General features: G+C 46.9%; 1 protein-coding gene across 4 annotated transcripts; it reads right to left on the reverse strand.

Moving 5' to 3' along the window:
- Positions 1-7,632: 7,632 nt before the first annotated feature.
- Positions 7,633-44,931, reverse strand: olfm1b (olfactomedin 1b). Of its 4 annotated transcripts, none has more exons than XM_060841660.1 (6): positions 44,663-44,931; positions 31,003-31,152; positions 27,569-27,724; positions 20,873-21,092; positions 19,590-19,696; positions 7,633-11,370 (listed from the first exon to the last, which is right to left on the reverse strand). In XM_060841660.1, exons 1-6 carry the CDS (start codon positions 44,750-44,752, stop codon positions 10,696-10,698), a joined length of 1,398 nt encoding a protein of 465 aa, XP_060697643.1. In that variant the 5' UTR covers positions 44,753-44,931; the 3' UTR covers positions 7,633-10,695. The 4 variants fall into 4 exon arrangements, with proteins under 4 accessions (XP_060697643.1, XP_060697641.1, XP_060697644.1 ...); XM_060841658.1 differs by lacking the exon at positions 44,663-44,931 and adding an exon at positions 34,391-34,695; XM_060841661.1 differs by lacking the exon at positions 44,663-44,931 and adding an exon at positions 33,659-33,755.
- Positions 44,932-72,089: the final 27,158 nt, after the last annotated feature.

The raw sequence follows: 72,089 nt of genomic DNA on the forward strand, positions 1-72,089 counted from the left end.
ACCAACCAACCCAACCTCCCCGTGGCTCAACACTTTAACTCCCCCTCCCATTCCACCAGACCATAGCAACACGACGGCTGGAGGAAGAGCGCCTCATCTTCCGCCTAGGAACCCTCCACCCACAAGGGATGAACTCAGATTTCTCCAGTTTCCTCATTTCCCCTCCCCCCACCTTGTCTCTGTCCCAACCCTTGAACTCAGCACCACCTTCCTAACCTGCAATCTTCTTCCTGACCTCTCCGTCCCCACCCCCACTCCGGCCTATCACCCTCACCTTATCACCCTCATCTTAACCTCCTTCCACCTATCGCATTTCCAACACCCCTCCCCCAATTCCCTCCTCCCTACCTTTTATCTTAGCCTGCTTGGCACACCCTCCTCATTCCATGAAGAAGGGCTCATGCCCGAAACGTCGAATCTCCTGTTCCTTGGATGCTGTCTGACCTGCTGCGCTTTTCCGGCAACACATTTTCAGCTCTGACCTCCAGCATCTGCAGTCCTCACTTTCTCCTAAGAGAGCTCATAGACTGGTATCCAGGAGACTTCATACCCTGGAAAGTCCAGCAACATCTACTTTGGAACAGTTAAATTGCTTAGCAACATCCAAATCAGAACCAATCAAAATAAACGGACATTAAATGGTCACCTGGTTCTAATGGAGATTGCTACTCCCTCAGGAGTCCAGCCCTTATGTCTAAGCTCGGCTGAGAACCTGTACTGGGGCATCTTGACAGTTTAGGGATGCAACTTTCATTCTGGTTACTTATGAGCAGCAGTGGCTGTAGGAAAAGGTGGAGGCCCAAGCTTGATGGGGCGAGATTGGTTGTGAAAGTCACCCAGAATGGCTACTGCAGAGTGTAAATGCACCCAGATAGAGAAAGAAGGATTGGCAGTCATATTTTGATTCAGGAAATTTCACCAATACCTTTATGCCAGAAAATTTGTAATAATAATGGACTACAATCCTGAGCAGTCTACTTAAAGAGGACAAGGCAGTGTCGCCTACTGGTTACCAGGATGTTGCCTGTATGGGAGATTTTAGCGATGAAGAACATTTGGATATTCTGGGTTTGTTTTCACTGGAACACAGGAGGTTCAGGGGCGACCTGATAGAAGTTTATAAGATTGTGAATAGCCTGGATAGAGTGGAAAGTGCTTTTTCCCAGGGTGGAGGAGTCAATTATTGGGGGACACAGGTTCAAGGTGCAAGGGGGGAACTTTAAAAGAGACATGTGAGGGCAGGTTTTCATACAAAGGGTGGTGAGTGCCCTGGAACACATTGCCAGAGGAGGTCGTGCAAGCAGACACAAGGGCACCTGGAGGAGAACTTGAATACAAAGGGAATAGAGGGAGATGGATCCTGTAAGTGAAGATAGTTTTAGTATATTAGGACAAAATGTGTCACTGCAGGCTTGGAAGGTTGAAAGGCCTGTTCCTGTGCTGTATTGTTCTTTGTTCTAATTGTACCCCAGCACAATCTTTAGCCTCATGGCCCAGCATATACCCCACTCAACTATTACCATCAAGCCAAGGATCAACCCTGGTGCAAGAGGGTATGCCAGGAGCTGTACCAGGCACACCTGAAAATGAGGTGTCAATGTGGTGAAGCTACCAAACAGGACGACCCTGCATGCCAAACAGCATGAGCAGCAAGTGATAGATTGGGTTAAGCGATCACACAACCAATAGATCAGATCTAAGCTTGACTGTCCTGTCAATCCAATTGTGAATGGTGGTGAACGATTAAACACTGGAAGAGGAGGCTCCACAAATAATCCCATGCTCAATGATGGAAGAGCCCAGCAACCCAGCAAAAGACAAGGCTGAAGCTTTCGCAGCAATCTTCAGCCAGAAGTGCCAGGTGGATGATCCATCTCAGCCCACTCCAGTGGTCCCCAGCCTCACAGAGACCAGTCTCCAGCCAATTCCACTCTCTCCATGTGATATTAAGAAATGGTTGGATACACTGGATACTGCAAAGATGACCGGCCCTTACAGCATTCCGGCAATAGTGCTGAAAACTTGTGGTCCAGAACCAGCTGTTGCCCTAGCCAAACAGTTCCAGTGTAGTTACAACACTGACGTCTACATGACAATGTGGAAAATTGCCCAGGTATGTCCTGTGCACGAGAAGCAAGACAAATCCAACCTGTCAAATTTCTATCTCAGCAGTCTACTCTTGATCATCAGTAAAGTATTATAAGATGTCATCAACAGGGCTATTAAGCAGCACCTGCTCAGCAATAACTTGCTCAGTGATGGCCAGTTTGGATTCTGCCAGGATCACTCAGGCCCTGAACTGTTTACAGCCTTGGTTCAAACCTGGACAGGAGAGCTGAATCCCAGAGGAGAGAGGAGAGGGACAGCCCTTGACATCGAGATTGCATTCAACTAAGTATGACGTCAAGGGGCCCTAGCAAAACTGTAATCAAGAAAGCATATGGTGTTTTGGCTTTCATTAACAGGGGGATTGAGTTTAAGAGTGGTGAGATCTTGTTGCAGCTCTATAAAACTTTGGTTAGACCGTACTTGGAATACTGTGTCCAGTTCTGGTTGCCCTATTATAGGAAAGATGTGGATGCTTTGGAGAGGGTTCAGAGGAGGTTTACCAGGATGCTGCCTGGACTGGAGGGCTTATCTTATGAAGAGAGATCGACTGAGCTCGGACTTTTTTCATTGGAGAAAAGGAGGAGGAGAGGGGACCTAATTGAGGTGTACAAGATAATGAGAGGCACAGATAGAGTCGATAGCCAGAGACTATTTCCCAAGGCAGAAATGGCTAACACGAGGGGTCATAGTTTTAAGCTGGTTGGAGGAAAGTATAGAGGGGATGTCAGAGGCGGGTTCTTTATACAGAGAGTTGTGAGAGCATGGAGTGTGTTGCCAGCAGCAGTTGTGGAGGCAGGGTCATTGGGGACATTTAAGAGACTGCTGGACATGCATATGGTCACAGAAATTTGAGGGTGCATACATGAGGATCAGTGGTCGGCACAACATGGTGGGCTGAAGGGCCTGTTCTGTGCTGTCCTGTTCTATGTTCTATGTTCTAATGTGTATCGGAGGCAAACTCTCTGCTGGTTGGAGTCATACCTGGCACATAGGAAGATGGTTGTGGTTGTTGGAGGTCAGTCATCTCAGCACCAGGACATTTCTGCAGGAGTTCCTCAAGATAGTGTCCTAGGCCCAACCACCTTCATCTTCATCATCAATAACCTTCCCTCTAATATAAGATCAGAAATGGGGAGGTTGCTGATGATTGCACAATGTTCACCACCATTCACAACTCCTCACATACTGAAGCAGTCCATGTTCAAACGCAACTTGACTCTTGACTCCCCGCCTATCCACCACCGACAAAGCACAAGTCAGGAATGTGAGGGAATATTCTCCACTTGCCCTGGATGGGGCAGCTCCAACAACACTCAAGGAGCTTGACACCATCCAGGACAAAGCAACCCACTTGATTGGTACCACATCCACAAAATCCACTCCCTCTACCACCGACACTCAATTGCAGCAGTCTATACTCTACAAGATGCACTGCAAAAATGATCCAAGGCTCCTTCAACAGCATCTTTCAAACCCATAGCCACTTCCATCTGGAAGAACTGGGGCAGCAGATAAATGGGAACACCACCTGCAAGTTCTCCTCCAAGCCACTCATCATCCTGACTTGGAAATATATTACTGTTATTTCACTGTCACTGGATCAAAATCCTAGAATTCCCTCCTTAAGGGCATTTAGGTCAACTTATAGCACATGGATTGCAACAGTTCAAGGCAGTCCAGACTGATCTCAAAACTCAAGGTCTCGGCTCCGCCCTTTGCAACTCGATCCTTAGCTTCCTGACCCTCAGGCCGTAATCAGTGAAGACAGACAACAATACTTCTTCCATAATAATCCTCAACACTGGTACCCTGCGTGGGTATGTTCTCAGCCCCCTACTGTACTCTCTGTACATCCACTGTGGAGCCACATTCTTAACGAATGCCCTCTACAAGTTTGCTGATGACACCATCGTGGTAGGCTGCATATCAAACAACGATGAGACAGAATACAGGAAAGACAGAGTGCTTGATGTCATGGTACAATTATAATAACCTCTCTCTCAATGTCAGCAAAACCAAAGAACTGATCATTGACTTGCCCCTATCTACATCAATGGAGCTAGGTTGGAGAGGGTTGAGAGAGTCAAGTTCCTAGGAGTGACAATAACCAAGAACCTGTCCTGGACTTCCCACTTAGGTGTGATGGTCAAGAAGGCACAACAAGGCCTCTTCTTCCTCTAGCAGCTTAGGAAATTCGGCATGTCCCTTACCAACTTTTATAGATGCAAACATTCTCTCCTGATGCATAATGGCCTAGTACAGCTAGAATGCTCTGCCCAGGACCGTTAAGAAACTACAGAAGATTGTGTGCACAGGCCCAACCATTCCTGATGAAGGGCTTATGCTCGAAATGTCGATTCTCCTGTTCCTTGGATGCTGCCTGACCTGCTGCGCTTTTCCAGCAACACATTTTCAGCTCTGATCTCCAGCATCTGCAGACCTCACTTTCTCCTCAATCTTCACAGAAGCCAAACTCTCATCCATGGACTTTATTTACACAGTTTGTTGCCATGGAAAGGCTGCTGACATCATCAAAGACCTCTCGCCTTGATAATGCTCTCTTCCATCAGGCAGAAGATACAGAAGCTTGAACATGTGCACCAGCAGGTTCAAATACAGCTTCTTCCCTGTTGTTATTATACTGCTGAGTGGACCCCCCCCACCATCAAATAATGTTATCCTGCTAATGTTGATCTGTCTTCATGCACCTCCTGTGTGCTCGTACCTTTGTATGCCTTGCTCTGCCTAAACACCCGAAGATCTGTATGTCCTTGTTTGTTATGATCTGCCTATACTGCTTGCAAAACAAAACTTCTCACTGTACCTAGGTATGTATGACTACAATAAATCAAATCAAATCAAAAGCACCTTCTCAAAGGCAACAAAAGCTGGCCCAGCCAGTGACACTCACGTTCCATGTGTAATTAAAACTCCTTCTACTTTTTAAAACTGAAAGTAAAGCTTTCTCTACACTGTCCCTCATCAAATACATCCATGACAGGGATAGCACAAGGTTAGGTACAGAATAAAGCTCCCTCTAAACTTCAGGACTGCAAAGGACTAGATAAAGTTCAAAAAACTTTCTATATATATAAATATGAGTTAATCAAAGAAAACTTCCATAAATTTGTTAAGGGCAATTTGTGTTTATCATCTCATCAAAAAAAAATGACAGGTCTGTAAATGGTCTCAATGATGAGGTGATGGAAGGGCTCGATGATGAGGGGTATGCTGTTGATTTAGTGAACATGGCCTTCCAGAAGCCATTTATAACATGGAACACAAGAGTTTTGATAGCAAGGTTATAGATCATGGAATCAAAGTGATAGGAGCAACATGAAACTAGAATTGGCTGAATGACAGGAAAGAGGGAACCAGTTACAGGATGCATTTTGGGCTGGGGGTTGGTGTGACATGGAGTTTCCCCAAGGTCTCTGTTGGATCTCTGCTCTTCTTGAGACAGCACAGTGTATTGGGAATGATATACAATTTTAACATGTGTATCTATTAGAAAATTTGAAAGCATTGTGAAATGAGTGGGATGAAGGACATAAAAAGCTTGATGGAATGGTCTGTCAAGTGGCAGATGAAACTTCACGCTGAGGATTGGGAAATGATAGATTTTGATTGGAAGAGTGTAGAGAAACACTTGAATATAAATGGTACAGCGCTTTCAGGATGTGCAGGAGTTAGGAGGCTTTGGGGATGAATGTGCATCAATCACAGAGGATGGCAGGACAGATTGAGAGAGAGCAATTGATAAAGACTTGGCTTTACTCATCGGAGGATAGAGTACAAGAGCATGGCCATTATGTTAAATCAGTTCTAAAACCCCTGGTGTGGCCTCAGCTGGAGGACTGTGTACTGTGAAGGCATTGGAGAGAGTCTGGAAAGAATTCCAGGGATGAGAAACTTCAGTTGTGCCGGTAGGTCAGGGAGGCTGTGACTATTCCCCTTCGAGAAGTGAAGACTGGATGGAGATTTGATTGAGCTGTTCAAAAATGTGAATGATTTCAACAAAGCTGATCGTTTGTCATTAGCAAAAGGGTCGAGGAACACAAATGAGTGGCCAAAGAAACACTGGGTAGATGTGACAAAATGACTTCACTCAGTGAATGATTGGGCTGCCCAAGAGTGTGATGGGGGCAGGGTCAGCGGACGCTTTTGAAAGGAAATGAGATCATCATTTTTGATTATAAACACGCAGCTCAATGGACAAAAGGCAGGCAAGTGACACAAAGTGAATTGCTCCTTAGAAGGCTAGCATGGATATGGCAGGCTGAATGGTGTCTCTCCATGATGTAACCATAGAGTCATAGAGATGTACAGCATGGAAACAGACCCTTCGGTCCAACCTGTCTATGCCGACCAGATATCCCAACCCAAACTAGTCCCACCTGCCAGCACCCGGCCCATATCCCTCCAAACCCTTCCTATATATATACCCATCCAAATGCCTCTTAAATGTTGTAATTGTACCAACCTCCACCACATCCTCTGGCAGCTCATTCCATACACGTACCACCCTCTGTGAGAAAAAGTTGCCCCTGAAGTCTCTCTTATATCTTGTCCCTCTCAACCTAAACCTAGTTCTGGAGTCCCTGACCACAGGGAAAAGACTTTGCCTATTAATCCTATTCATACCCCTTCATAATTTTGTAAACCACTATAAGGTCACCCCTCAGCCTCCGACGCTCCAGGAAAAACAGCCCCAGCCTGTTCAGCCTCTCCCTATAGCTCAAAACCTCCGACCCTGGCAACATCCTTGTAAATCTTTTCTGAACTCTTTCAGGTTTCACAACATCTTTGCCATAGGGAGGAGACCAGAATTACACGCAATATTCCAACAGTGGCCTAACCAATGTCCTGTACAGCTGCAACATGACCTCCCAGCTTCTGTACTCAATACACTGACTAATAAAGGAAAGCATACCAAACGCCTTCTTCACTATCCTATCTACGTGCGACTCCATTTTCAAGGAGCTAGGAACCTGCACTCCAAGGTCTCTTTGTTCAGCAACACTCCCTGAGACCTTACCATATATAACTCTTTGTGATTTTATAAAATGTCCCATCAAAAACTTTCAAAGCTTGTTCAAAATGGGATAAAAAGACAGAGTATGAGGTTTCTGCACGTCTGATCAGCGACATCAGGTGCAATCCCTTAGAGTAGAGGCAAAGGAAGATTTCATCGAGGTACCACATGATGGAAAATATTGTTCGAGTAATCAGGAGTTTTCAATGGCTGGACATGCCTAACCAGAGAGAAGCGACTGGTTACCGAACCAGAGGGGGAGGGGAGGAGAATGTTTTTGACTCAGTGAGTTGTGATCTGAGACATGCTGCCTGAGAGGGCAGTGGGAGCAGATTTAACAGGAACTTTCCCAAAGGGAATTAGAGATATACTGGAATAGGGGGAATTTGCAGGTCACTGTGGAAATTACAACATCTAAGGAATGTGTTGAGTTAAAGACTCCAACCAAATGCATAAAGACTGAAGGATTCACAGGGACTCTTTATAACTCATCTTGGACTCCTTTTAATGATAAAATAGAAAGAGGCAAATACAGAGGTTGACTTTAACAGTCGCACTGTTTTCCTGTTACAACAGTCAGTAGCAGCACATGCCAACCCCTCTCTTCACTGCCATTGGTGGAGAACAAGAGATAAAATTCTAAAGAAACACATACTGACATACTGAAAATCTCACATTGACATAGACCAACACAAACACACTCACTGACACACTCAAAAACTCACACTCAGATAGACCAATACACACACACAAAACTTCACACTCACATAAACCAACACAAACACACTGACACACTCAAAACCACATCCTCGAAACCTCACACTCACATAGACCAACACAAACACATACTCACTGACAGACTCAAAACCTCACAATCAGACCAACTTACACACACACACAACCTCACACTCACATAGACCAACACACACACTGACACACACAAAAACAACAGAATTGCATGCAATTCTGGTCTCCTTCCTATTGGAAGGATATTGTGAAACTTGAAAGGGTTCAGAAAAGATTTACAAGGATGTTGCCAGGGTTGGAGGATTTGAGCTATAGGGAGAGGTTGAACAGGCTGGGGCTGTTTTCCCTGGAGCATCAGAAGCTGAGGGGTGACCTTATAGAGGTTTATAAATAGACAAAGTTTCTTTCCTGGGGATGGGGGAGTTCAGAACTAAAGGGCATAGGTTTAGGGTGAGAGGGGAAAGATATAAAAGAGACCTAAGGGGCAACATTTTCACGCAGAGGGTGGGACGTGTGTGGACTGAGCTGCCAGGGGATGTGGTGGAGGCTAGTATGATTGCAACATTTGACAGGCATCTGGATGGGTACATGGATAGGAAGGAAGTGAGGACTGCAGATGCTGGAGATCAGAGCTGAAAAATGTGTTGCTGGAAAAGCGCAGCAGGTCAGGCAGCATCAAAGGAGCAGGAGAATCGAAGAAGGGCGTATGCCTGAAACGTTGATTCTCCTGCTCCTTGGATGCTGCCTGACCTGCTGCATTTTCCAGCAACACATTTTTCAACATGGATAGGAAGGGCTTGGAGGGAAATGGGTCAAGTGCTGGCAGGTGGGACTAGATTGGGTTGGGATATCTGTCGGCATGGACGGGTTGGACCAAAGGGTCTGTTTCTGTCATCTCTATGACAAACACACCAACACATTCAAAACCTCACACTCACACAGACCAACACACATACAAAACCTCACACTCACATAGACCAATACAAACACACTGACACACTTAGATAGACCAACACAGACATATTCAAAACCTCACATTGACAAAGACCAACACACACACACAAAACCTCACACTCACATAGACCAACACACACACACACACACACTGAGACATTCAAAACCTAACACTCACATGGACCATCACACATGCACACACTCAAAACCTCACAGCTACATATAGACCAACACCCACACACTGACACATTCAAAACCTCAGTCACATAAACCAATGCGTCTACACCCAACATTCTCACACTAACATGGCTAATTCATTCACGCAAAGATACTATCACAGACTGACACTCTGAGACAAACTGCCAGACACATTCACTGAGACAGACAAACAACACACCAGATGCCCATAAAGATAATGTCATACACATTCATTAACACTCTCTGATACAAACCAGCTCTCCTGCATAAACTGACAGGCATTGGCAGATGGAGGCCAAAAGAGATGTGTAGACACCAACATACACACTCATGGATATGGACAGCCCACCTCCCCACCTCCAAACTCTGGGCACACAAAATGGACCCTATAACAGACACACACAGATACAGTAACAAAGACAAACACACAGGTACAAATGGAGAGAGACTCAGATGTACAGATTGACAGTGCACACACAGAGTGCTATCAGAGAGGTACACACTTACAAATACATAATGCAGATACACTCACCCTCCTTCACTCACACAAACCCACAGCTTTGCAAAAGAATGAAGCAATATTTTGACAATCGGTACATGACAAGAGAATTAATTACTGTGATGATGTGATTTGCGCACCAGAACGGGCTGATATGAAATATTAAACTCTACAAATCAACCTGGGTTGAATTCAGAACAGAGTCTTAAAGTACCAGGTTCTAGGATAGGGAATATGGTCTAGTTAATTTGATGCAGCTCACACTGTAGTTATCCAACGCACAGATGTTAAATGGGCCTTTACACGGTGTCACTGACAAGCTGTGACACACAACTCATCACGCAATGGACTTATGCTCAAATAATTACATCTCTTCAGATTAAATAGTAACTTCTTTCAGGTAACAATGAGGCAGCTGAGGAACACTATAGAAGATTATAGTCCAGTGACAGTGGGGGTGAAGTCCAGTTAGTTGACAGCTGCATGTCCAGAATGAGCCAGTCCCATGGTCATTGATAGTAACTGGTAGAAGAGATAGATTTTTGTAGAGGTGAAGTGTTTTCAAGTTGGTGGTGGTGGTGGTGGGGGGGGAGCGAGTGAGATGGGGGGGCGCTGTTTTGTTTCCTGCCCCTTACAATTTGCCAAAGTATTGAAGATCGAGTGAGGAGATCCCTGACCATCAGCAGGTTCGGTTCCTGTGGTTGCTCCTACTGTGGATCCCAAGCTCAACAGCAACAACTTGGGTCCTACCATCCTCAACACTGGAGAGAAGGGGGTGGGGGGATGAATGGGAGGGGAGAGAAAGTGAGAGAGGGACAGGAAGAGAAAGATAGGGAGGGGGAGTTAGGAGGGAAGTGGTGAGGGAGAGGAGGGACAATAAGGAATAGAGGAAGAGTGTATGAGAACACAGAGGGAGGGAGGTAGTATCTCGTCCATTAACCTATTGTTATGAGTTGGGAACTGGGGGCAGATATCAGCTAATTGAGGAAACCCTTTTGTGTGGAGACAGGAATAGCCCAGAAACCAAACTAAAACGTCAATGAGGCTACATGTCCTTTCTATGGAATATATATAAACACCTCTACAAGTCTTCCAGATCTATGTATCACTATACTGACTGTATCATTGTGGAAAGGAAGGAATTTGTACGGCCTTACAACTCATCAGATTTAATGATGTGGAACAGTGTGACATTATATAGAACCTGGTGACCATTATTCCATGTGTAAAGGGCTCGGTCTTTGGGATTATAATCCAACATGGAGATGTGAGAGTACTGGTTATGGAACTGGATGTCAGTGTACTCATAGGTGGAAGTGTTGGTGTTGTATGAGTAGTAAACCTTGGCCCCACCCAGGTGTGAGTTGGTCATGTACAGAGTGCCACAGATCATGAAGGCTTCCCCTGCACTCCGTTTGGGATAGCCCGTGTTCCAGCTCCGGATCACCTCCAGCGTTCCCAGATCCAGCTTGCTAATGACGATGTTCCCAGCATTCTGATTGGTGGCATAGACTGCCCAGAGCCCACCCTCGTCCACCATCAAGTCGATGTCAGAATGGCCTCCCCAGGAGTACGGGTACATGTTGTTATAGCCAGCGTAGTCCAGGCTTCTCTGAGTCAGCAGCCGCTCAGTGGGAATGTGGAACTTGATGAGGATGTGGCTCTGGTATTTATTAAAGTACAGGGTCTGGTTGTAAACCACCTGACCAGTACCAGACCATGGGTGAGGCAGACGGTACACTGTGAAATTGTCCGTACCCATGAAATCCTGCAGGGACTTATAAACACGCACAAAGCGGTTGTTATGGTAACCATCCATGTAATAAACCTATGGAAAAATTAGACAAGACAACATCAAGATGGATTTGTCAGTTCAACATTAATCAGAATAAGACCTGAGTCAAAACTATGCACAAATTCCCATAATTTCACATTGGGATCCCTCCAGCCTCTGGATCTCATCCAAGTCCCAATTGACATCCCGTGAGTCGGTGATGACAGTAACCTCTCCCACTTAACCCGGTTTACAACATCGGATACATTGAGCACACCATCCTCCTCTTCAGCATGGTCCCGGGAATGCTCCTGCCTGGCTCCCTCCCAGTCATAACCCAGCAGTAACCAGCTACACCTCCCCATATCACCACACACTCACACTCCTCCCCTCCACTGTTCCCTCTGTTCTCCCCCAAGATCTATCCTTGGCTTCACCTATTGCTCATTTACACACTGCCCCTTGACAATATCACCCAAAACTACAGTGTTAGCCTTTCATGGCGTATGGCAACATCCCTATCTTTGAGCTAGGAGGCCCAGGTCTGAGTCCCACTTGCTCCAGAGATGTGTTGTAACAGGTTGATCCGAAAATATCTGTGTTTGTAAATTAATGACGCTCAGCATTGCATCACCAGCCGGTCACTCTGGGCAGTGGTCAATCTTACTGAGACTGGCATGGACAGATGCATCTGTAGTCAGCAGATTGGGGAGGATGAGATCAGGTATGTACTTCCCTCTTATTAGTTTGCTCACTTGCTTTATACCCATGCCAGGAGTTATGTCCTTTAGGACCCAACCAGCTCAACCACTATTGCTGCGAAGAGACTTCATGGAGTGCAGAGTTAATGTTGAGAACCCCAATGTGGTCACTCCCTCCTCACTGTAATATCACTGCAGTCTCACCTGTTCCTCAGTGAGACAGGATCCACAGGGGGCTGGTGATGGTGGCGTATGGGTCATGTTCTGTGATGTCAGTTATTTGAGCAGTCTGAGAGACATCACTAACCTGCAGACCCGACAGTGCCCTTGGTCAATGGTGGCAATACCATCTCATTTCAATCCTTTTGTGTGTAGTTTTGTTGGAACTGAGCATTTTTCCTGGCCATTTCAGGGGGCAGTTACACATGGGTCTGGAATCATATGCCAGTCAGACTGGGTAAGGACAGTAGATTTCCTTCACAGAAGAATGTAAGTGAAACTGGTTGGGGCTTTATGCCAATGGTTGTCAATTGGCTCACTTTTAAAAACATAGCATTGCTGAATTCGAATCTCACCATCTGCCCTGGTGGGATTAGTCTGACTCTCTGGATTACTGGCCAAGGGACATTACCTCCCCCTGTTAATATGCTTCAAACACAAACAGACCATCTCACATGCTGCTCGTTTCCAGTGAGAACAAGTTCAATTTGCACAGTCACTCCTCATCAGCCAGTTCTCAATCTCTCCGACTGCTCTCATCACCATCTCCCATAAAGCTGTAATGTTCCTGCCGTGCTGTGTAATCTGAACTGGGTCTGGCATTGTAAATACTGCTGCATCAATGATTTATAAAGATTACCTCATTAGTTCAATCTGACACTGACATTACTGCTGAGAATCATTGCTATAATCATTTCAACTTAACACTAATGTTGAGAGTAATTGTGTTGAGTTCTGTGTACTGTGTGGGGTCAGAGAGGGGCCTGTGGGGAGCGGTAGGTCAGTGAAGTGGGACAGCTGGGGAACCACAGTGTCTGTTGCTGTGTCTCTGATGGAGTTATGTTGACAGTCATAAAGCCGACAGAATGGGAGGCCTCAGATTCAGCTGAAGCTTTGCAGGAAACAAAGTCACTTTTGCAAGAGAAATCCATTGTCAGATCAAATGAGGTTGAAATTTTGAGACAGAAATGGGTCCAGTGAACAGATTGGTATGAGGAGATTAAATAATCCTGGGAGAAACAGGGCCATAAATATAGTGAACCATGACAATGTGGTGAAGTAACTGAAAATGAGGTTCTGAAGGGCTGAGCTTCTGCAATACCTTGTAGGATCTGGACTCCACAAATCAAAGTGGCAACTGCCAATGATAAACACACTCATGTCTACAGCTGTCAACACGGGGGGAACGGGGTAAACTGACTGTTTTTAGAACCCTCATGATATTATACAAATCTTGTGATATGTCTCAGCTGCTACAATGTGGATTGCCACATCTGTCAAATGAGCAATGTGTTTGCTGAGAATTAGCCTGAGGCCTTAGCAGTGAATTGAAAACTGTGAATACAGTCAAACAGTGTAAACTTAGACTCTTCAGTCCACCATGTCCATACCAACCCAACAAACGCCAAAGTACACTAATCCCATTGATGTGCACTTGGTCCATAGCCTACTGTGCCCTGGCATTTTAAGTGCTCACCCAGATATTTCTTAATCATTGTGAGAGTACCTGCCACCACCACATTCTCAGACAGCACGTTCCATATTTCCAACACTCTCTGTGTGAAAAGATTTGTCATTTACATAAATGATATGGATGCGAGCATAAGAGGTACAGTTGGTAAGTTTGCAGATGACACCAAAATTGGAGGTGTAGTGGACAGCGAAGAGGGTTACCTCAGATTACAACAGGATCTTGACCAGACAGTCCAATGGGCTGAGAAGAGGCAGATGGAGTTTAATTCAGATAAATGTGAGGTGCTACATTTTGGGAAAGCAAATCTGAACAGGACTTATACACTTAATGGTAAGGTCCTAGGGAGTGTTGCTGAACAAAGAGACTTTGGAGTGCAGGTTCATAGCTCCTTGAAAGTGGAGTCGCAGGTAGATAGGATAGTGAAGAAGGCATTTGGTATGCTTTCCTTTATTGGTCAGGATGTTGAGTACAGGATTTGGGAGGTCATGTTGCGGCTATACAGGATATTGGTTAGGCCACTGTTGGAATATTGCGTGCAATTCTGGTCTCCTTCCTATTGGAAAAATGTTGTAAAACTTGAAAGGGTTCAGAAAAGATTTACAAGGATGTTACAAGGTTGGAGGATTTGAGCTACAGGGAGAGGCTGAACAGGCTGGGGCTGTTTTCCGTGGAGTGTCGGAGGCTGAGGGGTGACCTTATAGAGGTTTACAAAATTATTAGGGGTATGGATAGGATTAATATGCAAAGTCTTTTCCCTGGGGTCGGGGAGTCCAGAACTAGAGGGCATAGGTTTAGAGTGAGAGGGGAAAGATATAAAAGAGACCTAAGGGGCAACTTTTCCACACAGAGGGTGGTACGTGTATGGAATGAGCTGCCAGAGGATGTGGTGGATGTTGGTACAATTGCAACATTTAAGAGGTATTTAGATGGGTATATGAATAAGAAGGGTTTGGAGGGATATGGGTCGGGTGCTGGCAGGTGGGACTAGATTTGTTTTGGATATCTGGTCGGCATGGATGAGTTGGACCGAAGGGTCTGTTTCCATGCTGTACATCTCTATGACTTTATGTCTAATTACCTCTCAAACTTCTAAATCACTTATTCCTCCCCTTAAACTCTTGCCCTCTGGTCTTAGACATGTCTGCCATTGGGAAGAGGTTCTTACAATCTACCTTATCTAACCCTCATAATTTTGGAAACCTCAGTCAATCCCCCCCAGCCTCCTCTGCTCCAAGGAAAACAATCCCAGCCTACCCAGTCTCTCCTCATAACTGGGACTTTTTAACCCAGGCAACATCCTGATGAATCTCCTCTGCACTTTCTCCAGTGAAATCACTTCCTTCTGATGGTGTAGCAACCAGGACTACACAGAGTGTTGGGTCCAACCAATGTTTTATTAAATTGTAACAAGATTTCTTTGCTCAAAGATTCTATGCTGGGGCTAATGAAGGTAAACATTCTGTATGCCTTCTTTACCACTGAATAACTGCACTGACACCTTCAGGGATTGATGGACTTGCAGACCAATGATAGGAATTTTCTTTCACTTTTGTAGTCAGCATATAGATATATGTAAATATATCAAAAACAGAGAATGCTGGAAAAACTGAGGAGGTCTGGCAGCAGACTTGTGGGGAGAGAAACAGAGTCAACGTTTCGAGTCTAATATAACTTATTCAGAACTGTTAAGAAGGCATACAGTGTTTTGGCCTTTATTAATAGAGAGATTGAGTTCCGGAACCAGGAGGTTATGCTGCAGCTGTACAAAGCTCTGGTGCGGCCGCACTTGGAGTATCGTGTACAGTTCTGGTCACCACATTATAAGAAGGATGTGGGAGCTTTGGAAAGGGTGCAGAGGAGATTTACTAGAATGTTGCCTGGTATGGAGGGAAGGCCTTACGAGGAAACTGAGGGAACTGAGGCTGTTCTCGTTAGAAAGAAGAAGGTTGAGAGGTGACTTAATAGAGACATACAAGATAATCAGAGGGTTAGATAGGGTGGACAGGGAGAGCCTTTTTCCAAGTATGGGGATGGCAAACATGAGGGGACACAACTTTAAAGTGAGGGGAGATAGGTATAAGACAGATGTCAGAGGGAGTTTCTTTACTCAGAGAGTAGTAAGGGTATGGAATGCTTTGCCTGCAACGGTAGTAGATTCGCCAAGTTTAAGTACATTTAAGTCGTCATTGGACAGGCATATGGACGTACATGGAATAGTGTAGGTGGGATGGGCTTCAGATTAGTATGACAGGGCGGCGCAACATCGAGGGCCGCTGTAATGTTCTATGTTCTATGACAGGCATTGGAAAATAGGCTTGCAGTCAAAATTATCTAAAAAAAACATCTTTTCAAAACCTTTTCTTCTGAAGAAAAATCGTACTGGACCCGAAATGCTAACACTCTCTGGGTTCTGTCTCCATCTACCTGTTCACTTCCCAACCCCATGTCCATGTCATCAGTATATATATCACCTTTCCCTCGCTGCTATCTCTTCTAAAGAAGGGTTGCTGGACTTGAAACTTTAACTTTGTTTCTCTTTCCACAGATACTATCAAAATTGCGGAGTTTCACTAGCAATTTCTGTTTTCCTCAGGTCCATTACCCTGAGATTATGAGTGTGGTGCTGGAAAAGCACAGCACCCGAGAAGCAGGTGAATTGACATTTCGGGCATAAACCCTTCATCTTGTGCCTAAAACGTCAACTCGCCTGCTCCTTGGATACTGCCTGACCTGCTGAGCTTTTGCATCACCACAATTTTCAACTCTAACTCTTCAGCATCTGCAGTCTTCACTTTCTCCTGAGATTATTAGTGCAGTGACATCACCATTACATCAGCATCTCCCTGGACTCGAACGAACTGAGAGCTGTTCCCCATTCTATCTCCAGGATACAGACAGATCAGGCCATTCACCCTTCTCTGTGCATTTGTGTTGAAACCTATAAAACCTCAGCACCAACTCTCTGACAGTGTGGCATTCCCTTTGTACTTTGTTGAATTGTTATTGTACAATTAGCTTAGTTGGCTGGAACGTTGGTTTGTGATACAGAGAGGCACCAGCAGTGTGGGTTTAATTCTTGCACGGACTGAGATTAGTAGACTCTCCTCTTCGACCTCTCTCCTCACACGTGGTATGTTGACCCTCAGGTTAAACCACTCCCAGCTGTCCTCTCTGTAATGAGAGAGCATCTGATGATCTGGTTGGATCTTACTCAGATCCTCGAACTCAGCTGGGAAAAGCAAAGACAGGAACTTGCATGAAACCATTTTCTGGATCATGCAGCTCCATTGTCAGCATCGATTGTTATACCCTCCCCATCGGAGAGGCTGCAGCTGGCCATTGGGGTCAGGGTTCCTCTATCCTCTACACCCCCCACCCCACCCACCGATCTTGTCCAGCTATTGCACAGCCCTGATTTTAATCATGTTACCATTAGTAGGCCTCAGTTCAGTGACTGTCGCCTCTAGGTCTGGAAATTCTTTCACTAAAGCACTGCCTCTCGACCTTTTCATAGACTTTCCCTAAAATCTTCCTCCCTGCCTGAGGTCCGCAGCTCCAACCAATCTATCTCATTCATTGGTTCAAATTCAGTTTGATTAACTTGGCCTGTGCTGATTTGTTAGTGTTATTGGGAGGGAGGGAATGTGAGAAACAGGAGATAATTGGAGAGTGGGTTACTGAGGGGGCAAAGGGTAGTGGGAAAAAGAATAAGAATAAAAATAATAGGTTATTCGGTGGGCTCAGAGTGCGAGAGAAAGTGAGTCTAAATCTCTGTTCCAATGTAAGTGTGTGAAGGTATGGATAGTGGTCAATAGTTTTGGTAAGGTACAGGCACGTATTTCCAACTGGAAGTGTGATGCTGCAGTGATAAGAGTCCCGGTTTAAATTAGGACAGGACTGCACACAGGAATATTCAGGAAAGGATAGAAATGGGGAGGGTGGCAGGATTTACTTAGGAGAGTGTTGCCATATTTGAGAAAGAGAATGTCCCAGAGAATCAAGGATACAATCTATTTGGCTGGAGCTAATGAACAGAGAAGAGGCAATTAAATTTTCTGGTGTATTCCATTGACCTCTTGCTAGTGTACAGGATGAAGAGGAACAAATTTGCAAAGAAGACACAGCGAGATAGAAAAGTTATAGTGCAGTTGTTATTGGAGACTTTAATTACCAGGGTGTAGACTGGGATAGGAGCGGTACAAAGGGCCAAGGAGATTGCATTCTGCCAGAATGTTTCCTCAAGCAGTATGTGGCTAATCCAATGATCCAAAGGAGGCTGGGCTTCTGGGAATGAGGTGGGAGATCAAGTGACAGTAGGAGGACATTGAGGGGAGAGTGTCTGTTGTATCATAAAATTGACTGACTCTGGAAAGGCACAATAAACTATACAGATGAAGAAATATCAAATGGTGAAGAGGAGTTGAGTGCTTAAGAATGGATCTGGATCCAGTAAAGCAGAGGTCAAGGTTAAAAGGAGAAACAGTAGCTGAACTATATGGACTATTGTCAAAGAAGATGGAGACAGTCAAAATATATTCTTCCAAAAGGGGAAGGTTTAGATTCCCTACAGTGTGGAAACAGGCCCTTCGGCCTAACAAGTCCACACCGACCCTTCACCTAACACTACGGGCAATTTAGCATGGCCAATTCACCTGACCCGCACATCATTGGACTGTGGGAGGAAACGGGAGCACCTGGAGGAAACCCACACAGACACGGGGAGAATGTGCAAACTCCACACAGACAGTTGCCTGAGTCAGGAATTGAACCCTGGTCTCTGGCGCTGTGAGGCAGCAGTGCTAACCACTGTGCCATCATGCCGCCCACAGTGTGTGACAAACAAATCCAGAACACTGCCAACCCATTCAAGGGAAGACACCAGTGCTATGCCAGAACCTTGAGAGAGTTGGCACAGAGATGAATGTAATGGCCTTCACGAAGGAGAAGCTGAAAGGGCCGAAGCTGGGTTGATCAGCTGGACTGGGTGGACTACACCCCAGAGTTCCTGAAGTAGGTAGTTGAGGAGATTGTAGTGACATTGGTGGTTATCTTTCAGGAATCACTAGAGTCAGGGAGGATCCGAGAGGACTGGGAAATGACAATCACTTTGTCCACTCCTCCCCACACCAATAAGCTTTCTCTTTTCAATGATAGACCCAGTCTGTCCAAGATTCCATGTTACAATGGCGAACATGTGCCTGAATGGAGACCGTGCGCTTGCGAATTATCCTCCTCAATGTTCTCACACCTTCTCCAGTAGATCCAGATCCTCTTTGTAACACGGAGTTCAGTGACCAGCTCCAATCTCTAAGTGTGCTCGAACCAAGGCTCTCATTTCAATTCCAATCCTTTCAAAGTGAGTCTCCTGCTGTGTGTCAGCCTGTGTATTTGCGTCTCCTCCCAGTTCTCATTGCACATATTGAATACTTATCAATGTACTATGTGCGGCAGAGGGCCATTCTCTAAATGTTAACTGGTCTGTACCCTTCATAGATACATACACGCTGGCATCGTTCCTATCTCCATACAGAATCCTCCACTTTGCATTCCTACAAACAAGTTGAAAATAATTTCCTTGTCAAATGCAGCTCAAACTTCCATCAATTAGGGTGGTAATCCCAAACTAAAACCCTGGAGGTCACCAAATCCCAACCTATCAATTCTTCATTCCTGTACCCACTGTACTCAGGCAGACTGTCACTTCAATCTCAGCAATTCTTTTTTTTGCAAATTCCTTGCCCCGTCTGATTAATTTCTCCTTCACAATCTGCCTGTTTTTCATTCTGTCTCCTCCCCTAGGCCCCACCACGATGCAGTGAGATGGACTGGCCTGAGCTCAGTTTGAAGGGAGCAGTGATTTGGTATTTGCCGCGACATACCTTAGTGTCCCCCTCTGGTGAGGCAGGATCTGTCATCCAGGCACCAAACCTCGATCCAGATGTTTTCACGGTGAGTGGGTTGCTGATTCCCGTTAGTTTGCCGCACGCTGGAATTGATGGAAAAGTGTGACTGTGGTGAGGAGCAATGAGTGCAGATGTGGCTGAGCTCTCAGTTTACGGTATCCTCCCCTCCCCCTCAACAAACCACCCTCCCCCTCTGTCAGAGTGGCCCCAGGGGAAGGGAGAGGGCTATGTCCCTTGTGGGATTGGAGTTCTTGGCCTGTTTGTGAGCTGAGATTGTGGAATGATTCTGTGCGCACTGTGGTTGGTTTTTGCCATGAAACTCTGGGTGGCAGCTGGACAAAGTAACCTGGCACCAGTCACTGGACACTGTCCTATTGTCAGTGAGGGGTGGGGGGACAGTGAAACTGTCCATCTGTCAGTGGGGGAATGGGGGGGGGGGGGGGGAGCCACTGGCCTTGTCTTACTGGGTGTTCCAAGCTAGAGGGGTCGCCATCCTAGTTGCAGCACTGCTGTGGCAATGCCCCTCACGGTTGACTCTTGCCGTGGTCAACTCCCTGAGTATCTGGTCAGTTTGGGAATGAAAGGGCCATGTCCATTATCCAGATGCAGTGATCAATCATCCCCTTCTTGTCAGGGAGCAGGAAAATCTCAAATTCCAACCTCAGTGAGTACTGAGGGAACACATCTCATCTTAAAGTGAGTGGTCAGGGAAAGATCCCAACAAAGCTTAACACTGATGCTGAACGTGACCCCCTCTTACCTCCGCACCTCCCCAGGATGCTTCTGCCTTGCCAACCTGCAAGGCCTCACCGTGGTCAGGAACAAGGTTTGGCTACAAATCCTCAAAGGTCCAACAGCCATTAGCTATGGCCCCTCCTCTCTTTGCCCCAATCATTTGGAAGTGGGGAGCAATTAAGGATATTGTGGGTTTCCTGATGGGAAATATGGCCATGGAGGGTCAGGGAATGATTTGGGCAAAATGGTGCTTTGTTTCGGAGGGGTGGGGGGCGTTCGGTGGGAGGGGGGGGTAAATGTTACCCCACCTTCTGCCTGTGTGAGAGTTGGGAGGATTTTGGGGAGTGGGTGGTGGGAGAGGGGGGAAACAGAGAAACTGTGGTCCCCACCATCGCTGCCTCAAATACGCGATTAAGTAACACCCCTCCTCAGTCCCCGAGGTGGTGTATTGGGGTGGGGGAGCTGGTGCGGTGAGGGCAACTAATTCCGCGTAAGCCATTTCAGACGCGCGATTTGGGGCCTACCTAATTTTTGCATGCAGGCTCGTAACCTGTTCTCCAGATTGGAGACTCTGGCCAGGAGCTCCTCGTAGTCGAACGGCCCGATCTCCTCCTGAAGCTCGGCCAATACAGCCGTCAGGTTCGTCGCCTCCGCCTTAAACTGCAACACCAACTTGGCGTCAGCTTTATACTGTTCCAGCACGGGGATTAAAGGCAACAGTTCATCCATTCTCGATTTTAGGGCCTGCAACGGGTAAAATAATCTCCATTCAGTCGCAAGCGTGGAAAAAAATAAAAATCCCGACGGCTCCCCAAGATCCCTTCTAAAGAATCCCCGTTTCTTTCTTGATGTCAGGATATCTCGGAGTGCCTTACGGCCAATGAAGCACTTCTGAAGTCTAGTCATGGCTGCAGGAAATGTGACAGCCAATGTGCGTACAGCAAGGTCCCGCCAGAGGCCACGGTCAGGTAATCTGTGTCAATGATATTGGGTGAGGTCAGGGCACTGGGGAAGGGATTGGACACGTCCTTGACAGCGCTGGGAGCAGAGGGCATCACTTAACTTAATATTGGAAAGACAGCAGCCCCTGACAGTGTCGGGCTCCCTGAGTACTGCAGCGGGATGCCAGCCTGGATTGTGTTCAGACCTGTGTGAAGGAGTGTGGTGCTGACTGTCCCTGGACTCTGGCTACCAGGGGCACTGGCTCTTTTCTATTTGAAGGAGCAGACAGTGAACACTACAACAGAACAATTTGGGAAAAAAAGCCTTTATTTTTTTTTATTTTTTAGAATGCGATTGGGTTAACATGCTTTCAAATCACGTAACAAAAGGACATTCCGTAGAGATGCATTGACAATTTTTTTGATATTTATATATAAATTTTAATTTTTTTTAAAACGATTGATGGTTAAACGGTTTAACATGCAGGAGAATCACAGCAAAGCTTTAACAAGTCAGCTTTATAAGTATTAAAGAAAGCCTTAAAATTCTCATGAGATTTTTTTTTGTTTTTTTGAAATTATATAATAGTGCAAGATCAGGAGCCCAAGTCCACGGTTACAAAGAATTGGACTTGTGTCTTCGTTCAATCAATGCGGCTTTTCAAAAAAACTTTCTTAAACTTAGCCCTGCAAACAAACAAAGGTCAGAGCGATACTATAGAGGAGTTTACTGTTACCTCCCCAACTCCCAGAACACAAGAAACAACTTTAAAACAAGACACTTCCACAAATCTGGACACAAACACAGGGAGAGCCAGATTCGTGGCATTTCCCTCCAGCAGTAGGCTTCCCTCGAGCTGAAACATTTACTTTAATTGCCACCCACTGCCTTTGCTAAATGACAAAATTATCAGTGCTTATTACAAAGAATGGAGTGAAATATTAGTGGTGCCATTTCTCACTTTACTCTCCTGATGGCACCAAACCTCACTCCCACACACAGACCCTCACTGGGGTACACTCCCACACACAGACCCTCACTGGGGTACACTCCCACACACACTGACTCTCACTGGGGTACACTCCCACACACACAGACCCTCACTGGGGTACACTCCCACACACACTGACTCTCACTGGGGTACAGCTCCCACACACAGACCCTCACTGGGGTACAGCTCCCACACACAGACCCTCACTGGGGTACAGCTCCCACACACACTGATTCTCACTGGGGTACAGACCCACACACACTGACTCTCACTGGGGTACAGACCCACACACACTGACTCTCACTGGGGTACAGTCCCACACACACTGACTCTCACTGGGGTACAGCTCCTACATTCAGACACTCACTGGGGTACAGCTCCCACACACACTGAGTCTTACTGGGGTACAGTCCAACACACACTGACTCACACTGGGGTACAGCTCCCACACACAGACCCTCACTGGGGTACAGCTCCCACACACAGACCCTCACTGGGGTACAGCTCCCACACACACTGATTCTCACTGGGGTACAGACCCACACACACTGACTCTTACTGGGGTACAGACCCACACACACTGACTCTCACTGGGGTACAGACCCACACACACTGACTCTCACTGGGGTACAGCTCCTACATTCAGACACTCACTGGGGTACAGCTCCCACACACACTGAGTCTTACTGGGGTACAGTCCAACACACACTGACTCACACTGGGGTACAGCTCCCACACACACTGACTCTCACTGGGGTACGGTCCCACACACACTGACTCTCACTGGGGTACAGTCCCACACACACTGACTCTCACTGGGGTATAGTCCCACACACACTGACTCTCACTGGGGTATAGTCCCACACACACTGACTCTCACTGGGGTACGGCTCCCACACACACTGACTCTCACTGGGGTACGGCTCCCACACACACTGACTCTCACTGGGGTACACTCCCACACACACTGACTCTCACTGGGGTACAGTCCCACACACACTGACTCTCACTGGGGTACAGCTCCCACACACACTGACTCTCACTGGGGTACACTCCCACACACACTGACTCTCACTGGGGTATAGTCCCACACACACTGACTCTCACTGGGGTATAGTCCCACACACACTGACTCTCACTGGGGTACAGCTCCCACACACACTGACTCTCACTGGGGTACGGCTCCCACACACACTGACTCTCACTGGGGTACACTCCCACACACACTGACTCTCACTGGGGTACAGTCCCACACACACTGACTCTCACTGGGGTACAGCTCCCACACACACTGACTCTCACTGGGGTACACTCCCACACACACTGACTCTCACTGGGGTACAGCCCCCACACACACTGACTCTCACTGGGGTACAGCTCCCACACACACTGACTCTCACTGGGGTACACTCCCACACACACTGACTCTCACTGGGGTACAGCCCCCACACACACTGACTCTCACTGGGGTACAGCTCCCACACACACTGACTCTCACTGGGGTACAGCTCCTACAGATTCTGGGGGTATAAGTGAGAAACCTTTCTGTTGAATTTATTGCTGAATTTAGAATTTTCCAACTGCACCTGCTTGTACCTGCAGTGAACATGGAAACAGCTGCATTGTGTGGGTGAATTGAGACCCCAGAGCTTTTCAGATCCATTACCACAGAACAGTCAGTATTAGCTGCCCATTCTGATTGATTCTACTGTTTGTTTAAGATAAGTAAATTATAACTAAGGGTTAGAGCAATGCTCCTGTCACTCGGCCATTGGGATGAGGGAGATGATCTGTCCATCAATATTCCACCCACTTCTCAACAGCAATCACTAAACTAATGAGCAGGATATCCCAGTGATTCAAAACTTGAATGATTATTTAGTCAAACCCATTGGAACTTAATTCTGACCCTGAGCAGTTTTAGTGACAGGGAATGGGGGTGGGTGGGGGGAGGTATGGGTTCCAGGGGCTCTGGAATGTACCTACCATTGCATGCCCAGCTTAAAGCAGCCACATGCCAGACAGTCACATAGCAAGGTTGACAGGGGCAGCTTTGCAGCCAGCTGACATTGTAGTGGATGTGGTGTTATGTTTCCAAGACAGACAAAAGTCCTTCAGCCCATCTACTCCATGCTGGTGTTTGTGCTCTGCCCACCTCTTCTGTATCCCATTCTTATCCTTTCTCCTTCCAGTTCCATCCCCACTCTGAGTTAAAGTAGTTCCTCATAAATTCCTAATTAGAATTATTAGCCATGGGCTTCTATTGATGGCACTGAGTTCTGGTCAACAAGTTGAAAACATCTTCCAATCTACCTGACTGAAATCTTTCCAGATAACAGAAGCCCAATCTCTTCTGACATTGCTGATGGTTGGAGCCTGTCAGTCCTTGTTAATCTTTTCTTGCTTTCCTCCAGCCCCTCTCGATCCCTTATGTAACCATGGAGACCAGAATTGCACACTGTGCTCCAAGTGTGATTTATTCAAAGAGGGATAGAGTCATAGTCATAGAGATGTACAGCATGGAAACAGACCCTTTGGTCAAATCTGTCCTCCCACCTGCCAGCACCCGGCCCATATCCCTCCAAACCCTTCCTATTCATATAACCATCCAAATGCCTCTTAAATGTTGCAACTGTACCAGCCTCCACCACATCCTCTGGCAGCTCATTCCATACACACACCACCCTCTGTGTGAAAAAGTTGCCCCTTAGGTCTCTTTTATATCTTGCCCCTCTCATCCTAAACCTGTGCCCTCTAGTTCTGGACTCCCTGACCCCAGGGAAAAGACTTTGTCTATTTATCCTATCCTAATTTTGTAAACCTCTAGAAGGTCACCCCTCAGCCTCCGACGCTCCAGGGAAAACAGCCGCAGCCTGTTCAGCCTCTCCCTGTAGCTCAAATTCTCCAACCTTAGCAACATCCTAGTAAATCTTTTCTGAACCCTTTCAGGTTTCACAACATCTTTCCGATAGGAAGGAGACCAAAATTGCACGCAATAATCCAACAGTGGCCTAACCAATGTCCTGTACAGCTGCAACATGACCTCCCAACTCCTGTACTCAATACTCTGACCAATAAAGGAAAGCATACCAAATGCCTTCTTCACTATCCTATCTACCTGCTACTCCACTTTCAAGGAACTATGAACCTGCACTCCAAGGTCTCTTTGTTCAGCAACACTCCCTAGGACCTTACTATTAAGCGTTTACGTCCTGCTAAGATTTGCTTTCTCAAAATGCAACACCTCACATTTATCTAAATTAAACTCCACCTGCCACTTCTCAGCCCATTGGCCCATCTGGACCAGATCCTGTTATAATCTGAGATAACCCTCTTCGCTGTCCACTACACCTCCAATTATGGTGTCATCTGCAAACTTACTAACTGTACGTCTTATACTCTTCCCAACATTTCAATTCCATCCTTGAAGAACTGAACCGACAGGGTACATTTTTATTTAATAGTGTTATTAACCCGAGTGGCTACTTTTAATGATTAGTGCATATGTTTCCCAAAGCCCTATGGCCCTTTGCCCCATTTAGGCTGGAATTTTCCCAGGAGTATGTTTCGTCTCCATATGCACCATTGAAGGAGAGATGGTGATGTAGTGGTTACGTTGGTGAACATCCAGGTGCCCAAGCTAATATTTGGAGGGAAAAGGTCTCAAATCCCACTGAGGCAGTTCACCTGACTGGAACTGAGAGCAAGTCTGGGTACCAGTGACCACTCAGCCATCAGCAATTGTCACCAGATTCCATTTGCTTCATTAATGGTCTTTAGGGAAGGGAAATCTTCCAGAGCTACCCAGTCGAGCCTACATGTGACTCCAAACCCACAGCAATGTGATTTCCTCTTCACAGCCTCTGAAATGGCCGTTCCAGCCACAAGTGCTGGATGGGCAGTAATACCATGTTTCATGGAAGAACAGCAAAACAAACCTATTCCATTCAACTGCATTTGTTAATTAAAGCCCCTTTCTCCATCTTTATTAAAATCAACCTGAACTGTCTTCCTCAAAATAACAAATCCTGCCAGAAATTTTAAAATTGTACATTCAAGTCCTGAATCCGATGCATTGAAGAAACAGAGGACAGCAACAATCCCAGATTAATCCTGGTGAAAAATCACTTCCCATCACTTGCCAATCAAGTAATTACCTTTAATCCTTGCCATCTTTTGTGTTTTATCAATGACATTGTGCTTCGTGACCCTGATTCCACATGTTCTGACTTTTATATCTATCTAATTTTTGGTATCTTATCAATTACCTTCTAAAAGCTGAAATATATGACATCCACTGTCTTACCCTTAGCTGTTATTTCTTCAAAGACTGCAAGAAGGTGAGTGAAGAATGACTTTCCCTTTTACTGTTCTTGCAGATGGTTTTTTATTTTTTCTATTCCAGGATCCATTCCCTTTATTAGAAATTAAGGAATTTATTACCTTTTCTAAAACTGACATTAAGCTAATTCATCCACAGTTCCCTGGTTTTGTTTTACATTTCTTTTGAAAATACCGATCCCATTGGCTGTTCACCAGTCCTCCAACAGTATCTAACCAATTGTTAAATATGTACTAGAGTCTTTGCTTCTCCTCCCGAAGTTTAATCTGCCTTGGATATAATCCAGCTGGACCAGATGATTAGTTTATTAATCATCTTCCCTTTTCCTATCTTAAATATGTTTTATACTTCTGACTTCTTATAACGTTATGCTCACCATCTCGGTTTTCTTGGTAAGGAATCAAATAAACTAATTACTCAATATCCCTGGCATTTTCCCTCATTAACAGAGAGCTGGGGTGGGTACAATGAGCTGAATGGCCTCTTATGTTTTAAATATGTGTAGCCCATAAGCTTCAAAGTTAGTGAATGCAAGTCTAAAGTAGCTTCTAGAAAAAAGTGATTGTGAATCAGCCTCTGCAAAAGTTAATTCTGGGACCTCTGAAAGGGGACAAGTTTATTAACCATTGAGAAAAAGCTCACAGTTTTGGAGATTTCCACCAGTTTTCTCCACCAATCCCAAGGTGAAAGAAGTTGGATCCTGTATCAGGGAGGACCCCGTGACTGAGTTTGTTTTATAGTAAGTGTGGCACAACGGGGCTGACAGGTTGAATGGCATTTCCAGAGACAGAGGAGATCACAGCTCAATAGGAGATTGGACCGACTCAAAGGGGTCACTGTGACACTGGAAACTGACAAACGACTCAATGACCCCAACAAACATTTCTCCATCCCACAGGCCAACCCCAGAAGCAGAACGTGAATCGAGTGTGGCAACAAATCTACCTGAAACTGTCGGGAGAGATGCGCTTTGTGACTCTCCTCCACCTGTTTGAATTTTGTTTCCAAGCCTCTCATCTGTGTCTCCATTTTCTCCACGTACTGCAGATCACGCTGGGTACGGCGATCCAGCACCTCGATGGACTGGGTCATGTTTTGCACCTGCAACAGTGAAGGGGAGTATCAGAGTGACCTCAGTGAAGGCGAGGTGGGTGCGAGTGAGGGGCCCTGGTAAATGGGCACAGTCATACATCTAGTCACTGTATAGCGGCCAGCATTCACTGTCTCCCTGGTGTAGCTACAGCCAGAAATTGAGGACATTGGGGCACAAGGACAGTCAGCTGGACACAGGCTCTCTACGTGAAGATCATTTCAGCAAAGGACAGTGAGTTGGGGTGGAATGGAACCACTTAGCAATGGGAATGTGTTAGTGGGCGGCACGGTGGCACAGTGGTTAGCACTGCTGCCTCACAGCGCCAGAGACCTGAGTTCAATTCCCGCCTCAGGCGACTGACTGTGTGGAGTTTGCATGTTCTCCCCGTGTCTGCGTGGGTTTCCTCCGGGTGCTCCGGTTTCCTCCCACAGTCCAAAGATGTGCGGGTCAGGTGAATTGGCCATGCTAAATTGCCCGTAGTGTTAGGTAAAGGGGTAAATGTAGGGGTATGGGTGGGTTGCGCTTCGGCGGGTCGGTGTGGACTTGTTGGGCCGAAGGGCCTGTTTCCACACTGTAAGTAATCTAATGACGATTTACATTCTAAAATTGAATGGGACAACTGTGAGCTAAAATACTGACGCCATGGGTTGGGTTTTGGGCATGGGGCCCACCTGATATAGGATGCACCTGGGAGCCAGGCTCCTGAGAGACAGCCGGCACAGCAAGCAGCCAACAAAAGGATGACATCCAGGCTCAGTGTGCCGAAGGCCCAGTGGGGAAGGCATTGCTGAGGGAGACTGGGGAACATGTGGTTACCTCAACATGGAGGCAGGCACCTTCAGAGACATTGACCCAACCCCAACACAGTGAGACACAAAGCCAAGGGCATTTTTGGAGTGATAGGAACCTGAGGTGAACCTGAGCCATGGATCCTGCTGCAGCCTTCTCTTTGGGCAGGCAGTCTTTTTTTTGATGGACCTCTGGCTACTTCACTGAGATGCCAAGGCAGCACAAACATGTGGCACTGGCTACCTCTCTGTGGGACCAGTAGATATTCCCACTGCCAGCTCACCTCAGCAGCAGGAAGTCACTGGGGAGATGGCCTGACCTTATAGACATCTGTACTCCTGCCACACACCTCAAGGTTTAACACCATGGGACCAGGAAAATGAGAGAGAGAGTATTCACCTCACAGTGCGTTACTATGTAGGGAGGACAGCAGAATGATCTCAGATGGTCACCACTTCCCAAAATCACAACACTAATTACTGCCTCATCATCCAGTCTCCAACACTGGGCAACGACTGCATTCTCATCAGTCAGTAATACAGGGCACGTGGAGGTGATGAGGGGGGTTAAAGAGGTTACTGAGTGACAGTCCGAAGGAATTGATTAACATCAATAGAGATACAGTCAGTACCACAGGGCACTGGGGTGGGGAGAGGGGTTACTGAGTGACAGTGTGAGGGTGCTGATTAACATCAGTAGAGATACAGTCAGTACCACAGGGCACTGGGGTGGGGAGAGGGGTTACTGAGTGACAGTGTGAGGGTGCTGATTAACATCAGTAGAGATACACTCAGTAACAGTGTCTGTGGGAGAACAGTCAGTGATACTCTGAAATAACATATCATGGACCTAACTATGGAGAAGGGTAATTTAGACCTAGCATGGTAGCTGACAAATTGCAAATATTCAAACAAATAATTGTTAATTTTCAACAAACACATACTCCCTAGAGAAACATAAACTTCAAAACTAAGAGAGTTATAACCTAGGTTAACTAAGTCAGTTAAGATAATTGCTCAGAATCACAAAATTATTACGGCACAGATGGTGACTGTTTGGTTGCACTGGTTCTATTCCTTAATGCCAAACTCCTGCCTTTCCCCCATATCCATTTATAACCAAATTACCATCCAGTGCCTCCTGTGACTGCCAGGACTGGATTGATAGTGCTTACAATATTTGTAAGAAGAAGGTTTCAGAGGTAGGGAGGGAATGAGACTTGGAGAATTTGTAAACAGCACAAAGATTTGAAAAAGAAAGTATCGTTAGACGGATCCTATGGGAGAGTGATGGTGAATGAGATTTAGTGTGAGATATGATGCAGACAGCAGTGTTCTGGAAGGGTAGAAGGTTACAGAGGGCACACAACGCAGCCTGGCTGGAAGCTGTTAGCCAGCCAAGCCTGGAGGTCACAGAGGCACACACACACAGAGATCAGGGCAGATGTGGAATAGAGTGATGTTATTGAACTGAAAATCAGCAAATTCAGTGACAGGGTGGATATTTACTCAGCTACTGAGTTGGGGAGCATCCACAACACTAAGGCTGCAAATAGCTCGAATGAACTGAAGGCAGTTTCCAGGAATAGAAACCATTTAGACAACTGAACTTTGCTACGTTTGCAGAGAAGGAGCAGGTAATATCTTTGATCTTACCAATATTTAATTGCAAAAAATTTCTGTTTCCTGATATTGAAAATCAGATAAGCAGGCCTGGCAAATCAGTCAAGAGAGGAATTCAAATGGGTGGTTACAAAATAGAGCTGGATTTTACTGGCATTGACAGGGGAGCTGCCACAAACCTCACAGATGATGTCACTGAGTAGCACGTAGGCAAGAAATGAAATGAAACGATGAGAGATCCTCGGGGAGCAGGATCACGAGGCAGCAGATCCTCTGGCTGGGACTGCAGAACTAAAAATGTAATCCGGTCTGAGCAGCCCCACCCAGCTGGGCTGAACTGGATTGGTGTGTGAAAGACCAGCATGGATCAAATGGCCTCCATCAGTGCTGTATTATTCTATAATTCTACGAGAATAGAGGAGGGTGGGGTGGTTAACGATATCCAAGGCTGCAAACAGAGAATGAGGTGGGAGACAGGACGAGAGACAGAGAGAGACACATAGACAGTCAGAGAGGGAGAGAAAGAGAGCGAGAGAGAGACGGACAGAGTTATCATGATCCTGCAGAGTGTCAATTGTGAAACTGACAGAGTGCTGTTTGGGTACTTGCCCGGAATCAAACTGGATTCAGTAGATTTCAGGAAAGATAGATGTGGATTTGAAAGGAAAGGATGTATTCAAGGGTAGGTGCAATTTGAAGATTTCCAATGTCTCTCCTGTTGAGCCCATTATCCCAGTGCCACTCACTTCTTCCTCCATTCCAGAGGGGTGGGGAGAGAGTTGACGAGGGTGGAGTGAGCAGTGAAGGGGGTAGGGGTGGGGGTGGGATGTTGTAGTGGTCTCTGCTTGACCATGGACATAGTGGAACTGCCTTACCTTCTCCAGGAGCTGCCTCAGTTGCTTGGTGCGGGCATCACGTGAGCACAGAGTTTGCTGAGGTGCCACCACGGTGCAGATACACCTGCCTTCACTGTCTGGGGCAGAGCTGAATACACGCCAACCATCTTCAGCATTGTCCGGTAATACCTGGGGCAGGACAGTTAGAGAAAGAGAATGACCAAACAATTCAGCATGTGGAGGTGGCAGTGTTGGACTGGGGTTGGACCAAGTTAAAAATCACACAAAACTAGGTTATAATCCAACAGGTTTGTTAGGAGTGTTGCCCCTTCAGGTGGTAGCCAGTCCCTCATAATGAAGGAGCAGCGCTCTGAAAGCTTGTACTTCCAAACAAACTTGTTGGACTATAACCTGGTGTTTTGTGACATCAAACAATTCAGAGCAAATGACACAAAACCAGCAATAAACTAACAATCAGGCACCCACTGGAGACTGGATTGTTTGGACAAAATCACTTAAGGAGGGGTTCAGCAGCAGGGGTTCAGAGTGCATTCCAGCCTTTCAGAATACACACCCAGTCACTATAACATGGTGCTGGACCACAGACCATTCACACCATCTCTGTCTAGTAGCTGTGTTTGCCTTTGCATGGGAATCTGTCCTGCCTGCCCCCTCAATGTTTCTCGGACCTCACATCCCTACTGCCTGGACCCCATGTCCCTCCCAGCCTGGACCATGTGTGTAGCAGCACCTAATAATCTGCAGATAGTTTCCAGAGTTCCCTCACACTGTCCTCTGACTTGGCCACCTGCCCACGCTCTATAAACCTCTTGCTCAATTGTTGATGAGAGCTCCTCTGTTCCTGAGAATGTATCAGAACTAACTGTTCTGAGCCTCTCTGCAGTTCACTACGGGCTGAACACCTCAGAATTAAAGTTAAATTATCTTTCCCACCCTTGACTAACCATTCTGGATGCTTTGAATGTCAAGACATCAATTCCATTTGCATGAGTTCTATGTCAAATCCTCTGATTGCCACAAACATCCACTGAAAAAGCAAAATATTTAATTATTAATAATTTTAAAATCGATATTTAAATCACACAAGAGCACAATTTATTACATTATCCACTGCATCTTTACCTAATTTAATGTACCCTCTTGAATTTCAGAATGTCATCTGCACCCTCACATAAAAACATGAAGTATAATAATGAACAGACAACAATGGTTTTCCAAAAGATGCACCCTCACATAAAAACAGGATATACAATAATGAATAGCCAACACGAATTCCCAAAGGAAGCCTGACCAACCTTATTCAATTCCTTCAGTGAGGTGGGAAAGAAAGTTGATCAGAGTAAGAGAGGAGGTGGAGTGTATCTAGATTTCTAGAAAGCGTTCAGTAAGGTGCCACGAATAGATGAATAGATAATCTCAGAGCAAGCAATGTCAGGGACAAGTAACAGAATAGCTGGCTAGCTGATTGAAGATAGCATCCAGAACAGGGTAAATAATATCCAACACATACAGGAATTGCTGGATGAATTCAGCAGGTTGCACAGCATCTGCACTCAGCCAACAGAGATAACTCTGCTTTCCCTCACAGTTGCTGCTGAGTTTCTCCAGCAATTCCTGTTGTTTGTTTCAGATCTCCAGCACCCACAGTTCTTTGTTTTATTTCAAGGTAAAGGACAGTCAGTTTCAGGGTGGGAAATAGCTTTTCAAATGGATCTGTGCTAGCATCACTGTTTTCACAGTCACTTGGAACCTACAATAGAATTAATAATTACGCAGACAAAACTACATGGTGGGGCTGGAGTCAGGGACGTCACCTTCAATTATAAGAAAAGGTGAATACAGAGTAGATATATAACAGGCAAATTAATTTCAACAATAGTAGCATCACATTTAAAATAAACAGTCACATATCATTTGCAGAATAGCAATTCAAATGGATTTGAGGATCAGAGGTGGATTTTGGGTAACAGAAACAAATCACTGTAAGAAGGTGACACGGTGAGTAAAACCACAGAGAAGTGAAGTACTCACTTGAATTAAATTAAAATGTAGAAAACGTTCATTAAAATGATATTGAACCTTGGCTAGACCACACTTGGAGTACTGTGCGCAGGTCTGATTGCTATATAGGCAGAGGAGAAGCAACAAATGCAAGTTCCAAGGACAAATCTAAAAACAGACAGGTTACACCATGGTCTCTCATAAATCCAATCAGGAATTCAGGAGCAGTTTCATCATTCAGAAGCAGTGGGAATGTGAAACTCGCTCCCATGGGGAATGGTGTAGATGAGTTGTATAAAAATGTTTCAGGGGATGCTGGATAAACAGGAAGGAAAAAGAATAGACAGAGGCTGAGAGACTGAAATGAATAAGGGGTAAGGGAGGATTAAGCGCTAGAATAGCCTGTTTCCGTTGAGTATAATTTACAGGATTTTTTTTCAGAATAACACACACTGTACACCTCCAACCCTCAGCCTCCCACACGCTCTGCCTTCTGGCAAAAATCACAAACTGCTGTTTCGTTTGAGAACGACAGGACTAAGTCCAGAAAGACACCAACACCTACACCATTTCGTGCATTATATTGAAGCCAGCATTGGAACTGGTTTCATAAAACAAATGTCTCTGTCAGATTCGAAGGTTAAAAGTGGAATTGATAATTGGTCTGACTTACACACAGAATCTGACACCACACTGAATCGCATTGGTACTCCCACAGAAAACACTCCATCCACAGATGACCAGCAGCAGAATACATTTTCCTTCTGCCAGTCTGCTCACCTTCACCCTCAACCCCTTCCATATCCCACACTGACCCTTCCATCACTCCCTTATCCTAAACCCTCCCAGACAATGATCCTCACCCTCACCCCTTCCAAATGACCCACACCTTCTCCCTCATCCTCATTCCCTGGATCATTCTCACTCCCTCATCATAACATCCTCCCAGTGATCCCCTCCCTCATCTCACTCCCTGCCTTACTCTGATTCCCTTCCACACACTAAACCCTCCTATATCCCACATTCACACATTGTCACTCACACTGACCCCTCCTAACCATCTCCACCCCAACATCATTCCACTTACGCCACAATGTTAGTCCCCACACCTTGCTCCCAGTCTCAGCCAACTCTCCTCTGCGCTATTCCCTGGCCCATTACCCCGAACCTGTATTACACTCACTCATTAACCCCAACCCTTACCATTCTGTTACCTCTATTACCCCTACCCCTCTACTCAAATCCCTTCCAAGCATGACACCTCCAACCCACTCTCTCCTGGTACCCATCAAACATTACCTCCCTGTTACCCCAATCCCCCACACCCTTCTAAGTCTTCACCTGTTACCCTGAGTTCCTCACCCACCTGGTTCCACATTCCCCACCCCTCGCAGTGCCTCCTTACCCCTGTGCTGCGGTCCAGGCTCCCGGTGCTGGCAGCACTAAGTCTGGTGGCGTTGAGCCCCACCAGAGAGGGCAGAGTCTGGGACATCCAGTTGCTGATCATGGCCATAGTGCTCAGGACAATTCCGATCTTCAGCAAAGGCACCGTCATTGCGGGGGCTCTGCGGATCTTTCATAGCGGGGAAAGGCAGCAGGGAAGCGACATCACCGCGGCGGGGGGCACGGCCGCCACTGGCACCGGGACATGCTGCAGCAGCGACACGGAGCACCGAGCCGAGACACCGGCAGCTGCCGCCTGCACGGCCGCCTGCATCCGAGTGACTGCAGACCGGGGGAGGGGCGGGGCGGTGCCGTGACCCCGCCCACACCTGGCCATGACCACGCCCACCAGTACCGACCCCGGAACCCAGTCCAAACATACAGCCCCAAGATCACCAGAAAGACAGAGCATCAGAGTCAGTGTGTGTGGGAGCTGTACCCCAGTGAGAGTCAGTGTGTGTGGGAGCTGTACCCCAGTGAGAGTCAGTGTGTGTGGAGCTGTATCCCAGTGAGGGTCAGTGTGTGTGGGAGCTGTACCTCAGTGAGAGTCAGTGTGTGTGGGATTGTACCCCAGTGAGAGTCAGTGTGTGTGGGAGCTGTACCCCAGTGAGAGTCAGTGTGTGTGGGAGCTGTACCCCAGTGAGAGTCAGTGTGTGTGGAGCTGTATCCCAGTGAGGGTCAGTGTGTGTGGGAGCTGTACCTCAGTGAGAGTCAGTGTGTGTGGGACTGTACCCCAGTGAGAGTCAGTGTGTGTGGGAGCTGTACCCCAGTGAGAGTCAGTGAGTGTGGGAGCTGTACCCCAGTGAGAGTCAGTGTGTGTGGGAGCTGTACCCCAGTGAGAGTCAGTGTGTGTGGGAGCTGTACCCCAGTGAGGGTCAGTGTGTGTGGGAGCTGTACCCCAGTGAGAGTCTGTGTGTGTGGGAGCTGTACCCCAGTGAGAGTCAGTGTGTGTGGGAGCCCACACCCCAGTGAGAGTCAGTGTGTGTGGGAGCCCACACCCCAGTGAGAGTCAGTGTGTGTGGGACTGTACCTCAGTCAGAGTCAGTGTGTGTGGGAGCTGTACCCCAGTGAGAGTCAGTGTGTGTGGGAGCTGTACCCCAGTGAGAGTCAGTGAGTGTGGGAGCTGTACCCCAGTCAGAGTCAGTGTGTGTGGGAGCTGTACCCCAGTGAGAGTCAGTGAGTGTGGGAGCTGTACCCCAGTGAGAGTCAGTGTGTGTGGGAGCTGTACCCCAGTGAGAGTCAGTGAGTGTGGGAGCTGTACCCCAGTGAGAGTCAGTGTGTGTGGGACTGTACCCCAGTGAGAGTCAGTGTGTGTGGGAGCCGTACCCAAGTGAGAGACAGTGTGTGTGGGAGTGTACCCCAGTGAGTGTTGGACTATATCCCAGTGAGAGTCAGTGTGTGTGGGACTATACCCCAGTAAGACTCAGTGTGTCTGGGAGCTGTACCCCAGTGAGTGTCTGAATGTAGGAGCCGTACCCCAGTGAGAGTCAGTGTGTGTGGAACTGTACCCCAGTGAGAGTCAGTGTGTGTGGAACTGTACCCCAGTGAGAGTCAGTGTGTGTGGGAGCTGTACCCCAGTGAGAGTCAGTGTGTGTGGGACTGTACCCCAGTGAGAGTCAGTGTGTGTGGGAATGTACCTCAGTGAGAGTCAGTGTGTGTGGGACTGTACCCCAGTTGGACTCAGTGTGTGGGAGCTGTACCCCAATGAGAGTCAGTGTGTGTGGGTCTGAACCCCAGTGAGAGTCAGTGTTTGGGCGCTGTACCCCAGTGAGAGTCAGTGTGTGTGGGACTGTACCCCAGTGAGAGTTAGTATGTGGGACTGTACCCCAGTGAGAGTCAGTGTGTGTGAGACCCTGTACCCCAGTGAGAGTCAGTGTGTGTGGGACTGTACCCCAGTGAGAGTCAGTGTGTGTAAGACTGTACCCCAGTGAGAGTCAGTGTGTGTGAGAGCTGTACCCCACTGAGAGTCAGTGTATGTGGGACTATACCCCAGTGAGAGTCAGTGTGTGTGGGACCGTACCCCAGTGAGAATCAGTGTGTGTGGGAGCTGTACCCCAGTGAGGGTCAGTGTGTGTTGGAGTGTACCCCAGTGAGGGTCAGTGTGTGTGAGAGCTGTACCCCAGTGAGAGTCAGTGTGTGTGGGAGATGTATCCCAGTGAGAGTCAGTGTGTGTGGGACTGTACCCCAGTGAGAGTCAGTGTGTGTGGGACTGTACCCCAGTGAGAGTCAGTGTGTGGGGGAGCTGTATCCCAGTGAGAGTCAGTGTGTGTGGGAGCTGTACCCCAGTGAGTGTCTGAATGTAGGAGCCGTACCCCAGTGAGAGTCAGTGTGTGTGGAACTGTACCCCAGTGAGAGTCAGTGTGTGTGTGGGAGTGTACCCCAGTGAGAGTCAGTGTGTGTGTGGGAGTGTACCCCAGTGAGAGTCAGTGTGTGTGGGAGCTGTATCCCAGTGAGAGTCAGTGTGTGAGGGACTGTACCCCATTGAGAGTCAGTGTGTGAGGGACTGTACCCAGTGAGAGTCAGTGTGTGTGGGAGACCGTACCCCAGTGAGAGTCAGTGTGTGGGAGTGTACCCCAGAGAGAGTCAGTGTGTGTGGGAGACCGTACCCCAGTGAGAGTCAGTGTGAGTGGGACTGTACCCCAGTGAGGGTCAATGTGTGTGGGACTGTACCCAGGTGAGAGTCAGTGTGTGGGGGGGAATGTACCCCACTGAGGGTCAGTGTGTGTGAGAGCTGTACCCCATTGAGTGTCAGTGTGTGTGAGAGCTGTACCCCAGTGAGGGTCAGTGTGTTTGGGAGTGTACCCCAGTGAGGGTCAGTGTGTGTGGGAGTGTACCCCAGTGAGGGTCAGTGTGTGTGAGAGCTGTACCCCACTGAGAGTCAGTGTATGTGGGACTATACCCCAGTGAGAGTCAGTGTGTGTGGGACCGTACCCCAGTGAGAGTCAGTGTGTGTGGGAGCTGTACCCCAGTGAGGGTCAGTGTGTGTTGGAGTGTACCCCAGTGAGGGTCAGTGTGTGTGAGAGCTGTACCCCAGTGAGAGTCAGTGTGTGTGGGAGATGTATTCCAGTGAGAGTCAGTGTGTGTGGGACTGTACCCCAGTGAGAGTCACTGTGTGTGGGAGCCGTACCCCAGTGAGAGTCAGTGTGTGTGGGAGCTTTACCCCAGTGAGAGTCAGTGTGTGTGGGAGCTGTATCCCAGTGAGAGTCAGTGTGTGTGGGACTGTACCCCAGTGAGAGTCAGTGTGTGTGGGAGCCGTACCCAAGTGAGAGACAGTGTGTGTGGGAGTGTACCCCAGTGAGTGTTGGACTATATCCCAGTGAGAGTCAGTGTGTGTGGGACTATACCCCAGTAAGACTCAGTGTGTCTGGGAGCTGTACCCCAGTGAGTGTCTGAATGTAGGAGCCGTACCCCAGTGAGAGTCAGTGTGTGTGGAACTGTACCCCAGTGAGAGTCAGTGTGTGTGGGAGCTGTACCCCAGTGAGAGTCAGTGTGTGTGGGACTGTACCCCAGTGAGAGTCAGTGTGTGTGGGAATGTACCTCAGTGAGAGTCAGTGTGTGTGGGACTGTACCCCAGTTGGACTCAGTGTTTGGGCGCTGTGCCCCAGTGAGAGTCAGTGTGTGTGGGACTGTACCCCAGTGAGAGTTAGTATGTGGGACTGTACCCCAGTGAGAGTCAGTGTGTGTGAGACCCTGTACCCCAGTGAGAGTCAGTGTGTGTGGGACTGTACCCCAGTGAGAGTCAGTGTGTGTAAGACTGTACCCCAGTGAGAGTCAGTGTGTGTGAGAGCTGTACCCCACTGAGAGTCAGTGTATGTGGGACTATACCCCAGTGAGAGTCAGTGTGTGTGGGACCGTACCCCAGTGAGAGTCAGTGTGTGTGGGAGCTGTACCCCAGTGAGGGTCAGTGTGTGTTGGAGTGTACCCCAGTGAGGGTCAGTGTGTGTGAGAGCTGTACCCCAGTGAGAGTCAGTGTGTGTGGGAGATGTATCCCAGTGAGGGTCAGTGTGTGTGGGACTGTACCCCAGTGAGAGTCAGTGTGTGGGGGAGCTGTATCCCAGTGAGAGTCAGTGTGTGTGGGAGCTGTACCCCAGTGAGTGTCTGAATGTAGGAGCCGTACCCCAGTGAGAGTCAGTGTGTGTGGAACTGTACCCCAGTGAGAGTCAGTGTGTGGGGGAGCTGTACCCCAGTGAGAGTCAGTGTGTGTGGGACTGTACCCCAGTGAGAGTCAGTGTGTGTGGGAGCCGTACCCCAGTGAGAGTCAGTGTGTGTGGGAGCTGTACCCCAGTGAGAGTCAGTGTGTGTGGGAGCTGTACCCCAGTGAGAGTCAGTGTGTGTGGGACTGTACCCCAGTGAGAGTCAGTGTGTGTGGGAGCAGTGCCCCAGGGAGAGTCAGTGTGTGTGGGAGCTGTATCCCAGTGAGAGTCAGTGTGTGTGGGAGCTGTACCCCAGTGAGAGTCAGTGTGTGTGGGACTGTACCCTAGTGAGAGTCAGTGTGTTAGGGAGCCGTACCCCAGTGAGAGTCAGTGTGTGTGGGAGCCGTACCCCAGTGAGAGTCAGTGTGTGTGGGAGCTGTACCCCAGTGAGAGTCAGTGTGTGTGGGTCTGTACCCCAGTGAGAGTCAGTGTGTGTGTGGGAGTGTACCCCAGTGAGAGTCAGTGTGTGTGTAGGAGTGTACCCCAGTGAGAGTCAGTGTGTGTGGGGACTGTTCCCCAGTGAGAGTCAGTGTGTGAGGGACTGTACCCCAGTGAGAGTCAGTGTGTGTGGGAGACCGTACCCCAGTGAGAGTCAGTGTGAGTGGGACTGTACCCCAGTGAGGGTCAGTGTGTGTGGGACTGTACCCAAGTGAGAGTCAGTGTGTGGGGGGGAATGTACCCCACTGAGGGTCAGTGTGTGTGAGAGCTGTACCCCAATGAGTGTCAGTGTGTGTGAGAGCTGTACCCCAGTGAGGGTCAGTGTGTTTGGGAGTGTACCCCAGTGAGGGTCAGTGTGTGTGGGACTGTACCCCAGTGAGAGTCACTGTGTGTGGGAGCCGTACCCCAGTGAGAGTCAGTGTGTGTGGGAGCTGTACCCCAGTGAGAGTCAGTGTGTGTGGGAGCTGTACCCCAGTGAGAGTCAGTGTGTGTGGGAGCCGTACCCAAGTGAGAGACAGTGTGTGTGGGAGTGTACCCCAGTGAGTGTTGGACTATATCCCAGTGAGAGTCAGTGTGTGTGGGACTATACCCCAGTAAGACTCAGTGTGTCTGGGAGCTGTACCCCAGTGAGTGTCTGAATGTAGGAGCCGTACCCCAGTGAGAGTCAGTGTGTGTGGAACTGTATCCCAGTGAGAGTCAGTGTGTGTGGGAGCTGTACCCCAGTTAGAGTCAGTGAGTGTGGGAGTGTACCCCAGTGAGAGTCAGTGTGTGTGGGAGCTGTACCCCAGTGAGAGTCAGTGTGTGTGGGACTGTGCCCCAGTGAGAGTCAGTGTGAGTGGGAGTGTACCCCAGTGAGTCAGTGTGTGTGGGAGTGTACCCCAGTGAGAGTCAGTGTGTTTGGGAGTCATACCCCAGTGGGAGTCAGTGTGTGTGGGACTGTACCGCAGTGAGAGTCAGTGTGAGTGGGAGTGTACCCCAGTGAGAGTCAGTGTGCGTGGGAGCCGTACCCCAGTGAGAGTCAGTGTGTGTGGGAGCCGTACCCCAATGACAGTGTGTGTGGGAGCCGTACCCCAGTGAGAATCAGTGTGTGTGGGAGCCGTACCCCAGTGTGAGTATGTTTGGGATCTGTACACCAATGAGCATGTGTGGTTGAGGAAAATGTAAAATGAAATCCGCATTTACTGTACGATTCGGAATCTGGAAAAATTTATTACTTCAGCATCTTAGCATGCACTGAATTTTCAAGACATGGTATTGTCATGGAAACTGGGCATGGTCGGTTTGTCAGAGGATGTTGCAGCCATCTCCCGGCCTTACTGCAGCAAGGAGCCGCCATGAGCAGCTCCCTCAGCTGGGGGAGGATTGTCAGCACTATGGACAGCAGCAAGGTAACTGCTCCTCCAAACAACACCATTTAGAGATGCAGGTGTTGAACTTGGGTGTTCAAAGTTAAAAATCACACAACATCCAATGGAGGAGCAGAGCTACGAAAGCTAGTGATTCCAATTAAACCTGGTGGACTATAACCTGGTGTGTGATTTTTGACTCCAAAGAACACAGGAGAGAACATCCCAGCACAGGACCCTCTTGGCAACAGGCAAGGAATGGGAAACAAAAGCACAGGACAATTTACGGTGTCTTTTTTCAAAGTAAATCCGCAGTGCGGCACTCCCTCAGTGCTGACCCCCTCATCAGCACAGCACTCCCTCAGCAGTGACAGTGCGGCACTCCCTCAGTGCTGACCCCCTCATCAGCACAGCACTCCCTCAGCAGTGACAGTGCGGCACTCCCTCAGTGCTGACCCCCTCATCAGCACAGCTCTCCCTCAGCAGTGACAGTGGAGCACTCCCTCAGCACTGACCCTCCTGCAGTGTGGTACTAACTCAGCACTGACCGTCCAACAGTGTACCACTCACTTGGTACTGACCTCCAACAGTGCGGCACTCCCTCAGCACTGACCCTCCGACAATACAGGACTCATTATTCCTGTGAATGTTTTGAGATATTTACTTGTTTGAGATACTACATCAATTCACAATCCTTCTCTGCATATTTGCGTTGTCAGAGAGATTGTACCGATGTCAATGCTGCAGATTGATACACATTTGGATGACATATCCTTCCTCGGACACTAGTCATTTGAGGACCTGATGGAGGAGACACTTCCCAGCCACTTGAATTAGCAGCTAGCTTATCACAGTTGGTTTACTGGTCATGACTGAATGTTGATAGAATTAACGTGAAGAAAGACCCTAGCATTTATTGAATCCCACTGAATTCAGCAAATGCAGCAACAGTCTACAGCTCTTATATGTTGTTAATACATGGCCCAAGTCTCACTGCAGAACAGCAGTGTGGTGACAGCCCTTGCTCTTTTGGACAGTTGTTGACCTGTGTGGGTCTTTGTTGTCAAACACTGGCTTGTAGCTGATTGAATATTGAGCGAAAAACTGATCTGCTGTTGGATCTTGTTGTCAGCAGTGACCTCCTTGAGGGATGGCTGTCAAAAGTTTGGAAATATTCAATACATTGTCCTTCAATCTGTATGAAAAGTGGAATATTTGGATGTAGGTTTGCTCGATGAGCTGAAAGGTTCATTTCCAGACATTTCGTCACCAAATAGTGGAATATTTGATTAGCCAGGTTTGGGTTGCTATGGATTTTGCTTTGGCAATATTCAAGGGAAGGTCAAAGCTCTTGTGTAAAGAATGAAGAGATAGAGAGAAACTTGAAACTCTAGTACAGAGTCCCACACTGACATCAGCCATGTTCTGTAGGTCATGTATGTCTTCAGTGATCAGCTGAGTTTTAGTGGAGAGGCAATTGAATGTAAGAGTTTCCCATCAAGGTGATATTTCATACACAGTGGAAGGCAAATAATGTTTGTGGTGAATGATTGCTGTCAGATGGGTAGGGAGGATTTAGTGAGATATGGGCCAAATGCTGGCAAATGGGACGACATTAATTTAGGATATTTGGTCAGTGTGGACGAGTTGGACTGAAAGGTCTGTTTTCATGCTGTACATCTCTCCGACTGTCTGACTAGGGAGCCTGTAATGATATGAGGCCTACCCTACAGCCCTCATTCTCATACCTGTCCAGATTCTGAAGGAGTGCCTTTCAGATTTTGCACTCATGATAGTTCACACGCATACAATCATGTCATCAGGAAGCAGTTGCAGTGGAAGAAAATGAATAAGAGAAGGTAAAGGTCTAATGTGCAGTGATAGTGCATGGATTTAGCCAGTCTTCCTGCACCTTTTAGATTTTGCAGATCCTGCCACCAAGGACAGGGTGGCCCGTAACCTTATGGAGGGGGTGGACAATCACTTTAAGTGGCCTGCCGCTTTAAGGACTGGGCTGACCTGTCACTTTAAGCATGGAAGGCCCTATCTCTTTAAGGATGAGCAGCCCATTGACTTCGAAGTGTGGAGTGTGTCGCCTCCCAGTGGCTGCAGACGGTGGTTCAGCGAATCTCGGACCATCTGATCCGGATTCGACCCGCAAGTTCAGGAATAAACCACACGCTGAATAAACACTGAGATATATTAATCAGCAAACAATCTAACAGGAATGCAAACATGCAGTTTTATCTTTTAGCAAACTATCTAAAAAAAATCCCCTCCCAACATTTGCACAAAATAACCCAATGGAACCAGTAACAATCCTGGGGTTTAACTGGGATGTTCGCCAGTAACTTGATCAGGAATGCAGAAAGGCAAGTTTAAACGTTAACCATCACTAGCCATTACTAACACCACTAGCTATCGTTAACCACCACTAACCATCAACAACCATTACAAACCCCATCATTAACACTACTAACCATCATTAATCACCAGTAACCATCATAAGTCATCATTAACATACTAACCATCACCAACTATTATTAAAATTACCGGACGCCACCACTCATCATTACCCAGTACTAACCATCATTAACCACCACTAACCATCATCAAACCCACCACTAACGGGGGAGGTGATGACCTCATGGTATTATGGTTAGACTGGTAATCCCGGGACCCAGGGCAGGTTCTGGGGACCTGGGTTCAAAGGCCGCCACGGCAGATGGTGACATCTGAATTTGAATTCAACAAAAATCTGGACCTAAGAGTCTTAATGATGATCATGACCCTAACCCATCTGGTTCACTAAAGGAAATTGTCATTTTTACCTGGTCTGGCCTACATGTGACCCCCAGACCCACAGCAATGCAGGGTGACTCTTCACTCTGAACTAGGGAGAGGCAATAAACGCTGGTCCAGCCAACAATGTCCTCATCCCAGGAAAGAATAACAAAACTCATCATTAACATACGAACCAGCACCATAATTAACTATCATTAACCACCACCAAGCAAGTAGCAGCCGGTTTGGGCCAACAATTAATGACAGTTGGAACAGGTTTTAGATGAAACACGACACAATCTGCCCCCAGTTGCCCTCTGCCACTCTCTCCACTCTCCTGCCTGTTCCCTACTACTTCCTACATTGTCTCAGTAACACAGTAATTACAGCACAGAAACAAGCCATTCGGCCCAATTACTCTGTGCTGGCGTTTCAACTCCACGTCAGCTTCTTCAGACCCACTCTGTGTCTCACCCCTACCCCCTCCCATAACTATAGCAACACCATTCCCCACCAACATTCCCAGTGGATTTATCAGGGACTCGGACACACGCAGCGCCCGGCTCCGGCCTCTCCTTTGGGAATGTTGTTGCTCTCCAGGGTCCTGATTTGCTCAGCTTTTCCATCACCATCTGGATGAATCTCCAGCTCTCACCCTCTCTGTCACGTTTTGCTCTCTCTCTCCTTCCACTTCTCTTTGTTCCTCTCTCTCATTTTCTTTCTATTTTTCCCTCTCTTTCGCCCCCATTTTAATTTAACCCCTGATCTTCCCGCTGTCCCTCCCTGCCCACTGCCCACTGCCCACCGCCCACCGCCCTCTCCTCTCATTCCCTTCCTCCCTCTGGGTTTAAACAGTGTTTAGGACTTTCATTTCTGTAATTACTTCCTCTCCAAATGAGGTCTGATTAAGTTTAATAATCACTTTCTCTCCAGTCTCACTGTTATTCCCTCGGAGCCCACTGTGTGGGGGCAGACCCCCCAACCCACACCCCCTCCCCCCCTCCTCACCCCCCTCCCCCCCACACTTCCCAGGCCCTGTTTCAATCCCCCCTCCCAAGGTTACTGAGGACTTAATCAATCCCCTCTCCCCTGGCGGCTCCCCCAGGACCCTCTCCCCCCCCCCCCAGGCAACCCCCCCTCTCCCCCCGGGGCCCTCTTCCCTCTCGGGACCCTATCCCCCCAGGCACCTTCTCTCTCACCCCCGACCCTCTCCCCCCGGGATCACCTCTACCCCCGGGGGACCCTCTTCCCCCCCCCCCCCAGGCACCCCCTCTCCCCCCCGGGACCCTCTATCACCCCCCCTTCCCCCCGGGGATCCCCTCCCCCGGGACCCCCTCCCCACCCCCCTCCCCCCGGGACCCCCTCCCCCCGGGACCCTCTATCACCCCCCCTCTTCCCCCCGGGGACCCCCTCCCCCCGGGGACCCCCTCCCCCCCGGGACCCCCTCCCCCCGGGACCCCCCCGGGACGATACCTGGCTGAGTTGGCTGCTGAGCAGGAGGATCCCGAGGGTGAGGATCCGGACGCGGCCGCGCCCCCTCCCTCGCTCCGGCTCCGGCTCCATCCCGCTCCCGCTCCCGCTGCCGCTCTCTCTCCGCTCGGCCCCCGCTCTCTCTGCGCCTCGGTCCCGCTCAGGCTCCCGGCCGCAGCCGCATGTCAGCCCCGCGGGCACCGGGAGCCGCGGATCCGGAGCGAATTCCCCAAAACCAGAGCTAGAGCTGGATCCAGGAACAGCCACAGGATGTGACATCAACTCGGATAGAGAGAAGGAGGGAGGGATGGAAGAGAGATGGGGACAGAGAGAGAGAGAACAGACGGAGAGAGAGAGAGGTGGGGATGGAGAGAGAGAGAACAGAGAGAGAGAGCAGACAGATGGGAATGGAGAGAGAAGAGAGAGAGAGATGGGGATGGAGAGAGAGAGAGAGAAAACAGACAGAGAGAGAGATGGGGATGGAGAGAGAGAGAGAGAAAACAGACAGAGAGAGAGATGGGGATGGAGAGAGAGAGAACAGAGAGAGAGAGATGGGGATGGAGAGAGAGAGAGAGAAAACAGACAGAGAGAGAGATGGGGATGGAGAGAGAGAGAACAGAGAGAGAGAGATGGGGATGGAGAGAGAGAAATAACAGAGAGAGAGAGATGGGGAAGGAGAGAGAGAAATAACAGAGAGAGAGAGAGATGGGAATGGAGAGAGAGAAAACAGAGAGAGAGAGATGGGGATGGAGAGAGAGAAATAACAGAGAGAGAGAGATGGGGAAGGAGAGAGAGAAATAACAGAGAGAGAGAGAGATGGGGATGGAGAGAGAGAGAGAACAGACCGAGAGAGAGATGGGGATGGAGAGAGAGAGAGAACAGACAGAGAGAGAGAGAGAGATGGGGATGGAGAGAGAGAAGAGAGAGAGAGAGATGGGGATGGAGAGAGAGAACAGAGAGAGAGAGAGATGGGGATGGAGAAAGAGAGATAACAGAGAGAGAGAGCAGACAGATGGGAATGGAGAGAGGAGAGAGAGAGATGTGGATGGAGAGAGAGAGATAACAGAGAGAGAGAGAGAGAGAAAACAGACCGAGAGATGGGGATGGAGAGAGAGAAAACAGAGAGAGAGATGGGGATGGAGAGAAAGAGAGAGAAAACAGACAGAGAGAGAGATGGGGATAGAGAGAGAGAGAACAGACAGAGACAGAGAGAGGGAGATGGGGAGAGAGAGAGAGAACAGACAGAGACAGAGAGATGGGGATGGAGAGAGAGAGAGATAACAGACAGAGAGAGAGAGATGGGGATGGAGAGAGAGAGATGGGGATGGAGAGAGAGAGAGATAACAGAGAGAGAGAGAGAGATGGGGATGGAGAGAGAGAACAGAGAGAGAGAGATGGGGATGGAGAGAGAGAGAGAACAGATAGAGAGAGATGGGGATGGAGAGAGAGAGAGCACAGACAGAGAGATGGGGATGGAGAGAGAGAGAACAGACAGAGAGAGAGAGAGATGGGGATGGAGAGAGAGAGAGAGAACAGACAGGGAGATGGGGATGGAGAGAGAGAGAGATAAGAGAGAGAGAGAGAGATAACAGAGAGAGAGCTGGGGATGGAGAGAGAGAGAGAACAGAGAGAGATGGGGATGGAGAGAGAGAGAAAACAGACAGAGAGAGAGATGGGGATGGAGAGAGAGAGATAACAGAAAGAGATAGAGATGGGGATGGAGAGAGAGAGATAACAGAGAGAGAGAAATGGGGATGGAGAGAGAGAGAGAGAACAGACAGAGACAGAGAGAGGGAGATGGGGAGAGAGAGAGAGAACAGACAGAGACAGAGAGATGGGGATGGAGAGAGAGAGAGATAACAGACAGAGAGAGAGAGATGGGGATGGAGAGAGAGAGAGATAACAGAGAGAGAGAGAGATGGGGATGGAGAGAGAGAGATAACAGAGAGAGAGATGGGGATAGAGAGAGAGAGAGAAAACATACAGAGAGAGAGAGAACAGAGAGAGAGAGATGGGGATGAAGAGAGAGAGAGAGATGGGGATGGAGAGAGAGAGATGGGGATGGAGAGAGAGAGAGATAACAGAGAGAGAGAGAGAGATGGGGATGGAGAGAGAGAACAGAGAGAGAGAGATGGGGATGGAGAGAGAGAGAGAACAGATAGAGAGAGATGGGGATGGAGAGAGAGAGAGCACAGACAGAGAGATGGGGATGGAGAGAGAGAGAACAGACAGAGAGAGAGAGAGATGGGGATGGAGAGAGAGAGAGAGAACAGACAGGGAGATGGGGATGGAGAGAGAGAGAGATAAGAGAGAGAGAGAGAGATAACAGAGAGAGAGCTGGGGATGGAGAGAGAGAGAGAACAGAGAGAGATGGGGATGGAGAGAGAGAGAAAACAGACAGAGAGAGAGATGGGGATGGAGAGAGAGAGATAACAGAAAGAGATAGAGATGGGGATGGAGAGAGAGAGATAACAGAGAGAGAGAAATGGGGATGGAGAGAGAGAGAGAGAACAGACAGAGACAGAGAGAGGGAGATGGGGAGAGAGAGAGAGAACAGACAGAGACAGAGAGATGGGGATGGAGAGAGAGAGAGATAACAGACAGAGAGAGAGAGATGGGGATGGAGAGAGAGAGAGATAACAGAGAGAGAGAGAGATGGGGATGGAGAGAGAGAGATAACAGAGAGAGAGATGGGGATAGAGAGAGAGAGAGAAAACATACAGAGAGAGAGAGAACAGAGAGAGAGAGATGGGGATGAAGAGAGAGAGAGAGATGGGGATGAAGAGAGAGAGAGATGGGGATGGTGAGAGAGAGAACAGACAGAGAGAGAGAGAGAACAGACAGAGAGATGTGGATGGAAAGAGAGCAAACAGAGAGAGAGATGGGGATGGAGAGAGAGAGAGAACAGATAGAGAGAGATGGGGATGGAGAGAGAGAGAGAGCACAGACAGAGAGATGGGGATGGAGAGAGAGAACAGACAGAGAGAGAGATGGGGATGGAGAGAGAGAGATAACAGAGAGAGAGAGAAATGGGGATGGAGAGAGAGAGAGAGAGAACAGACAGAGATAGAGATGGGGATGGAGAGAGAGAAAACAGACAGAGAGAGAGAGAGATGGGGATGGAGAGAGAGAGAGAACAGACAGATGGGAATGGAGAGAGAGAGATGGGGATGGAGAGAGAGAAAATAGAGATGGGGATGGAGAGAGAGAGTGATAACAGACAGAGAGAGATGGGGATGGAGAGAGAGAGAGATAACAGAGAGAGAGATGGGGATGGGGAGAGAGAGAGAGAGAACAGAGAGAGATGGGGATGGAGAGAGAGAGAAAACAGACAGAGAGAGAGATGGGGATGGAGAAATAGAAAGAACAGACAGAGATAGAGAGTTTGGGATGGAGAGAGAGACAGAACAGACAGAGAGATGGGGATGGAGAGAGAGAGAGAGAACAGACAGGGAGATGGGGATGGAGAGAGAGAGAGATAAGAGAGAGAGAGAGAGATAACAGAGAGAGAGCTGGGGATGGAGAGAGAGAGAGAGAACAGAGAGAGATGGGGATGGAGAGAGAGAGAAAACAGACAGAGAGAGAGAGATGGGGATGGAGAAATAGAAAGAACAGACAGAGATAGAGAGTTTGGGATGGAGAGAGAGAGAGAACAGACAGAGAGAGATGGGGATGGAGAGAGAGAACAGACAGAGATGGGGATGGAGAGAGAGAGGGAGAGAACAGACAGAGAGATGGGGATGGAGAGAGAGAACAGACAGAGATGGGGATGGAGAGAGAGAACAGACAGAGATGGGGATGGAGAGAGAGGGGGAGAGAACAGACAGAGAGATGGGGATGGAGAGAGAGAACAGACAGAGATGGGGATGGAGAGAGAGAGGGAGAGAACAGACAGAGAGAGAGAGATTGGGATGGAAAGAGAGAGAACAGACAGAGAGAGAGGTGTGGATGGAGAGAGAGAGGGAGAACAGAGAGAGGGAGAGAGATGGGGATGGAGAGAGAGAGAGAGAACTGACACAGAGAGAGAGAGATGGGGATGGAGAGAGAGAGAGGGAGAACAGAGAGAGAGAGAGAGATGGGGATGGAGAGAGAGAGAACAGACAGAGAGAGATGGGGATGGAGAGAGAGAGAGAGAACTGACACAGAGAGAGAGAGATGGGGATGGAGAGAGAGAGAGGGAGAACAGACAGAGAGAGAGAGATGGGGATGGAGAGAGAGAGAGGGAGAACAGACAGAGAGAGAGAGATGGGGATGGAGAGAGAGAGAGGGAGAACAGACAGAGAGAGAGAGATGGGGATGGAGAGAGAGAGAGGGAGAACAGACAGAGAGAGAGAGATGGGGATGGAGAGAGAGAGAGGGAGAACAGACAGAGAGAGAGAGATGGGGATGGAGAGAGAGAGATAATAGACAGAGAGAGAGATGGGGATGGAGAGAGAGAGAGAGAGAACAGAGAGAAAGAGATGCGGATGGAGAGAGAGAGAACAGACAGAGAGAGAGATGGGAATGGAGAGAGAGTACAGACAGAGAGAGAGAGAGATGGGGATGGAGAGAGAGAGAGAACAGACAGAGAGAGAAAGATGGGGATGGAAAGAGGGAAAGAGAAAACAGAGAGAGAGAGATGGGAATGGAGAGAGAGAGAACAGACAGAGAGAGAGAGAGATGGGGATGGAGAGAGAGCGAGAACAGAGAGAAAGAGATGGGGATGGAGTGAGAGAGAAGAGAGAGAGAGAGATGGGGATGGAAAGAGAGAGAGAACAGACACACAGAGAGAGGTGGGGATGGAGAGAGAGAGAGAACAGACAGAAAGAGAAAGATGGGGATGGAAAGAGGGAAAGAGAAAATAGAGAGAGAGATGGGCGTGGAAAGAGAGAGAACAGACAGAGAGAGAGAGATGGGGATGGAGAGAGAGAGTGAGAACAGAGAGAGAGATGGGGATGGAGAGAAAGAGATAACAGAGAGAGAGAGAGAGAGAGATGTGGATGGAGAGAGTGAGATAACAGAGAGAGAGAGCAGACAGATGGGAATGGAGAGAGAAGAGAGAGAGAGATGGGGATGGAGAGAGAGAAAACAGAGAGACATGGGGATGGAGAGAGAGAGAGAGAAAACAGACAGAGAGAGAGATGGGGATGGAGAGAGAGAGATAACAGAGAGAGAGAGAGAGAGAAAACAGACCAAGAGATGGGGATGGAGAGAGAGAAAACAGAGAGAGAGATGGGGATGGAGAGAGAGAGAGAGATAACAGAGAGAGAGAGAGAGAGAGATGTGGATGGAGAGAGAGAGATAACAGAGAGAGAGAGAGAGAGAGAAAACAGACCGAGAGATGGGGATGGAGAGAGAGAAAACAGAGAGAGAGATGGGGATGGAGAGAGAGAGAGAGATAACAGAGAGAGAGATGAGGATGGAGAGAGAGAGATGGGAATGGAGAGAGAGAGAGCGAGAACAGAGAGAGAGATGAGGATGGAGAGAAAGAGAGAGAAAACAGACAGAGAGAGAGATGGGGATAGAGAGAGAGAGAGAACAGAGAGAGAGAGAGAACAGACAGAGAGAGATGGGGATTGAGAAATAGAAAGAACAGACAGAGATAGAGAGATGGGGATGGAGAGAGAGACAGAACAGACAGAGAGAGATGGGGATGGAGAGAGAGAGAACAGACAGAGAGATGGGGATGGAGACAGAGAGAGAACAGACAGAGAGAGAGATGGGGATGGAAAGAGAGAGAACAGACAGAGAGAGGGGTGGGGATGAAGAGAGAGAGGGAGAACAGAGAGAGGGAGAGAGATTGGGATGGAGAGAGAGAACAGACAGAGAGAGGGAGATGGGGAGAGAGAGAGAGAACAGACAGAGACAGAGAGAGGGAGATGGGGAGAGAGAGAGAGAACAGACAGTGACAGAGAGATGGGGATGGAGAGAGAGAGAGATAACAGACAGAGAGAGAGAGATGGGGATGGAGAGAGAGAGATGGGGATGGAGAGAGAGAGAGATAACAGAGAGAGAGAGAGATGGGGATGGAGAGAGAGAACAGAGAGAGAGATGGGGATAGAGAGAGAGAGAAAACATACAGAGAGAGAGAGAGATGGGGATGAAGAGAGAGAGAGAGATGGGGATGGTGAGAGAGAGAACAGACAGAGAGAGAGAGAACAGACAGAGAGATGTGGATGGAAAGAGAGCAAACAGAGAGAGAGATGGGGATGGAGAGAGAGAGAGAACAGATAGAGAGAGATGGGGATGGAGAGAGAGAGAGCACAGACAGAGAGATGGGGATGGAGAGAGAGAGAGCACAGACAGAGAGATGGCGATGGAGAGAGAGAAAACAGAGATAGAGATGGGGATGGAGAGAGAGAACAGACAGAGAGAGAGATGGGGATGGAGAGAGAGAGATAACAGAGAGAGATAGAGATGGGGATGGAGAGAGAGAGATAACAGAGAGAGAGAAATGGGGATGGAGAGAGAGAGAGAGAGAACAGACAGAGAGATGGGGATGGAGAGAGAGAAAACAGAGATGGGGATGGAGAGAGAGAGAGAACAGACAGAGATAGAGATGGGGATGGAGAGAGAGAGAGAACAGACAGAGAGAGAGAGAGATGGGGATGGAGAGAGAGAGAACAGACAGAGAGAGATGGGGATGGAGAGAGAGATAATAGACAGAGAGAGAGATGGGGATGGAGAGAGAGAGAGAACAGAGAGAAAGAGATGCGGATGGAGAGAGAGAGAACAGACAGAGAGAGAGAGATGGGGATAGAGAGAGAGAGAACAGACAGAGAGAGAAAGATGGGGATGGAAAGAGGGAAAGAGAAAACAGAGAGAGAGATGGGAATGGAGAGAGAGAGAACAGACAGAGAGAGAGAGAGAGATGGGGATGGAGAGAGAGCGAGAACAGAGAGAAAGAGATGGGGATGGAGTGAGAGAGAAGAGAGAGAGAGAGATGGGGATGGAAAGAGAGAGAGAACAGACACACAGAGAGAGGTGGGGATGGAGAGAGAGAGAGAACAGACAGAAAGAGAAAGATGGGGATGGAAAGAGGGAAAGAGAAAATAGAGAGAGAGATGGGAATGGAGAGAGAGAGAGAGACCAGACAGAGAGAGATATGGGCGTGGAAAGAGAGAGAACAGACAGAGAGAGAGAGATGGGGATGGAGAGAGAGAGAACAGACAGAGAGAGAGAGAGATGGACTTGGAGAGAGAGAGAGAGAGAACAGACAGAGAGAGAGAGAACAGACAGAGAGAGAGAGAGAACAGTGAGAGAGAGAGAGAGATTGGGTTGGAGAGCGAGAGAGAACAGACATAGAGAGAGAACAGACAGGGGATGGAGAGAAAGAGCAACCACAGACAGAGAGAGAAATGGGGGGGTTGAGGTTGCTCAACGAGTGAGAATTTGCTATCACCGTGAGGAAAACTTTTTTAAAAGCAGATAGCTGTTGGAAAGAGAGGCTTTTGCTTGTCATAGTCATTGGGTTATAACTAGTTAATACTCAGTTACAGTAAGGAAGGAGAAAGGCAAATGGAAATGCTGCAGTAAATGTTTTATTGCAGCGGGTGCATCCACCAGGGAAGTCCTGTTGCAGCTGTCCAGGGCATGGCTCAGAGCACCCCTGGATTATTGGGCACAGTCTCTCGTTTCTTTATTCAAACATTGCAGACATATCAGGGAAGGTTCAACTTGGCCAATTCCTGAGGGGAACATTTGTCTGTTGAGGAAAGGGTTATATTCCTTGGAGTTCCAAACAATAAAGAATTGAAGAATAATTACCATCAAACTGCTGATCGTCACAAATCTCTCAGGTTCACCAAGGTCCCTTTAAGGAGGGAGATCAGCCAGCCTTACCTGGTCTGGCCTACATGTGACTCCACACCCACAGCAATGTGGTGGACTCCTAACTGCCCTCTGTTAGGAGGGATGGACAATAAATAAATTGCCAGCAATGGCCACTCCTATGAATGAGGTCATTCTACCCAAAACATTTTCACCGTGAAGCTAGTTGCTGAGAGTTGGGACAGGGTGACTACTCAGAGGTTGTTTCTTGTGTGGGGTAATCTAGAATGAGGCTGTATGGTTTACAGACAGAGTCTCTTTAAAGACAGAGATGAGGAATAATTTCTTCTCTCAGAGGGTGGTGAGTTTTTGGAACCCTTTGGCATGAGCTGGGGGGCTGTTCCAGCCAGATTGGACCAATTTCTGATTAGGGTGCCTGGTCTGGGAAGGAAAATGGAGTTGACAACAATTAGAGCAACCATTTCTCCACAATCCTCAAGTAAAAACTACATGTTGATATTTTTCCATCTAAATAAACAACTTTCAACCCTGTTCTCTGTTTTCTGTTTCTTCACCAGCTTTCGACCTATTGTGTATCTACCCCCTGACTATGCGTGTTCTGACCTTATGTGCCTCTGTTTTATTCATTCAGAGGATGTGGGCATCACTGGCCAGATCAGAATTTATTGCCCATTCCTAATTGCCTAGAAGGCAGTTGTGTCAACCGTATTGTTGTGAGTCTGAGTCACACATACACCAGACCAAATAAGGATCGCAAACTACCCTTCCTAAAGAACATTGAGGAAACCAGATGGATTTTTCCAACAGTTGACATGGTCCATGGTTTCATGGTCCTCATTTGACTCTCAATTCTAGATTTTTACTGAATTCAAATTCCACCTGGCAGGATCTGAACCCGGATTCCCAAAACATTACCTGGGTCTCTGGATAAATGGTCTTGTGATATGGTCTTGGTAAATGGTCTTCAACCAGGCCAATGACCTACCCATGTGGAACCTTATCAAAGGCTATTTCAAAGCTTAAATATATTAAATCTACAGCATTACTCTTATCTGCCCTTTCTATTACTTCTGGAAATAAGTCATTAAAGTTAATTAAATTTGACTTTCACTGATGGCAATATGATAGAAAACCCCGCTGAATACGAAAGTTCAGAGGGGACGAGAAAAAGAGAAGCAAAGAGAGAATACAAACAGAGACTGGCAGTTAAAAAAGAAAGGAATGCAAAAGTCTTCTAAGTGTGTACAACCAGTAAAAGGAGTGGGGCTGATTAGAGATCACAAAGGGATTTACACATGGAGGCAGGGGACAAGATTGTGGTATTAAATTAATACTTTGCATCTGTCTTTATCAAGGAAGAAGATGCTGCCCAGGTCAGGTCAAAGAGGAAGTAATTCAGTTACCAGAACAGTTTAAGATTGATAAGGAAGTGATATTGGAATGGCTGTCTTTATTGAAAGTTTTCAAGTCCTAGGACTGGATAAGATGCATCCAAGGTTACTGAGGGAAGTAAGAATGGAAATTGTGCCAATTAATTTACCAGTCTTCCTTATACTGGGATGGTGACAAAGGATTGGAGAATTGCAAATGTTATATCCTTGATCAAGAAAGCACAGAAAAATAAGTTCAACAGCTACAGGCAGTCAGTTCCCCTGGGCAATAACGAAACTTTAAGAGACAATAACTCAGACCAAGTTAATGGTCTCATGGACAAATAGATTTTGTAAAGGATAATCACATTGAACTAACTCACTGGTAGTTTTTTCTGATGAAGTGATAAAGAGGGTTGTTGTAGGTAATGCTGTGCTCGTGGTGAATGTGGACTTTCAGAAGGTGATTGAAGCAGTGCCTCACAATAGACAGGTGAACACAGTTAGGGCTCATGGAGTAATAGGAGCAGTAGTAACATCAATACAACATTGTCTGAGTGGCAGGAAACAGAAAGTGATAGCTAATGGATTCTTTTCAGATTGGAAAACGATTTGTATTGGATTTTGTCAAGGGTCAGTCTTGGGACCCTTACTTTCTCTGGTAGATATCAATGATCTGGATCTAGGTGTTCAAGGTGTGAATATGCTGCTCCTTTAACAAGGTGATGCTGTTCTTGGCTTTTTTTTTCAGAGAGATTGTAAAAGCAGTGATTCTGAAAAGTCCCAGTTTGAAGGGTTTTCATGCCAATTTGATTATAGCTAACAGATACTGCCTCAGGCAACAGGCTTTCAAGTTGAAAAACCAACACTGGTACAATGAAAGGGGAGTGGTCAGTTCTTCCAGCTCGGCTTTGTTCTGGTTTGATTTGGTTTTAGCAGGCAGTGAGTTTGAAGCTACTGGATCCAAAGGAGCAGCTCCATGCTGATCCTCCCTTTCTCTGACATCTCTCCTGTAAGATCGTGTTTGATTTCCCCTTGTGTGCCAAAGGGTATTTATGGGGATTGTTGCAAGCATTTGGAACAATGTCATTAAATTGGGATAATCTGTTGGGTTTTTGGATATGTTAAGATAGTCTTTATTCTGTTTTCTTTTGTTTGTGTTTCCTTTGGTTGTCTTGCAAATAAATTTTGTTTTGTTTAAAACTGAGTGGTTTAACCAGCTGCATCACTCCTGGAATATCCACTCTACACCTGCTTAAAACAACTAACAAAGTTAGGGTCTGGGCTACTTTCTTGAAATGGTTTGAGGGGGTCTGGCCTAGTCCATAACAAAGGCACTTTCGAAGTTGAAAAACATTGTAGCACACGAGGAGGGCAGGGCAAAACTTTAAAACTGGTGATAGGTGACAGAAGTTCAATGTGAAGAAATGGAAGCTAAAGCACTTTAGCACAGAGGACATGGAGAGAAACTTCAGTAAGGTGTTCGACAAGGTTCCACATGGTAGACTGGTTCGTAAGGTTAGATCACATGGAATAGAAGGACAACTAGCCATTCGGATGCAGAAACAGCTGGAAGGTAGAAGACAGAGGGTGGTGGTGGAGGGTTGATGGACTGTGACCAGTGGGGTGCCACAAGGAGCAGTGCTGGGTCCACGGCCCTTTGTCATTTATTTAAAAGATTCAGATGTGAACAGAGGAGGTGTGGTTAGTAAATTTGCAAATGACACCCAAATGGGAGGTGTAGTGGACAGCGAAGAAGGTTACCTCAGAGTACAATGAGATCTTGATCAGATGGGCCAATGAGCTGAGGAATGGCGAATGGAGTTTAATTTAGTAAAATGTGCATTTTGGAAAGGCAACTATGGGCAGGACGTATACACTGAATGATAAGGTCCTGGGGAGTGTTGCTGAACAACGAGACCTTGGAGTGCAGGTTTATAGCTCATTGAAAGTGGAGTAACAGGTAGATAGGATAGTGAAGAAGGCATGAAGGGAGAGGCTGAACAGGCTGGGACTGTTTTCCCTGGAGCATCGGAGACTGAGGGGTGACCTTATAGAGGTTTACAAAATCATGAGGGGCGTGGATAGGTGGTGGAGGGCATAGGTTTAAGGTGAGAGGGAAAAGTTTTAAAAGGGACCTAAGGGGTAACACTTTCACGCAGACGGTGATACGTGTATGGACTGAGCTGCCAGAGGAAGTGGTGGGGGTTGGTACAATTACAAAAACATTGAAAAGGCAGCTGGGTGGGTATATGACTAGGAAGGGTTTGGAGGGATAAGGGTTAAATGGGATAGATTAATTTAAGATATTTGATTGGCAAGGATAAGTAGGACTGAAGAGTCTCTTTCTGTTCTGTATATCTCTGTGACTGTATGACAAGCTGTATGACAAGATAAAACAGGGGGTACAATTCAAAAAGGGGGTACCGGAGCAAGGTGTATATGTGCACAGATCATTGAGGGTGGCAGGATATTGGGAACGAGCAGTAAATAAAGCACACAATGTCCTCGGCTTTATTAATAGTGGCATAGGGTCCAGGAGCAAGGAAGTTTTATTAAATTGTATGAATAGCTGATTCAGTGCCAGTTGGAGTTTTGTGTCCACTTCTAGGCATCCCAATGAAGGAGGGATGGAATGGCATCAAAGAGAACATAGAAAAGATCCCTGAGAATGTTCCAGGGATAAGGAATTTCAGTGATGAGGATGTGCTGGAGAAACTGGGACTGTTCACCTTGGAGGCATGAAGACTGAGAGAAGATGGTCAAAACCATGAAAGCTCCAGACAGGAGACAGAAAGCAAGCTGTTTCCATTGATTAGAAGCTTCGAGAAGCAGAGCAGAATAGTTAGTCAAAGTAATTTGTTAACAGTTAAGTCAAAGGTCTGGATTAAGGAATGAGTAAGAGAAGCAAAGTGATATGTGGAAAGATATTATCACACAGTCAGTGTTTGGGGGCTGGAATGTACTGCTTGGCAAGCTGGGGAAGGAATGAATAACTGAGCTTTCCAAAAGGGAACTGAACCATCACCCAAAAAAGGAGAATTCTACAGCGATATAGAGAAAAGGCAGGGCAGTGGTACAAGATGCATTTCTCCTTCAGACAATCAGTAGAGATACAATGGGCTGGATGGCCTCCTTGTGTGCTTCAACTCTCCATGATTCTGGTAAGGATTCGGGGGGAGTTAGGCAGCAAACGAGAGAGAAGGGGACAGAGAGTTACAGTGAAATGAGGTGGCACAGTGGCTAGAGCTGCCACCTCACAAGACCAGGGACCTGGGTTCGATTCCCGCCCAGGCGACTGACTGTGTGGAGTTTGCACGTTCTCCCCGTGTCTGTGTGCGTTTCTTCCGGGTGCTCCGGTTTCCTCCCACAGTCCAAAGCTGTGCAGCTAGGTGGATTGGCTGTGGGAAATTGCCCATAGTGTCCAGGGATGTACAAGCTGGGTGGGTTAGCCATGGGAAATGCAGGGTTATGGGGATGGAGGCTAGTTCGAGGTGGGGTATTCTTCAGAGAAAATTCATTGGGCCAAATGACTTCTTTCTGCCCTGTAGCGATTCTATGAAGAAAGATGAGAGGACGCTTGAATGGAGCATAAGTGCTGTCACCAACTTGAGGGGGGAATGGTCTTTAATCCTCTACAATTCAATGTAATATTAGCTATCCCAGTAAATAAGGAGGCAAAGTAATTATTTAATATTTTTACCATTTTGCTCTCATGGTCTATATGTTTATCAGGTGTATCCCTTTGGGATCCTATCCCAAACCTGAAACCTTTGATTTCTAACTCTACACCATGTTCATTTTATTGTGTGTTTGCTGTCTGCACTCTTCCTTATTTTTCCAATCTCTTTGTATTCCTGTTCATCATCCTCTAATTCGCTGCTTAGCCAGTTGGCTCCATTTCCAATTTCCTGCTGGTTTTGTATTCATCCTTGATGTGGGATCTGTCCTTTTTTTTTAAACTGGATGAATTTTTCCTGTAACACTATGGATCAATGTTATAAACCTTTTGCACTACTGTCTTGATTTATTGTCAGTAGTTTCCATTGGTCTATTCTCATTTCCTTAACAGCATCTTCTTTCCGAAGTATTCCGTTGCCCTTTGATGGATGGTATTGTCATTCTGAAGCATTGAAACACCCCCCCACCCCCACTGAGTGAAGAGGATTTTGTCCTTTGGCCCCTATCTGTAGGTAATTCCTGTGTCTTCAGAAGAGCATTTCATGTCATGAACATAAACAAACTGTTGGATCCCTCAGGCATTCTCTCTCCATCACTTGTCTTTTCTGTCCCTGATTTGTCTTTGGGTGCAGCCTTAAGTTGAAACATCGCCTCCTTGGGTTGCCCTGCCTGACTGCTCGTTTTTCTTCACATTTCTTGCTTGCCCTGAAGTAGCCCTGGTGACAGTGATGGGAGGGAGAGAGAATATCCACTCATCATGGTCCATGCAGGAACCAACAAAACACATTTCAAAAATTGTGAATGTGACTTCTTTATTAGAAAGCAGGAAGCTGCAGGTCCGTTAGCTGAACATCTTACAGGGGGAAGACGGTGGAAACTATTATTAAAGTCATCATGGCAGAGCACTAAGGAAAGTTTAAGCTAATCAGGCAGAGTCAATCTGGTTAATGAAAGGGAAATCATGTTTGACCAAGTTTTTGGAGGTCTTTGAGAAAGGAATGCGTGTAGTGTATAAAGGGGAACTGGTGAGAGAACTGGATTGAGCTTTCCAGAGCCATTTGATAAGATGTCTCATCAAAGATTATTGTGGAAAATAAAAATGCAGAGTAACATTTTAGCATAGATAGGAGATTGGCTTGCCTAAAGGAAGTAGGGTGTAGACATGAATTGGTACTTTTCTGGCTGGAAGATGTAATGGATGGTGTGTCACAGGGGTCAGTGCTGGGACCTTAACTGTTTACAATCCCTGTAAAAGCTGCTTGGATGAAGAGACAGGTCAATGTGCAGGTACAACAAATAACTTGGAAAACTCTTCGAATGTTATTGTTTATTGCGAGGGGTTTTGAATCCATAATTAAAGAGGTTATGCTTCAGTTATACAGGTCCCTGCTGAGACCACATTTGGAGGGTTTTGTGTACAATATTATTGAAGGAAAGATGTACGTATATTGGAGACATTTCACATGAGCTTTACTGGAATAATAATTCGAATAGGCAGGTTGTCTTATGAGGAAACATTTTAGATCTCTGAAGCTTGTACCTACTGGAGTTTAAATGGGGTGATCTGATTGAAACATAATCTAAGACATAGCAGCAGAAGTAGGCCATTCGGCCCATCAAGTCTGCTCTGCTATTTGATTCTGGCTGATAGGTTTCTCAACCCCATTCTCCTGCCGTCTCCCTGTGGCGAAAGTACCTTATTTAATCTGCAATTTAGTTTCGAATCAGCAAATTATTTTGAGCTTACTGAGATAATTTGGTTAAAGTCTTTCTTGTATGAGATAGCAGTAATAAAGATAAATAAGATAAAGGTTTAAAGAAGTGGCCATCCTGGTGATGCAGTATAAGACAGTGTCTCCTTTCCAGTCACACACAAGCAGAGGGAATTCTTCCCAGACTTTGACAACCACACCTCAAGGAGGTCACCATTGACAACGAGATCAACAGTAGATCAGTTACACCAGCTCAGGCTTCGACAGACTACAACAGCGAGTGTTTGACAGCAAAGGTCAACAGGTCAACAACTGTCCAACAAAGTAAGTGTTGTCACCACACTCCTGTTCTACAGTGAGACTTGAGCCATGGATTAGTGACACACAAGATGAGAAAAATTCCATCAGGAATATCCTGGCTGCATTTCCTGGATCCAATGGGAGAATCTTTGAACAAATACTCAAGCCAGTTCCAGCAGCACTCACGCAGAACTCTGGTGAAATGGTGATTCCAAACTGGTTTCGTGACAGGAGTCAGAGGCTGGTGGTCCAGGCTGTTTGATGGGAGCTCTATGTGCAATGGTGTGCCTCAGGGATCAGTGCGGGCTGCCACATTGTTTGTGATGTTCAGAAATGATGTCAATGAAAATGTTGAGGGATGATAAGTAAGTTTGTGAATGACACAAAGATTGGTTGAGTGGTTGACAGCGAAGAGGAAGATGATAGGTTACAGGAGGATACAGATGGATTGGCCAGAACTCCCTTCATAGAACCCCACTCCCTTCATTACAATCCCACTCCCATCATTACAATCCCATTCCCTTCATTACAACCCCGCTCTCATCATTTCAATCCCACTCCTTTCATTACAATCCCACTCCCTTCATTACAACCCTGCTCCTTTCATTACAATCCCACTCCCTTCATTACAATCCCACTCCCTTCATTTCAATCTCAGTCCCTTCATTAGTGTGTCTACTGCAATGCCAGAAGTATCCGAAATAACATAGGTGAGCTTGCAGCATGGATAGGTACCTGGGACTTTGATGTGTGGCCATTTCGGAGACATGGATAGAGCAGGGTCAGGAATGGATGTTGCAGGTTCCAGGGTTGAGATCTTTCTTTAAGAATAGGCAAGGTGGTGAAAGAGGGGGAGGTTTGTCCTTGTTAGTGAAGGATAATATAACGGTGGTTGAAAGAACTTTTGAAGAGGACATGTCAACTGCGGTAGTGTGGGCTGAAGTTAGAAACAGGAGAGGAGAGGTCACACTGCTTGGAGTTTTTTATAGGTCTCCGCAGAGTTCCAGGGAAGAGAGGATTGGCAAAATTATTCTGGGTAGGAATGAAAGGAACAGGGTGGTCATTATGGGGGACTTTAACTTCCCCAACATTGACTGGAAATGCAATAACTCTAGTACATTGGATGAATCAGTTTTTGTCCAATGTGTACAGGAGGGTTTCCTGACACAGTATGTCAAAGGGCCGACAAAAGTAGAGACCACACTGGATCTGGTGCTTGGTAATGAACCAGGCCAGGTGTTTGATTTAGTGGTAGGTCAGCACTTTGGAGAGAGTGACCATAATTCAGTTACGTTTAGTTTAGTGATGGAAAGGGATAGGTACATGCCACAGCAAGAGTTACTGATGGGGCAAGCGCAGTTATAATGCGATTAGGCAAGAATTAGGATGCATACAATGGGGGAGCAAAATGCAGGGGATGCAGACAATGGAAATGCGGAGCTGGTTTAAGGAACAGATATTGCGTGTCCTTGATCGGTATGTCCCTGTCAGGCAGGGAGGAAGTGATAAGGTAAGGGAACTGTGGTTTTCTACAGAAATTGCATCTCTTGTTAAGCAGAATAATGATGAGGCTTATGTGTTGATGAGGCAAGATGGTTCAGATGAGGCGATGGAGAATTACAGATCAGCTCAGAAGGATTTAAAGAGAGAGTTAAGAAGAGCAAAGAGAGGACATGAGCAATCTTTAGCAAATAGAATAAAGGAGAACCCTAAAGCTTTCTATAGGGGGGGGGGATCCAAGATGGCGGCGACCCAGCAAGACTGAGTCCACAGTGCTCTACCCAAAACTTGGGAAAAGTGGGCTATCCACCCCCACCACACTCACTAAACCATTTATAATAGTTGTTAACCTTAAATAGTTACCTATTAGTACATTTAAATAGTCTAATACTAGCTGGAAAATGAGTAAAGGGAAGGGAACAGGCGGCTCTAAGAAAGCAGGGACCCCTCCCCCACCCTCTCCCTCTTCAGCTGCAACAAAGGTGTCTTCAGCTACTTCAGGAGATTTACCAATGAAGATGAGCTTTGAGGAGATGTTTGCCAGGTGGGAGGCGAAGATTGATGCTTTTATCGATGAGTCTCGGCAGAGCAGAGAAGCACCATCAGCCGAGCTGCAGAAGCAGGGCAGAGACATTCAGGAATTGGAGTGCCGAGTCAGAGAGGTGGAGTCGAAGGCCGCAGCCTCAGAGACTGGGATAAAATCAACAGCCGACCACATCCGTTTTCTCGAGAATCACGTCCAGAACCTAGAAAACCACATTGATGACCTCGAAAATCGATGTCGTAGAAAAAATATTCGGTTGTTGGGCCTGCCCGAGCAGGAAGAGGGAGGCCAGCTGACAGCATTCTTAGAGCATTGGCTGCCACAACTTTTAAATCTGCAGGCTGGATCAGGCCAGGTAAGGGTAGAATGGGCCTACCGGGTCACAGTACGTGGGCCCGGCTCAACCCAGCGCCCACGCCCGGTCCTGTTCCAGCTGCAGAGCTATTGGGAGAGGCAGATGCTCCTGGAAGCCTCAAGAAATCTGGGAAAAGATCCCCAAGCTATGACCCATAAAGGATCCAGGATCATGCTGTTCCAGGACTTCTCCCCAGCTTTGGTCCGAAAGAGGAAGGCATTCGATGAGGCGAAGAAGCGTTTAAGGGACTTAAATATCCAGTACTCCTTACGATATCCAGCGACGCTACGCCTTAGCCACGAAGGATCCATATATAACTTCGGATCATCGGAGAAGGCTAAGGAATTCTTGGACTCTCTTAAATAAGCTGTAAGAGATTGTGGACGCTGGTCTGCCTTTCCCATTATTTTGGTTTACATCCCTTCATCTTTTCTTATCTTTCCCCCTATGTGTGTATGTATATATATATATATATATGTTGGGGCGTTTGGTTAATGTTGATGGGGAGAGGTGGTTACCTTATTCTATTTTACTTCTGTTTTTAGGAGCGGGGTTGTTTTTCTTTCCCCTGTTATTTTGTGGTATTATATTTAAGTATTACATGTTGAGATTGTAATCTTATAGTTATATATGGTATTAATATTCCCAAATATATTTAGATGTGGGTGTGGGTGGGGGTGGGGTGTTCACTGTTAACTCTAGCTTTATATTATATTTGAATTCTCCTCATTTTATTGAACACCTGGGTCAAGGGTGGGGCACTGGTTGGAAGAGGGTAAGATGGACTGTGGGAGAGGAAGTGACGCTCCCTGGGAACAAGGGAGAAAATCTCCAATTCGGAATGTTTTATATTTTTTATACTTAGAAAGAGTTTTTTGTTATATTGTTTTGAGTGTATCAGAGAATCTTTACTTTTGTAAATCTTGTATGCTCCATGCTCGGGATGTTCTAGATAGGGTTTCCCCTCCCGAGGGGTCTCGGATCTGTCCAGATGGTTATGGCTGAACAGTCGGTTAAGTGGTGCACCTGGAATGTCAGGGGGAGTAATTCGCCAGTTAAAAGGAAGAAAATATTATCAAATCTTAAGAAGGAGAGAGTTGATATAGCTCTCCTACAGGAGACACACCTGTCGGATAAAGAACACTTAAAATTACGGCAGGGCGGATTTGATCAGGCCTTTTTTTCCTCTTTTAATTCAAAAAGCAGGGGAGTCGTTATCCTTGTCCGGAAGAACTTCCCTTTGAAAATTCTAAATCAGATAAAAGACGAATCTGGACGATATATTTTGATTAAAGCCCTCATAAATGGAGAGGAATATGGGATCTTAAATGTATACTGCCCCCCGGCACACCCCTTTAAATTCATAACGGAAGCTTTTTCAAAACTGATGGCCTTTGGTGCCCGTCATACAATTATTGCCGCTGGAGTATCTCCCAGATCTAGACAACTGGCGGACCTGAATGAAGAATTAGGATTGGTAGATGTATGGAGATGTCTCCATCCACAGGGTAGAGATTTTTCTTTCTATTCTAATCCACATAAATGTCACACAAGAATTGATATGTTTTTTGCCCCATCGATTTTTCTAAACTCTATAGCAACCTGTAAAATAGGTACTATAGCAATCTCTGACCATGCCGCTATATACATGGAAACTAAGGTAAAGAACAATGGGACATCCGCTCGGCATTGGCGTATGGACCCCTTCCTGATAAAAGATAGCAAATTTTTAAAGTACTTCTCCCAAGAACTTAAAACTTTTTTAGAAATTAATACTGGTACGGCTAGCAATCCGTCAATGATGTGGGAGACCATCAAAGCTTATGCACGAGGTTTGATCATTTCCTATTCAGCGACCCAGAGGAAAATGAAGGGAGAGCAACAGCGTCTGCTCGAAGCTCGCCTAAAAGCAGCCGAAACAGCATACGCTGATAGACCTTCTATCACAAAATTGCAGAGGATTACAGCTCTTAGGACAGCTTTAAACACCGCGCTTACTCAAACGGCTAAAAGGGAAATATTATTTGCGAAACAAAGATTATATGAATATGGTGACAAACCGGGTAGATACTTAGCATTTCTTGCAAAGAAAAAGAAAGCCCCTCAAACTATTCCGACCATCAAGGAAAGTACAGGTACCCTGACTCATGATCATAAAAAGATCAATGCGACCTTTAAAGAATTTTATTCTGAACTATATAGATCGCAGGATTGTGAAGATAGGATTAGGAGGATGCAGTCATTTTTAAAAAATTTGACCTTCCCGGGCCTGACTCCGGAACAGGTGTCGGCCCTAAATACCCCTTTAACAGTCCAAGAAATACTTGAGGCAATTAGGCAACTTCAGAGCGGAAAAGCACCGGGCCCGGATGGTTTTCAAGCTGAATTCTATAAAGAATTTACAGGAATATTGGTTGACCCACTTATGGATATGTATAATTTTGTGCATAGTCAGGTCTGTCTCCCACCCATGCTGAAAGAAGCAAATATTTCTCTTATCCTCAAAAAAGGAAAAGACCCAGAAGATTGTGCATCTTACAGACCAATATCCTTACTAAATGTAGACTTTAAAATTCTCTCAAAAATGTTAGCACTAAGACTAGAAAGGGTACTGCCATATATTATAAAGGAGGACCAGACGGGATTTATTAAGGGCCGCAGATCATCCAATAATATCAGAAGGGTCTTGAATATGATCCAAGCCTGTCATCAGGGAAAGATACCAGGAGTAGTAATTTCATTGGATGCGGAAAAGGCATTTGATAGGGTTGAATGGTCATATTTATTTTACACATTGGAAAGGTTTGGCGTTGGACAGGTGTTTACCAAATGGGTTTCAACATTGTATAATGACCCCAAAGCAGCTGTTATTACTAATGGGTTAAGATCGGATGGCTTCAGTGTGGGTAGGGGCTGCCGTCAAGGATGTCCTCTCTCACCATTGTTGTTTACACTGATAATCGAACCATTAGCAGAAGCCATCCGGACTGATCCTAATATAACGGCCCCGAGGATTGGTACAGGTAAACACAAAATTACCCTCTATGCAGATGACGTTCTCTTATTCCTCAGTAATCCTTTAATGTCAGTGCCTCGTCTAATTCAAGTTATTAATACATTTAGTGCATTCTCAGGCTATAAAATTAATTTTTCAAAATCGGAAGCCATGCCAATGGGTGGTCTGGCTATGATACCCCATTTAATGGACGGATCCCCTTTTCCCTTCCGTTAAGCTCCCTACTAAGTTACATAGCTGATTGGGTTTCATCTGATCCACAATCAATTTGGCTGGATATCGAAGCCTTCCAAGTAAAATACCCACTTATTAACCTTGTATTTTCAGATAAGAGGAAAATCATTACAGACCACTGTAAAAATCCCATAATATTAAACACAATTAAGGCCTGGAATATAATGCGGCAAAATGAGGGTAACTTACATAAAACATCCCCCCATGCACCAATAGTAGGCGCATGGGGATTCCAACCGGGGATTACAGATGCCACCTTTAAACTCTGGAGATCCAGGGGCATCTCATGCTTAGGGGACCTATTTAAAGATGGGATCCTGATGTCCTTTGAGCAGCTGCGTCTGAAATTCGGAATACCTAATGGGGATCTCTTTCGATACTTCCAAGTTCGAGATTATATACAGAGGAAGACTACATTAATAGATAGTCTTTATAAATCAGACAGAGAACGTAATGTCTTACGACCAGCGGGGGCATCCTCCGTTAGTACTATATACCATTTGCTACATGATGGAGTCTCAGGAGACATGGATGACCTGCTTAAAACATGGGAGCAGGACTTGGGGCTAGAAATCTCTGAGGATATGTGGAATGACATTTGGGAAAATGCTAGAAGAATTGCTATCTGTAACAGAACTCAGGCTATCCAACTAAAGATACTTCATAGGGCCCATATAGCTCCGGCTCGACTGGCAAAATTTAAGGCAGGAGCATCTCCAATGTGTCCTAAATGCAAAATAGAGGTGGGTACTCTTGTACATTGTCTGTGGACTTGTCAGAAAATCCGCAGATACTGGACTAAAGTGGCAAATACCCTGACAGAAATTTTAGGAATGGAAATTAGGGTGGACCCTGTATCTCTCCTTTTGGGCTTTTCGAACCTCTCATCTCTGGATATGCATGGGAAGAGACTATTTTCTATTCTCTCTTTCTGTGCAAGGAAAAATATTTTGGTGAACTGGGTGGCTGAGGGCCCCCCTGGAATTTCAAATTGGCACAGATTAATTATGGAATATATCCCCCTTGACTTCCTCACAAATATGGTGGACCGAAAGACTGAATTATTTTATAAAATATGGCAGCCCTTTTTGAATTATATAAATGCAGATATTTCGGCTATCCTAACAAGGGCTTTTATTTAGTGAAGATTTCAGACCGGGCTGCTCCGGGGCCCCTTGGGAGAGGAATCCTGCGCGAATACAGGTTTTATTATATTTGATGTTTATACATTCCGAGCATGTAAGAGACTTAGGTATACACTCTGGTTAGTTATAGGTTAGATTAGTAGAAAGTTGAGGGTTTTTTTTCTTTCTTTTTTTGTTTCTTTTTTTTTCTTTTTTTGTTTTCTTTCTTTCTCTTTTCTTTGTTAAATTATGACTATTGTATATATGATTTAATTGTACATCAATGTTTGTATTTGAGAGTTTTGTTTATTTTTGTAAATTTGCAAAAATGTTAAATTTCAATAAAAATATCTACAAAAAAAAAGCTTTCTATAGGTATGTGAGGAATAAAAGGATGACTAGGGTGGGAAGGGCTTATGCCTGAAGCGTCGATTTTCCTGCTCATTGGATGCTGCCTGGCCTGCTGCGCTTTTCCAGCACCACATTTTCAACTCTGATCTCCAGCATCTGCAGTCCTCACTTTCTCCTAGGGTAGGATTAGGGCCAGTCAAAGACAGAAGTGGGAAGTTGAGTGTGGATCCTGTGGAGATCGGAGAGATGCTAAACGACCATTTCTCATTGGTTTTCACTCAAGAAAAGGAGAATATTGTAGAGGAGAAGAATGAGGTACGAGATATTAGACTAGAAAGGATTGAGGTTAGTTATGAAGAGATGTTATCAATTCTAGAAGGAGTGAAAGTAGACAAGTCCCCTGGGCCAGATGGGATTTATCCGAGGTTTCTCTGGGAAGCTAGGGAGGAGATAGCAGAGCCTTTGGCTTTGACATGTGAGTCGTCATTGTCTACAGATTTAGTACCAGAGGACTGGAGGATTGTAAATGTTGTGCCCTTGTTCAAGAAGGGCAGTAGAGATGACCCACGTAATTATAGACCAGTGAGCCTTACTTCTGTTGTAGGAAAGGTTTTGGAAAGATAAGAGATGAGATTTATAATCATCTAGCAAGCAACAATTTGATTTTAGATAGTCAATATGGTTTTGTCAAGAGCAGGTCGTGTCTCACAAACCTCACTGAGGTTTTTGAGAAGGTGACCAAGCATGTAGATGATGTGGTATACATGGACTTCAGTAAAGCCTGTGATAAGAATCCACATGGTAGGCTGTTGGAGAAAATGTAGAGGCATGGAATTGAGGGTGATTTAGCAATTAGGATTAGAAACTGGCTTTCTGAAAGAATGCAGCAAGTGGTGGTTGATGGAAAATATTCAGCCTGGAATCCGGTTACTAGTGGTGTGCCACAAGGATCTGTTTTGGGACCACTGCTGTTTGTCATTTTTATAAATGAGTTAGATGCAGGCAAAGGTGGATGGGTTAGAAAATTTGCAGATGGCACTAAAGTCGGTGGAGTAGTGGACAGTGTGGAAGAATGTTACAGGTTGCAGGGGGACTTGGATAAACTGCAGAATTGGGCTGAGAGGTGGCAAATGGAGTTCAATGCAGCTAAATGTGAGGTGATTCACTTTGGGAAGAATAACAGGAAGGCAGAGTACTGGGTCAATGGGAAGATTCTTGGTAGTGTGGATGTGCAGAGGGATCTTGGAGTCCGTGTACATAGATCCCTGAAAGTTGCCACCCAGGTGGATAGTGCAGTTAAGAAGGCATTCGTAGAGAGGTTGAGTTCTGGAGCCGCAATATCGTGCTGTAACTGTACAAAACACTGGTGCGGCTGCACTTGGAATATTGTGGACAGTTCTGGTTGCCATATTTCGAGAAGGATGTGGAAGCATTGGAAAAGGTGCAGAGGAGATTTACCAGGATGTTGCCTGGTCTGGAGGGAAGGTCTTATGAGGAAAGGCTGAGAGACTTGGGTCTGTTCTCATTGGAGAGAAGAAGGCTAAGGGGGGATTTGATAGAGACATACAAGATGATCACAGGATTAGATAGGGGAGACAGGGAGAGTCTTTTCCCTAGGATGATGACTTCAATGTGTACGAGGGCCCATAACTACAAATTGAGGGGTGATAGATTTCAGACAGATGTCAGAGGCAGATTCTTTACACAGAGAGTGGTAAGGGTGTGGAATGCCCTTCCTGCTGATGTAGTCAACTCAGCCACATTAGGGAGATTTAAACAACCCTTAGATAAGCACATGGATGATTTTGGGATAGTGTAGGGGGAACGAGCTGAGAATAGGTCACAGGTCGGCACAACAGCGAGGGCCGAAGGGCCTGTTCTGCGCTGTGTTGTTCTATGTTCTCTTACAACCCTGCTCCCTTCATTTCAATTCCATTCCCTTCATTACAATCCCACACCCTTCATTACAATCCCAGTCCCTTCATTGCAACCTCACTTCCTTCATTACAATCCTTCTCCCTTCATTAAAATCCCACTCCCTACTTTACAATTCCACTCCCTACATTTCAATTCCACTCCCTACATTACAATTCCACTCCCTAAATTACAATTCCACTCCGTACATTTCAATCCCACTCCCTTCATTACAATCCCACTTCCTACATTACAACCCTACTCCCTACATTTCAATCCCGCTCCCTTCATTACAATCCCACTCTCGTCATTAAAATCCCGCTCCCTTCATTACAATTCTACTCCCTTCATTACAATCCCGCTTCCTTTATTACAATCCCACTCCCTACATTTCAATCCCACTTCCTACATTACAATCCCACTTCCTTCATTACAATCCCACTCCCTCATTACAACCCCACTCCCTACAGTACCATCCCACTCCCTTCATTACAATCCCATTCCCTTCATTACAATCCCACTCCCTACATTTCAATCCCGCTCCCTTCATTACGATCCCACTCCCTTCATTACAATCCCACTCCCTTCATTTCATTCCTACTTCGCGTCCACCTCTTGGGGTCCTGAGGCAGGATTTCATCGCCCAGCGGATTGAAGCAGAGAACTCAGACCATGATGTTTGAGCCTTGGTTCGAGCACATTGCAACATTGGCTGTCCCATTAGATATCGGTGCAAACGAGACCATTCGGTCCATCAAGGTTACTCTGTCATTCAATCATGGCTCTTACCTTTTTCAACACCATTCTCCTGCCTTCTCCCCATCACCCATTGTTAGATTCTCAATATCTCTGTCTTAAATACACTCACCGGCCTGGTCCCCACAGCCCTCTCTAACACTGAACTCCACAGATTCCCCACCTTCTGGCTGAAGAGATTCCTTCCCATCCCAGTTCTAAAGGGTCAGCCCCTCACCCTGAGGCTGTGCCCTCGGGTCCTAGTCTCTCCTCTGAGTGGAAACATAATCTCCACCTCCACCTCTACTCAGGCCTCGCAGTATTCTAGTAAAAAATGAGGTCTGCAGATGCTGGAGATCACAGCTGCAAATGTGTTGCTGGTCAAAGCACAGCAGGTTAGGCAGCATCTCAGGAATAGAGAATTCGACGTTTCGAGCATAAGCCCTTCATCAGGAATAAGAGAGAGAGAGCCAAGCCGGCTGAGATAAAAGGTAGGGAGGAGGGACTAGGGGGAGGGGCGATGGAGGTGGGATAGGTGGAAGGAGGTCAAGGTGAGGGTGATAGGCCGGAGTGGTGTGGGGGCGGAGAGGTCAGGAAGAGGATTGCAGGTTAGGAGGGCGGTGCTGAGTTGAGGGAACCGACTGAGACAAGGTGGGGGGAGGGGAAATGAGGAAGCTGGAGAAATCTGAATTCATACCTTGTGGTTGGAGGGTTCCCAGGCGGAAGATGAGGCGCTCCTCCTCCAGCCGTCGTGTAGTTGTGTTCTGCCGGTGGAGGAGTCCAAGGACCTGCATGTCCTCGGTGGAGTGGGAGGGGGAGTTAAAGTGTTGAGCCACGGGGTGATTGGGTTGGTTGGTTCGGGCGGCCCGGAGGTGTTCTCTGAAGCGTTCCGCAAGTAAGCGGCCTGTCGCAGTATTCTGTCAGTTTCAATGTGATCTCTCCCATCCTTCTAAACTCCATTGTGTACAGACCCAGAGTCCTCAACTGCTTCTCATATGACAAGCCCTTCATCCCCAGGATGATTCTTATAAACCTACACTAGAGCCACACAACCTTTCTTCGATACAGGGTCTAAAGCTTCGCACAATATTCCAAACACGTTCTGACCAGAGCCTTATACAGCCTCAGCAGTACATCTCTGCGAGAGATGAGTGCTAACATTGCATTTACCTTTCTAACTGCCAACTGAACCTGCATGTTAGCCTTACGAGAATCAGGACTCCCAAGTTTCTTTGTCCTTCAGATTTTGGAAGCCTTTCTCCATTTAGAAAATAGTCAATGTCTCTATTCTTCCCACCAAAGTGCATCCCCCCACACCTTCCCACATTGTATTCCCTCTGCCTGTTTTTTGCTCGCTTTCCCGGCCTCTCCAAGTCTTTCTGCAGCTTCCTAGCTTCCTCAATAGTAGCTGGCCCCTCATCTATTTTTGTGTCATCCACAAACTTAGTAACAATACCCTCAGCTCCTTCCCCCAGGTTGTAAATGTATAGCGGAAGTAACTGTGGTTGCAACACTGTCTCCTGCGGAACTCTCCTGCCATCCTGAAAAAGACCCCTTTATCTCCACTCTCTGCCATCCAGCAGACCACCAATCCTCTATCCACACCAGCACCTTGCCTAGGTCACCAAGGGCTCTCACCTTGAATCACAGCCTCTTGTGCAGCACCTTGTCAAAGTTCAAATAGATCACATCACTCTCTCTCCTTTGTCTGACCTACTCATTACTTCCTCAAACGAGTTTGAACAGATTTATCAGGTATAACCTCCCCCTGACCTCAGCCCTATTTTACCAGGCACTTCTGCAGAATCATCTTTCATAACCCACTCTGAAATCCCTGATCCAGGGGAGTAACAAAATGCTGGAGAAGGTGCCAAAGGTTTTCTGAGCTGCAAAACCAAAATGTGATGCTTTAACTCACAGGGAAGACGGAGCAGATTTCAACTCATTTCCCAAGAACAGAGAAGCTTGAGGGGTGACCTGTGAGAGGCTTCAATCTGATGGATGGTCATCAGGAGAAACCATCCGTAATTAACCCAGCAGGGAATTCAGAGACTGTAGCCAGAGACTGGGACGAATATGAAATCCATTCCCATGGTGCGAGTCACAGTAAAACAACAGACTGAAGGGGATAGGTAGATTAAAATGTTAGGGAGAAATCAATCAAAGGATATTGGGACAGGATCAGATGAAGCAGGGGGGAGGCTTACGTGGATGAGAAACATCAACACAGGGTAGATGGGCTGAATGGCCTGTGCTGGAAATACAGCACAATTCCACATGAAGCACTTTGAGAAATGTGACAAAAGGTGATTGTTTATTTAATTCCCAGTGTAGGTGCTGCATACGATGCAGAATCCAGCGTCAAGTTATTGCTGGAATGAGGTATGTTTAGGTTTTCAGGCTAAACACTGCCTCTCTCCCTCGGGTTTGTGGATGGATTGCTGCTGAACCGGCAGAGAGGAGAATGTGGCTGGGTCCTGCTCCATAACACACTGCTCTGACCCTCACTGCTCTGTCCCTCACTGCTCTGTCCCTCACTGCTCTGTACCTCACTGCTATGACCCTCACTGCTCTGACCCTCACTGCTCTGTTCCTCACTGCGCTGTCCCTCACTGCTCTGTCCCTCACTGCTCTGACCCTCACTGCTCTGACCCTCACTGCCCTGACCCTCACTGCTCTGACCCTCACTGCCCTGACCCTCACTGCTCTGATCCTCACTGCTCTGTCCCTCACTGCGCTGTCCCTCACTGCTCTGTCCCTCACTGCTCTGTCCCTCACTGCTCTGACCCTCACTGCCCTGACCCTCACTGCTCTGACCCTCACT

The sequence above is a fragment of the Hemiscyllium ocellatum genome, chromosome 21 (genome assembly GCF_020745735.1).
Source record: "Hemiscyllium ocellatum isolate sHemOce1 chromosome 21, sHemOce1.pat.X.cur, whole genome shotgun sequence".
NCBI lineage: Eukaryota > Metazoa > Chordata > Chondrichthyes > Orectolobiformes > Hemiscylliidae > Hemiscyllium > Hemiscyllium ocellatum.

What these genes read in the sequence shown, in the direction of transcription:
- olfm1b (XM_060841658.1), bottom strand. Translation starts at nt 34,540, where the DNA reads ATGACGGTGCCTTTGCTGAAGATCGGAATTGTCCTGAGCACTATGGCC. An exon ending in TGAGGCAGCTCCTGGAGAAG is followed by an intron (nt 27,725 to 31,002) that starts GTAAGGCAGTTC and finishes TCACTGTTGCAG; the next exon opens with GTGCAAAACATGACCCAGTC. An exon ending in CACCAGAGGGGGACACTAAG is followed by an intron (nt 11,371 to 19,589) that starts GTATGTCGCGGC and finishes ATTTTTCCATAG; the next exon opens with GTTTATTACATGGATGGTTA.